The following is a 72,089-nucleotide window of genomic DNA, read 5'->3' as shown; positions in this document are numbered from 1 at the left end:
CTTTACCCAATCCTGATCAGATAGTTGCCTTAAGCCAGGCTGCAAGTCCTCAGGGAAATCCCAATTTTCCTGTCGCCTCTCTGAAATGCTATTCATATTCTATTGAGATAGTGATCACCCTTACCGCAATAACCAATACACTCAATTTTCCATTCAGTTCAGTTCAGTCGCTCAGTCTTGTCCGACTCTTTGCGACCCCATGAATCACAGCACACCAGGCCTCCCTGTCCATCACCAACTCCCGGAGTTCACTCAAACTCATGTTCATCGAGTCGGTGATGCCATCCAGCCATCTCATTCTCTGTCGTCCCCGTCTCCTCCCACCCCCAATCCCTCCTAGCATCAGATTCTTTTCCCGTGAGTCAACTCGTCGTATGAGGTGGCCAAAGTATTGCAGTTTCAGCTTTAGCATCAGTCCTTCCAATGAACACCCAGGATTGATCTCCTCTAGAATGGACTGGTTAGATCTCCTTGCAGTCCAAGGGACTCTCAAGAGTCTTCTCCAGCATCACAGTTCAAAAGCATCAATTCTTCGGTGATCAGCTTTCTTCACAGTCCAACTCTCACATCCATACATGACCACAGGAAAACCATAGCCTTGACTAGACAGACCTTGCCATTATCAAATGATAATTTTGGTAACATTTTATCAATTCTTATTAAATGACTAAAGTTTCCTTTTTCATTAACAAATTAGAGTTTATGCACACCAAATTGTCTTCCAGGTTAGATTTGAGTTCAATAAATTTCTGGTTTAAAAAAAAAGAAGTCTATTTAAAGTAGTACTTTGCCTTCTTATGGAATGTATACAGCTGTATTTTGATAAAATGAGTAGTGTTTGAAATTTCAAATCAAATATATCCAAGCTTTTTTAAAAAACTAGACTACTTCACAACATTTCCTTTCATTATTTAGTAACTTTGAATTTATATATGAGTACTTGCTTTCATATAAGAAATTTGAAATATGGTGCTCTAATACAACAGAAGCAATGAGTTTCCATTCTTTAGTTATCATAAATCACTTTGACTTCAAGTATTATTTTTATTAAAACCTTTGCTTTGTGAGGTACCTGCTCTTCGCTTGATCCTCCTATACAACTTCTTTGCAGAATAATAAATTTTTAGCCATTTAGGTAACTTAAGGTAACTTAAGGAAACAGTGTTAGGTCAGATTTGAATGGGCCTTACTGAGTTTTATTCTTTTTTTCAATTTCATACTACCTTTGTCACTATTGACAATTACCTTATCTCTTTAAGCATCAACTTCTTAACCTGCAAAATGGGAATATTGATAATATTATATAATTCCTAAATTTGCTGTGAAGGTAAAATGAATTGAGAAATGTAAAGCAGTTAGTATTGCCCTGGCATGTAGGAGGTACTAAGTCAGTGATAACTATCTTAATTTTTGTTATTTACCAGGGCTTCCCTGGTGGCTCAGAGGTTAAAGCGTCTGCCTCCAATGCGGGAGACCCGGGTTCGATCCCTGGGTCGGGAAGATCCCCTGGAGAAGGAAACGGTAACCCACTCCAGTATTCTTGCCTGGAGAATCCCATGGACGGAGAAGCCTGGTAGGCTACAGTCCGCGGGGTCGCATAGAGTCGGACACGACTGAGCGACGGAATGGAATGGAACCAGTTTATCCAAGGCTTCATTCTATTGATAATACCTTTTCATTCAAGATGATCTACTGTTTGCTATCATCTGCTTATCACGGCACTGTTTCTTTAACTGGGATACTTCTTTAGCTCATGGTACTTTCCTCCAAAGTGTTCCATGAAAGACAAGCTTTCTCAGAGCCTACATTTTAATTTTTTCATGAAACTCCACCTTCCAATGGAGCTGTAAGCCTCAGTGTAAGCTGTTATCCAAATGTAGGCCAAATGCATTGCCTAAACTATTGTTTTTTTTACTACTTTCTTGATAATATTGAAATTTATATATTAAAAAAATCTTATTTTAAACCATAGCAAATCTGTGTGTGTGTTAGTCACTCAGTCGTGTCTGACTCTGTGACCCCACGGACTGTAGCCCGTCAGGCTCCTCTGTCCATGGGATTCTCCGGGCAAGAATATTGGAGTGGATTGCCATTCCCTTCTCCAATAGCAACTCTAACCTATCATATAACCTCATGTACTTTTTAAATTGCAAGCTTTATTATGTATTCTGATATGTGCTTTTTGAAAACACAATTCAACCAAAGTTATGCTATGGTTTTTGTATATAATGTATATACTTAAGACATTTTATGCCTTATAGTAACTCTTCCAAATTTTTATTTCAGGCAGCTACACAATGAAAAATTTACCTCTCTCTATCCTCAAGCAAAGGGCCCCTGGTAAGTTTTAGAAGTATAAATAAGTAAGTAATGGGAACTTAAGAGTTGTAGTCAATCAGCAGTTCAGAATCCTCAAGGGGACAGCTCCATTGGATAGCTGCCCCACATGTCTAAATGCGTGGTGCCTTCTTTGTATGTGAAGGTAATTCCACTAATCTTCTGTAATCAGTGTAACATCTGTTGGATTTCCATTAGCAGGATTACAATTATATAAATTCTAGAAGATTACAAATTAGGAGGACCTCGAAGCTTACCTAGTCCAGTTACCTTACAAGCAGCTAGAAGCTTAAAGACTTGCTCAAGGTGACACTGTCCATTAATAAGAGATTTGTCTCTGGTACTCAGATTTTGTAACTCCCAGCTCAGTGCCGTTTCTGCTTTACCTCTGATTTGCTTTGATTCATGCTCTTTCTCACTGTTTCCATTGGATTAATGATACACATTTGTGAGATAGATGGTTATGGTTCTTGTCATCTTTCTAAAGAGATGTTCATTTACCCTATTCAGCTCAACAGAATCCATGCAAACTTTTCTTTCAATGTCTCTTTCATGTCTGTCAACTCTGGAAAAATGAGAAAAAATTCCAGTACCAGGCGTTGCATTGATCCTATTGGAAAGGCTTTTCATCATGCTGCTGCTAAGTCACTTCAGTCATGTCCGACTCTGTGTGACCCCATAGACGGCAGCCCACCAGGCTCCCCCGTCCTTGGGATTCTCCAGGCAAGAACACTGGAGTGGGTGGCCATTTCCTTCTCCCTATGATGTTGTTTTCATCATAAACAACAACAAATAGTTGTTGAACATTCACTGTGCTTATGGGATACTTTATCATTTTTTTTTTTTTTCTCATTCTGCTATAGGTCTGTCAATCTCTCTGTATATCTCTTCTAGAGACCACCTTTTGTTTAAAATAGTTCTCAGGTTTTTTTGTACTCAGAGAAATAATCTGTGGGTGGGCCTGCTTTTATACATAGGTTTTTGCTCTGTGGAAATGCAAACCTCAAATACTGATTAAACTATACATGTGGCCACTCCACAGTAGGCTTCCTCCATGAGATCAAACTGACTTTTTCAGTAGACATTATTTTTATTCAGTAACAAACATTCCTGTAACTGTATGATTTTCCTATTAAATAAATAATTTAAAAAGAAATATCACAGGTTACTCTGGCTATTATGAATATGGGACAAAAGGGATGCAAAGAAAGATCAGCACAGTGCTTAATGGGTTAGTCTCGGAGAGAACAAGATTGGAATAATAATGATTGGAAGAGAGCAGTGGTCTTGGAATTGGTAATAAGTGTATGGGTTTGGAAACGTAAGGCAAAGAATTTGCTGATGAGTTGGATATGGAATGTGAGGAAAAGAGGCATGGTCAAGCATGATGTCTGGAACTTCTGGAAAGAGACGGGAGTCACTGCTGGATAAATGTTACGTGAAAAATGCCACAGATGTAGACAAGGTCACACAGGAAAAGTGTGGGAAAGATAATTGGGTTAAAAACTGAACAAAAATAATTGAAATGCATCATCCAGTGAGATGGAAGAAATCAGCAAATACCAAAATCCAGAATAAAATATTTTAGAGAGAGGAGTTGGTCAGCTGTGCCAAATAGTGCTGAGAGATCCATAAAGTGAAGGCAGAGGAATAGGAATGCTGATTGGCCTTGGCAATTTGCAGTTCATTGGTGATTTGATAAAAAGGATTTTAGTGATGTGATGAGGAGTGATGAGCAATCAGAGTGGAGGTGAAAAGAGAATGAAAGCAGAGGAAACTGGTGATAGCAGGAAGAAAATTAACTGCACAAATTTGGAGATGAAGAAAATAGGATTTGTAGATGATAAGATAATTGGGGTTAAGGGAATTCTTCTTTTTTAAGATAAGTAAACAAGCAAAAAATAGAATCATACAATCATACACTCTAATTTTGATGTGTAGAAAATATGTAATTTTGTCTACTGTTAGCTTGCCTTCTCATTAGCTGCCACCTGCTGGCTAGAGGAGAAAAAAAGTTAAAACAAGTGTTTTTTTTTTTTCCTAGGTTAAAGTTTAATTCAATCTGATGATTTAAATTATCCTTAAAAAGGAAGGGAAGAAGTAACCGAGTTACCAAGTTGCTTCCCCCTGCTTGTCTCCAATATGACTTCTCTCCCTTGTATTGGGGGTTGGGGACATTGCTTTTACATCCCGGTGGTGAAGGGAAGGAGTCAGATCCTATGTGGTCCTCTCTTCTCTCCTAGTTGATGATGTCTTTTATTCCAGGTACTTATTGCTAAAGTCTGTGGCTGCTCTAATGCATGGCCTGCTCACTCTCCTGGGTTCTCTGTCTAATTCAAAGCTCAAGGATGCTCTCTAGCTATCTCAGCATCCACTATTGTCCTGCTACTGCTGCTGCTAAGTCTCTTCAGTCGTGTCCGACTCTGTGCGACCCCATAGACAGCAGCTTATTAGGGCTCCTCTGTCCCTGGGATTCTCCAGGCAAGAATACTGGAGTGGGTTGCCATTTCCTTCTCCAATGCATGAAAGTGAAAACTGAAAGTGAAGTCGCTCCATTGTGCCCCACTCTTAGCGACCCCATGGACCACAGCCTACCAAGCTCCTCTGTCCATGGGATTTTCCAGGCAAGAGTACTGGAGTGGGTTGCCATTGTCTTCTCCGCTGTTGTCCTGAGTCCTTAGCATATCTTGTATCCCACCCTCTGGTCCAGTGGTAGGGACCAGCCAATGCTCCAAAGTGATTTTATCAGATAAGGCAGGTCTGGGGAATCAACATTGCATCCATGCACCCACATGCTGAGGGCACAGTCAGATATTTAAACATCAAGGGCATCCTCTGGCTGACCACATTGCACTCCCCCAAACTAGTAAAATTATTCTTTGGTTTGCTTCAGAGATCTGGTCAGTCAAAGAATTAGCCTCTTTCCTGAGTCATAAGTGCACCCACTGCACTTGGTGATACTTTCATTTATTCAGTGCAAATGCTTTCTATATTCCACCAAACATAGGGAGAGGAATATTCAGACACTAACATGTGATGTCCTCCCCTTCTCTGGAGTCAAAAAGAGGTCAGCTTTAGTATACATGCCTTCTCTTTCTGTATTGATGTTCTTTACTTTTTTTTTTATTTTTTAAAAAACCTTTTATTTTGTATTGGGGTGTAGCTGATTAACAATGTTGTGACAGTTTGAGGTGAATAGCAAAGGGACTCAGCTGTAGATCTACAAGCATCCATTCTCCCCCAGAACTTCCCTCCCACCCAGGCTGCCACATTACATTGAGCAGAGTTCTCTGTGGTATGCAGTTAAGTCCTTGCTGGTTATCCATTTTAAATATAGCAGCATGTACACGTCCATCCCAAATTACCTAACAATCCTGTTGCCCCATCCTTCCCCCAGGAACTGTAAGATCGTTCTTTAAATCTTAAATTTTAATTCTCTGTATTCTCTCTGAGCATACAAAAATAGGAGGAAAGGGAGTTTAACTCTTCTTTTTATCCTTCAGAATGAAAGATAATCTTAAGACTAACTAGGAGGAAAGTCATGCACTAAGAAAGGCAAAATCTGATGTTTCATTAATTATATTTAACCTATTTCATCATACATATTTTCATGCAGTTGTGATAATGATCCATTGGAGAGAAAGAAACAAATAATTAAAGAAAGAGGGATAATTTTAAGAGAGAAGATCTTGTTAAAGAGAAGAGATGGCAATTTAGATCACAAAAGAGTATATTGACCTTTGATAGGATGAGCGATGCTTCATCCACTTTAGCAGCAGATGACAAGGCGAGAAGGTTAGGTGTAAATACAGGCGAGCAGGAGATGTGACATAGATTTCATCTGTGTTCTCTGTAAGAAGTAAGACCAGACCATCACCTGAAATTGAGAAGAGAGCGTGCCAAAGAATTTCACTTATCTAAAGAGGTGGGCAATGTTTTATAATTGTTTTATTTTGTTATTTTAAGATAATTCTTCCATTTGAAGTATATACTTCAACTTTGGTTATGACCTCGCTTTTACTATTTCTGTCACCCCCTCAAGAAACAAAGTTTTTTTTTTTTTAATAATGCTGTCTTACTAGTATTTGAAAAGTTAAATAATCAGTTATGATTTATTGCTTTCATGCACAAGCAAAAAATGTTATAATGCTCAATTATGGCAAGGTTATGGGCTTCCCAGTTGGCACAATGGTAAAGAATCCACCTGCCAGTGCCTGAGACATGAAGATGCAGAGTTTGATCCCTGGGTTGGGAAGATACCCTGGAATAGGAAATGGCAATCCACTCCAGTATTCTTGCCTGGGAAATCCCATGGACAGAGGAGCCTGGCCTGCTACAGTCCATGGGATTGCAAAGAGTCAGACACAGCTGAGCATGTACTCAGGATGGTAAAACATACATTGTGTAAATGCAATTGAAGTAAAAAAAAAGGGTTCATCTATTAAGTCTTTATTCATTAAGTAACTATTTATTAAGTACCTGTTACTTGCCAGTCATTGTTATAAGCACTAGGGATGTATCAGAGAATAAAACAGACAAAAATCTCTATCCTTGATGAGCTTTCCTTTTAGTGGGATGAGAAAAAGATAGATATTAATAATAGTAATAAAAGGTCAACAGTAAATACCAATAATTGCCAGCTGAGGACCTATATATCCCAAGTACTTTGGTTAAATATTTTTTATTCATCACATTATTTAATGCTAAAGATAATGTCCCAGATTGCGTGATCCTCACAGCATCCTAATGAAGTAGTATTGTTACCCTTATAGCATGGATGAAAAGACTGGGAGCTTATGAGAACCACACGAAATCACAGAGCATATGACAGAAGAAGAGATTCTGCATCTTTCCTCAGCCTGGTTCTTTTTACCACAGGCCCAGAAAAATCACAGGGAGGCTAATTTTTGAGGAATAATGTATTGAACTACATAAGACTAAAACTTTCATAGGATAGTCAAAGAGAATAACATGAAAGGAAATAAAATTGCAATACCCATGGCTGCAGTTGGAACATATAGGGATCACGCAACGCATGGGATGAGGAGACAGTGACAGTCAATGAGTGAAGAGGAGCACAGCGGGTTAGTTCATCACATTTTCAGGACTGTCCTCCACACGCCAGCTCCAAGGCATCTGTCACCTAATCTGCATGAAAGGCTATTATTCAGTTCAGTTCAGTCTCTCAGTTGTGTCCGACTCTTTGCGACCCCGTGAATCACAGCACGCCAGGCTTCCCTGTCCATCACCAACTCCCGGAGTTCACTCAAATTCATGTCCATCGAGTCGGTGATGCCATCCAGCCATCTCATCCTCTGTCGTCCCCTTCTCCTCCCTCCCTCAATCCCTCTGAGCATCAGAGTCTTTTCCAGTGAGTCAGCTCTTCACATGAGGTGGCCAAAGTATTGGAGCTTCAGCTTTAGCATCAGTCCTTCCAGTGAACACCCAGGACTGATCTCCTTTAGAATGGACCGGTTGGATCTCCTTGAAGTCCAAGGGACTCTCAAGAGTCTTCTCCAGCACCACAGTTCAAAAGCATCAATTCTTCGGTGATCAGCTTTCTTCACAGTCCAACTCTTACATTCATACATGGCCACTGGAAAAACCATAGCCTTGACTAGACAGACCTTGGTTGGCAAAGCAATGTTTCTGCTTTTTAATATGCCATCTAGGTTGGTCATCACTTTCCTTCCAAGGAGTAAGCATCTTTTAATTTCCTGGCTGAAATCATCATCCACAGTGATTTTGGAGCCCCCAAAATAAAGTCTGACACTGTTTCCACTGTTTCCCCATCTATTTGCCAAGAAGTGATGGGACCAGATGCCATAATCTTAGTTTTCTGAATGAGCTTTGAGCCAACTTTTTCACTCTCCTCTTTCACTTTCATCAAAAGGCTTTTTAGTTCCTCTTCACTTTCTGCCATAAGGGTGGTGTCATCTGCATATCTGAGGTTATTGATATTTCTCCCAGAAATCTTGATTCCAGCTTGTGCTTCTTCCAGCCCAGCGTTCCTCATGATGTACTCTGCATAGAAGTTAAATAATCAGGGTGACTATATACAGCCTTGATGTACTCTTTTTCCTATTTGGAACCAGTCTGTTGGTCCATTCCAGTTCTAAGTGTTATTGATCAAAGCTGAAACTTGTGTTTATAATGTAGGGCTGTAACTGCCAAGAAATTTAATTATTTGGTAAATGAAAATTTATTCATAACCTGTGGTGGTCGAGTGCTGAGTTGTGTCTGACTCTTTGCAAACCCATGGACTATAGTCTGCCTGGTTCCTCTGTCCATGGGATCCTCCAGGGAAGAATACTGGAGTGGGTTGCTATTTTTTACTCCACGGGGTCTTCCTGGCCCAGGGATATAACCCGTGTCTTTTGCATCTCTTGTATTGCCAGGTGGGCTCTTTACCACTAGCGCCACCTGGGAAGTCTATGGTAGTCATTATTCTGAAGCAATTGAGATAAATAAAAATCTCAATTTCAGAATCTCGCATGGCATAGATTGTATCAAATGACCTTAATTTGTAGAACTTTGATGGACATTTGTGTTAGGTAGGGAGGAATGTGTCTGATGGGAAATGTCTATATTCCTACCTAGAGGCAGAAGATAAATGTAGATTACAGAATTACTCTTCCAGTCAGTTTCCCAAGTACTTACACTTTACTACCATCATTCACCTGGGTTCCTAACAGGTGTCCCTGATTCTTTTCTTGCCTCTACCAATCTATCTTAATTATGTTAAAATAGGAGATGATATCACTCTTCTGCTTAACATCTCACAAAATGCTCCATTTCACTCAGATTCAAAGGCTTACAAGGCTATATATGTTTTGTTGTTGTTCAGTCAGTAAGTCATGTCCCACTCTTTGCGAGTCTGTGGACTGAAGCATTCCAGGCTTCTCTGTCCTCCGCTATCTCTTGGAGTTTTCTCAAACCCACGTCTATCGAGTCGGTGATGCTATCTAACCACCTCATCCTCTGCTGCCCACTTCTCCTTTTGCCTTCAATCTTTCCCAGCGTCAGTGTCTTTTCCAGTGATATGTTTAGGTGTCTATAACTTTATGATTTTATGCCTTGCCACCTTCCTCTTCATATACTCCATTCCAACCATACTTATTCCTGCCCCATTTCTCTAACATATCAGGCAGGTTCCCATGTTAGGGTCTTTGAACTAGGGAACAGTTGCCTCTGTTCAGAGGACTCGTAGATACTTGCCTTACTAACTCTCTGTCTCTTGGGAGCCCTTTCTCCAGTGTCTAAATGTAACTTTTTTCATGAGACAGGTCTATTTCCACTTCCCTCTTACTTTCCTCTGCTTTGAATATACTCACAATAGATCCATCTATCTGTTCCAATAATGTCACTTTTCCTATTTCCCCTGAAAGAAGGTAAGTGCTAGGAGGGATGGATGTTAATCTGTTTGGTTCACTAGTTATATGTCAATTTCTAGGTAGACAATAGACCATCAATAAATATTTTATGAATGACTGGCTTTTTAAAAATATCTGTAACCAGTATTTCATTGCTGAATACAGTGACCTGCACATAGCTGTTATTCAATAAATAGGTGGATTTATTTATTTTCTAAATTTTGTATATGCTCTCAGATCTCCATGATCGAACTTTCCTAGGATTTACACTGGCAGTTGCTTCCCTATTTATCCCTTCTTTATGGAGGAAACTCTGTCCTTTTTCCTAATTAAAATTTAGGCATTTTAGTTCTGCTGGACGAAGTCAATAGCTTGGAGCTAAATAACCCTCCTGTTTACTCTTTGCTTGCCCTGAACAGCTGGTTGCCTGAGAGCCTTTCTTCAGTTCAGTTCAGTTCAGTCGCTCAGTCGTGTCCGACTCTTTGCGACCCCATGAATCACAGAACGCCAGGCCTCTCTGTCCATCACCAACTCCCAGAGTTCACTCAAACTCATGTCCATCGGGTCAGTGATGCCCTAGTTGTGTCAAATTAGGGGCTAGATCACCACATGTCAGTCCCTTATTATTCCAGCCACCCATCACTCTCTTTAACCTTTATACACACATCTACTAGACATAAATTTATATTACTAGTAATCATGAGAATCATCTGGACTTGATATATGCAGTTTTGGCATAGCCACAAACATCTTCAAACTATCATTTATCTTGATACATAGGTCTTGTTAGGACATTGCTCTATCCTCAGTTGTCACAAGATTTCCTTCTTAAATTCTCCATGTGGTTTCTAATGTACAAACTGGTAATTTTACTTTATTTAGGATTGATGGAGAAATTTTCAGTTGGCTCTACCTTGCCTTCATTTCCAATGAAAACAATAACATGGGTATACATACATATCAATACAGTCATTAGGTATGTTCTAAAAACTCCCTGGTTAGGAGTACTTAGGAAAGCACTTCAGTTTATGGTAATGTCACACTGAGTATTTGAAACAATCCTCTTGCTGATTATAATTTTGAAATATAGATAGATTAAAAAATCTTTCCAAACATCAATTAGTTAACAAGATACTGAGGAATAACTAGATGAAGATGTAAGAGAATAAAGAATTCAGGGAGAAGATTTGACCTATTTTTCATCAAAGAGCATTTGCTAATCCAGAGGAGCTGTGAGAACGCCTTTGGCAGGATTTTAGGACTTCAGGAATAAAGTGGGAATCAAGGACTTACCAAAGGTGAGGTCCCTGAATGAACTTCCCTGTCTTAAATTTGAGAAGTAAGTCTAGGAAAAAGACTGAGTCAGAAGTAAAACAGTCTTCGATTAGATTGCAGTCCACTGTCAAGTCACTTAAGTGATCCAGAAAAATTGGATGAAGATGAGCCTTGAAAATTAGGGCATCCAAGCATCTGTAAAGTAAATGAAAATTCTCCCTGGAAAATAATATCATCTTAAGCCTCAAATTATTTAAACTAAAGTTTTCAAAAGCTATATCTGGCAACAAAGATAATAGGAAGCACAGAGTAAAAGGCAACATGAAAAGGAACCACTACACACAGCAGACAACAGACATAGACCCAGAGGTATGTCAGAGTGGAAATATTATGTTCAGATTGGGGGAAAATAATTTGTTCACTATGCTTGTGGAAGTAAAAGCTGAACCTAAAAATATGATCAAGGATTTGGAAACTAACACATATTAATATTGTGATTTTAAAGAAAAGAACTGACTAGAAATTCTAAAACTGAAAAAATATAATACCCAAATTTAATTACTCAGGAGGTGGATAAGGATAGATTAAATACAAATAAAGAAAGAATTCATGAATCAGAAAATAGATTGAAAAACATCCTTCCAGAAGGAAGCCAAAGAAACAAAATGTAAAAAGTACAAAATAGAGAGACTCAAGAGTATACAGTGAGAAGGTTATATTTACTTGGAATTGAAGAATAGAGCAACATAGATGTAAGATAGAAGAAACATTTGCAGATACAGTAATTTTCCAAAATTTTTGGAAGATATCAAGGAACAGAGTTACAAAGCCCCATGAATTTCAAGTAAAACTGCAAAACCTAATTGGGAGGAAAAATTAGTATAAATCAGTGAATTTTATTCAATGCAATTGGAGGTTATTTAATAGAAATATTCTGTTAATTCCATAGTTGTTGTTTAGTCACTAAGTCATGTCTGATTCTTTGTGATCCCATGGACTGTAGCCCACCAGGCTCCTCTGTCCATGGATTTCTTAGGCAAAAATATTGGAGCGGGTTGCCATTTCCTTTTCCAGGGGATCTTCCTGACCCAGGTATCGAACCTGCATCTCCTGCATTGACAAGCAGATTCCTTACAGCTGAGCCACCAGGGAAGCCCTAATTCCAAAGTAAAATTAATATAAGCCATATTAGGAAAATGTTTGCTGGTTAGGGGTTCCACTTTAATCAATATATCTTAAAAGATTTGTAATTGACATATTTATGTGAAAGTATATCTAAAAATAATTGAAAGTGATTTGTTTTATAAATTGATTATGCATTCTTCTTATACAGTTTTTTTTTGGAGTCCAATTTGTTTCAACAATGAAAGAAAAATAATCCCAGCAATATGCAAATTATCACAGACTGGAAATTAATATGCTATAAATTTATATATACTCACTTTATGTAATGAGATGAAATCATCATTATACCATCAAATTTAAAACTTTATATGAAACTGTTCATATAGCTTTACTATGATATTAAATTAAGAAAATAAACTCTCCAATCTCTGGACTTTTGCTGCTCTCCTCTTTCCAAATTTTTTTTCTTTGGTGGACATATGGCAAGGTTGAATAATGTAAAAGAGCTCAGAGGAAAACCTTCATACTGCTGTATATCTACCATCTAATTTTTTAATTAAGAATGACTGTAGTTGGCATCTCCAGACACTGCCATATGTTGCAAAAGAGTATGTAAATGACAGAGAATCCCCATATTCCAGTTTTCTGCTTCTGACTTTCAGACACTCCCTGTGTTAAATTTCCAATATAAAGCTGAGATGAAGCCTCCAATTATAGGATGCAACTGTCCTTCTGGAGTAATAGATACCGGATGGTAACCTTAACCTCAAAAATTCCCCACCAGGGGCTTAACTGGGAGTCAAGTGATGAAAGGAAATAAAAGAAATCTTGGCTGATTTTCACAAAATAACCTCCTGCCTGGCACAGGTCCATATTGGGCTTCAGTGTGATCTTCAGGGAGACCTGGGGAATGGAACTGAATGAGTTTTCACAGCAGGGCTGCAGTACCGGTGAGACCCACTGGGGTGTATTCAGGGCAGAAAAACTCAGGAGCTATTGAACCTTGCTAAACTTGACAATGGTATCCCATCCGTCAGTGACACGGTGGTCAAACCACTTCCCCTCCTCCTTGTGCTATGGAGAAAATTTTGAGGTGCACTGTGTATGGAATGGATGTTACAAATCATTTTGGATTTTTGATAACATCATTTAGAGAGAGGTGCTTATCTTATTTCTCACAAGCAATGATGAAAATGTGTGCTTTCTGAAAGAGGAGAATGAGGATTAGAAGGAAATTAGGGCAAAGAAGGGTGAAAATAAGTGAAATTAAAATGGGAAATAAAACATATAAAATTAACAAAATAGATGCAAAGTAAAAGTATATACTGAGTATCATATTAGGCCCTGATGATTTCATATGTTTCTTATGGAAACCATAATGGAGAAGATTAAAGTGAGGGGAAATATAAAGAAAAATTAAAAACTTTTCCTATTAAAGTACACTCAGAAAAATTTTAAACTCTTCCTTCCTCTTCCCCTATTTCTCTTCCCTAAAAACTACCTTTTAAATTAACCTTTGAACTCTCACATCATAGACTTTTGTAGAAAATATGTCTTATTCTATCTTTTATAAAACTTAAGTTCTGATCTATGTAAATTCCTGATACTTCTTCCAAACATTTGATCTTAATGTTTGAGGACTAGAGAGCTATAAGAAATCTCTCAGTTGTCCTAAAGCTATTCAAAATGAGTTTCATTAGAAAGTTGCAATGGTTTAAAAAAATAAACAAACTCACCAGTTTCAGTTCAGTTCAATTCAGTGGCTCAGTCGTGTCCGACTCTTTGCGACTCCATGAGTCACAGCACGCCAGGCTTCCCTGTCCATCACCAACTCCCGGAGCCCACCCAAACCCATGTTCATCGAGTCGGTGATGGCATCCAGCCATCTTATCCTCTGTCGTCCCCTTCTCCTCCTGCCCCCAATCCTTCCCGGCATCAGGGTCTTTTCCAATGAGTCAACTCTTCGCATGAGGTGACCAAAGTATTGAAGTTTCAGCTTCAACATCAGTCCTTCCAATGAACACCCAGAACTGATCTCCTTTAGGATGGACTGGTTGGATCTTCTTGCAGTCCAAGGGACTCTCAAGAGTCTTCTCCAGCACCACAGTTCAAAAGCATCAATTCTTCGGCGATCAGCTTTCTTCACAGTCCAACTCTCACATCCATACATGACCACTGGAAAAACCATAGCCTTGACTAGACGGACCTTGGTTGGCAAAGTAATGTCTCTGCTTTTTAATATGCTATTTAAGTTGGTCATAATTTTCCTTCCAAGGAGTAAGCGTCTTCTAATTTCCTGGCTGCAATCAGCATCCTCAGTGATTTTGGAGTCTAAAAAAATAAATGTCTGGCTTTATTTTTCCCACTGTTTCCCCATCTATTTCCCATGAAGTGATGGCACCAGATACCATGATCTTAGTTTTCTGAATGTTGAGTTTTAAGCCAACTTTTTCACTCTCCTCTTTCACTTTCATCAAGAGGCTTTTGAGTTCCTCTTCACTTTCTGCCATAAGGATGGTGTCGTCTGCATATCTGAGGTTATTGATATTGCTCCTGGCAATATATCAGAATGTAAACGGGTTTTCTTCTAAGTAGGCGTTCTGCTATTTTCTAGAAGAGGAATCTTTGTCATTGTGGGTCAAAATCTTTCAGGTCTACCAGATCTCTTGAGCTGCCATTTTTGTTGTTGTTTAATCATTAAGTCAAGTCTGACTCTTTTGGGACCCTCTAGACTGCTGCCCAGACCACCTGACCTGCCTCTTGAGAAACCTGTATGCAGGTCAGGAAGCAACAGTCAGAACCGGACATGGAACAACCGACTGGTTCCAAATAGGAAAAGGTGTACGTCAAGGTTGTATATTGTCACCTTGCTTATTTAACTTATATGCAGAGTACATCATGAGGAACGCTGGGCTGGAAGAAGCACAAGCTGGAATCAAGATTGCTGGGAGAAATATCAATAACCTCAGATATGCAGATGACACCACCCTTATGGCAGAAAGTGAAGAGGAACTCAAAGGCCTCTTGATGAAAGTGCAAGAGGAGAGTGAAAAGGTTGGCTTGAAGCTCAACATTCAGAAAACAAAGATCATGGCATCGGGTCCCATCACTTCATGGGAAATAGATGGAAAAACAGTGGAAACAGTGTCAGACTTTGTTTTTTTGGGCTCCAAAATCACTGCAGATGCTGATTGCAGCCATGAAATTAAAAGACGCTTGCTCCTTGGAAGGGAAGTTATGACCAACCTTGATAGTATATTAAAAAGCAGAGACATTACTTTGCCAACCAAGGTCCCTCTAGTCAAGGCAATGGTTTTTCCCGTGGTCATGTATGGATGTGAGATTTGGACTGTGAAGAAAGCTGATCGCCGAAGAATCGATGCTTTTGAACTGTGGTGTTGGAGAAGACTCTTGAGAGTCCCTTATACTGCAAGGAGATCCAACCAGTCCATTCTAAAGGAGATCAATCCTGGATGTTCATTGGAGGGACTGATGCTAAAGCTGAAACTGCAATACTTTGGCCACCTCATGCGACGAGTTGACTCACTGGAAAAGACTCTGATGCTGGGAAAGGTTGGGGGCGGGAGGAGAAGGGGACGACGGAGAATGAGATGGCTGGATGGTATCACCGCCTCTGTGGACATGAGTTTGAGTGTACTCCGGGAGTTGGTGATGGACAGGGAGGCCTGGCGTGCTGTGATTCATGGGGTCGCGGAGAGTCGGACACGACTGAGCGACTGAACTGAACTGAACTGAACTGAGACTGCTGCCCACCAGACTCCTCTGTCCATATCAGGTCCCATTAAATGAATTTTCAACTGTAACAAGGATTTGTTCCCACATTGTGGCATTTCTGAAGCAAGTTAGGGTATTTCTATTCAGGTTTTCTGTGTTATGTGAATTTCTCTGGGGCCAGTTTGTCTCTTCTAGAGTGAGACTTACTGGTTAAAAAAAGAAAAAAGAACAACTAAAGGAGGAATAATAATAGAATAGTGAATGACATTAGCAAGTTGGTCAAATCCTCAGCCAGATTGAAAAGAAGATATCAAATCTTAAATAAATTGAGAAAAAAGTGTGATAATCTAGGGGAGCTCCACTAAAGCCTCCCAACTCCTAAAGAGGAGATCCAGCAAGTCAAAATGACCTACAATCAAAAACATCAAAATGATGTTCATCAAAACTTTTATTATATGTCACCTTTAAGGAATCAAGGCTTCTCAGAATAGTTTCCTGTACTGTCTCAGATACTCAAAAATGGTCTTAGAAGTTAGGTCTTAATAGGTTCATCTGATTAGTCAGTTCTCAGAGTTTATGCTCTGGGCTGGTCTGCGTCACACAGTAGCACCTGTGATGATAAAGGAATCTCATAGAGAGGGACACATTGAATCAATTTTAATTTATTATTTTTTTTTATTTTTTGAGGGATTTTCCTTGATCCTAATGGTAAAGACAGGCAGAATATACTAAAATTAAGCTAGTTTAAAATAAGTGCAAGATATCTTGATGAGGAATCCTTCCTTTTCCTCCTTCCTTGGGTTACCTAGTAGGAGCTGTGACACTATTGTATTTATCATCTGAGCAAAGAAATTGCAGGTCTTTTCCCTGCTGTGAGCCTTCTCATTACATCTTCTCGCAGCTATGGCATTATTTGGCCATGATTTGTTGAGTATGCAGTGGTTATCTGTATCAGTGCGCATGTACTGGGGACATGCTTTTCTCATGTTAGGAGGGTAGCATGGTGTAAGTTTGTAAATGTAACCCAAGAAAACTAATGGTGCTATATGAGTGTGTGTGTGTGTTGTCTGTGTGTTTGTGTTTGTGTGTATATGTGCATGTGTGGAAGGTGGGCATGGTTGCTTATAATATATGGGAGAATTAATTCATGAGTCCACCGATGTTTTCAGGTTAATTTTTCAGAACATTATTCCTTCTTGCTAGATGTGCAGTTACATAATAGGCAGAGGGGTGAAGTGTAGGGATGGGGATGTAGTGCAGGAAAAGTGAGAAAGTCTCTCACCACATTTATGCACAGTTTGACTTTTATTAATGTTTCCATCTTGCATTTGAACTTCTTTTTTTATTGCACTATAGTTAGTATACAATATTGTGTTAGTTTCAGATATACAGCAAAGTGATTTAGTTCTCTCTCTCTTTCGATATATAAATATGTATGTATGCATATTTATATATAAAGAAGGAAATGGCAACCCACTCCAGTATCCTTGCCTGGAGAATCTCATGGACAGAGGAGCCTGGTGGGCTGCAGTCCATGGGGTCACAAGGAGTCCGGCACGACTTAGTGACTAACACACATGCATATATATATTTCAGATCCTTTTTTATTATATATTATTACAATATACTGAATAGTAGTAATACTAGTGTTAGTTGCTCAGTTGTGTCTGATTCTTTACGCCCCCATGGACTGTAGCCCATCAGGCTTCTCTGTTCATGGAATTCTTTAGGCAAGAATATTGGAGTAGGTGGCCATTCCCTTCTCCAGGAGATCTTCCCAAACCAGGGATCAAACTCTGGACTCTTGCATTGCGGACAGATTCTTTACTATCTGAGCCACCAGGGAAGCCCATTTTATATGTAATGGTGTGTATCTGCTAATCCTGGGCTCCTGATTTATCCTTCCCTCCTCCTTTCCCCTTTGATAACCACACATTTGTTTTCCATGCACTCTACTTTTTCTGTCTTATTGACCTCATTGACTTCTAAATGCTCAGCATTCTCTATACTATGCTAAAGTTACTTATAAAGATGAACAACCTTCTACTAGACCATAAGCATTTTGAAGAAAAAGTCCATGTCTGATTCATTCTGGCAATTTTAATTAAAGTTAGCACTCTTTGCCTTTCCTGTATTGAAATATAATTCACAGATAAATTATTACTTGCATTTTCATTCATTCTCTTTCATTTATTCAATAGACATTAACTGAACACTTACTTTGTCCCAGATTCCCTTCTAGATATTTATGTCTTTAAAGAACTTTAACTTTGGTGAGGAAAGATATTTTATTAACAAATTAAATATGTAAAGTATGTAGTATATGAGATGTGATAGTGTCATGGAGAAAAGTGGTTAGATTTGTTTATATTCAGCAGCAGTGAAGCCACTTGCATTGCCTGAATAGTCATTTGTCCTCAAGCATGGCTTCTGGTTGTCGAGCTACTATTAATTGTTAAATGACAGATAGTAAAGAATAATATATGAAGGAATATCTTGCTTTCAATTTCCTGCCATCAGGGTCACTGTTTCTAAAACAAATCATAGATAGCTGAGGACATGGGGCACAAAGTATCGACCACTTCAATCTTATTTTACCTTTGTGACTTAGTTCACTGATTTTCTCAGGGTTTCTGTTTAATGGAATTTGAATTTTTACAAGCTCCATGACTGGGTTTTTAATGTCTTTCCTGATATCTACAGTTCACCAATGATTTTTGATTATATTACACTCTTCTGAAATTGCACATTCATTTCACACTTCTACTCTACAGAAGGACACACTCTAAACTTGTCTACCATAGTGACAACATCTAATTGGAAGGAAGACTAAAAAATTTCCAGTTTTGCTTATGTATTTTTAAAAATATCATATTTTACTCTTTCATTCTTTTATCAAATCTTTCTTGTACATGAGCCTAGAAGAAACACAAATTAAAATTCCATCACTGCATATTTTCCCTTTCCAAATGCATTTGAGTATAAATTAGTATATTTACTTTAAATTTCTGAAATTGCATATATGTAAATAGTATCGTTGAAAATTATTAAAATAAAAGGCAACCAGTTTCTATTCAGAATGTCTTAGACTAAATGCTCTGATGAGATTTGGATTTAATTGGAGAGATGTAAAACTACTCCAATTTTATGTTATACTCAGAAATATTACCTTAGGTATCTTGTTCCTTATAGTCTTAGATAAGGACTTTGAAACCATAAATTTCTATCATTTAGAATTAAGCTACTTTTAATTAACTAATCTCTATAAATAAAAATTAAAACATTTTAAATTAATGTGGGAGAGAGTGTTTGCTATGACCAGTGCATTTTCTTGGCAAAACATTTTTAGCCTTTGCCCTGCTTCATTTCGTGCTCCAAGGCCAAATTTGCCTGTTACTCCAGGTGCTTCTTGACTTCCTATTTTTGCATTCCAATCTCCTATAATGAAAAGGACATCTTTTTTGGGTGTTAGTTCTAAAAGGTCTTGAAGGTCTTGATAGAACTGTTCAACTTCGGCTTCTTCAGCATTACTGGTTGGGGCATAGACTTGGATTACTGTAATATTGAATGGTTTGCCTTGGAAATAAACAGAAATCATACTGTTGTTTTTAAGATTGCAACCAAGTACTGCATTTCAGACTCTTTTGTTGACCATAATGGCTACTCCATTTATTCTAAGGGATTCCTGCCCACAGTAGTAGATATAATGGTCATCTGAGTTAAATTAATCCATTCCAGTCCATTTTAGATGAAGATAATCACGATGGCGTGATCACTCACCTGGAGCCAGACATCTTGGAATGTGAAGTCAAGTGGGCCTTAGAGAGCATCACTATCAACAAAGCTAGTGAAGGTGATGGAATTCCAATTGAGCTATTTCAAATCCTGAAAGATGATGCTGTGAAAGTGCTGCATTCAATATGCCAGCAAATTTGGAAAACTCAGCAGTGGCCACAGGAATGGAAAAGGTCAGTCTTCATTCCAATCCCAAAGAAAGGCAATGCCAAAGAATGCTCAAACTACCGCACAATTGCACTCATCTCACACGCTAGCAAAGTGATGCTCAAAATTCTCCAAGCTAGGCTTCAGCAATATATGAATCGTGAATTTCCAGATGTTCAAGCAGGTTTTAGAAAAGGCAGAGGCACCAGAGATCAATTGCCAACACCCGCCTGATCATGGAGAAAGCAAGAGAGTTCCAGAAAACCATCTATTTCTACTTCATTGACTATGCCAAAGCCTTTGACTGTGTGGATCACAATAAACTGTAGAAAATTCTGAAAGAGATGGGAATACCAGACCACCTGACCTGCCTCTTGGGAAACCTGTATGCAGGTCAGGAAGCAACAGTTAGAAATGGACATGAAACAACAGACTGGTTCCAAATAGGAAAAGGAGTACGTCAAGGTTGTATATTGTCACCCTGCTTATTTAACTTCTATGCAGAGTACATCATGAGGAATGCTGGGCTGGAAGAAGCACAAGCTGGAATCAAGACTGCTGGGAGAAATATCAATAACCTCAGATATGCAGATGACACTACCCTTATGGCAGAAAGTGAAGAGGAACTCAAAAGCCTCTTGATGAAAGTGAAAGAAGAGAGTGAAAAGGTTGGCTTGAAGCTCAACATTCAGAAAACAAAGATCATGGCATCTGGTCCCATCACTTCATGGGAAATAGATGGGGAAACAGTGGAAATAGAGTCAGACTTAATTTTTTTGGGTTCCAAAATCACTGCAGTTGCTCATTGCAGCCATGAAATTAAAAGACGCTTACTCCTTGGAAGGAAAGTTATGACCAACTTAGATAGCATATTAAAAAGCAGAGACATTACTTTGCCAACAAATGTCCGTCTAGTCAAGGCTATGGTTTTTCCCGTGGTCATGTATGGATGTGAGAGTTGGACTGTGAAGAAAGCTGATCTCCGAAGAATTGATGCTTTTGAACTGTGGTGCTGGAGAAGACTCTTGAGAGTCCCTTGGCCTGCAAGGAGATCCAACCAGTCCATTGTAAAGGAAATCAATCCTGGGTGTTCATTGGAAGGACTGCTGCTAAAGCTGAAACTCCAATACTTTGGCCACCTCATGCGACGAGTTGACTCACTGGAAAAGACTCTGATGCTGGGAAGGATTGGGAGTGCGAGGAGATGGGGACGACAGAGGATGAGATGGCTGGATGGCATCACTGACTCTGTGGACATGAGTTTGAGTGAACTCCGGGAGTTGGTGATGGACAGGGAGGCCTGGTGTGCTGTGATTCATGGGTCGCAGAGTCTGACACGACTGAGCGACTGAACTGAACTGAAATTAATGTGAGAAACATGCTCCCTAGCCAAAAACCAAGGGATGGACTCGGAGACCCAAAACACAGAGAAGGCGAGACTTTTAATGATGGCCTTGCATGATAGGGTGTCTGGTAATCGGGCACACCGAGCAATGTATTTCCTTAGCATGCAAGTACCTTCCCCAGTTCCTCATTGGCTGAGTGCTACAGGGGTGAACAATCTTTCATTCCCTTCCTCTTAATGGGCTGTCTCCTCCCTAATATATTGTTTTCCCCTTTCCCATATACTTATTTCTGTTCTTATGTTTTGAATTCACCAATAGAATGAGCCCGCCTGAATATCCTAAGCATCCTCTCTCCCTTTTTTTGTCTGGACTTTTCAGATTTGTAACCCTTATGGCTGCTACATCAGCAAACTTTGACTTAAAGCAAGCTATCCTTGAAAATGGACCGCTTAATAAATCTCATTTTAATTGGGATAAAATTTCACCAGGATAATGACTGTTTTAAAAGTGAGTGGAAGATTTTAAAAAATATATATACATTTTCATATAAAACTTGAAATAAGAAACCCAGTATCAATAAACTAACAAGAATACAAAAGAAAGCTATGAAATAGCAAATTCAACTGGGTTCTCTTTCAGTTCAGTTCAGTTCAGTTGCTCAGTCGTGTCTGACTCTCCGCGACCCCATGAATCACAGCACGCCAGGCCTCCCTGTCCATCACCAACTCCCAGAGTTCACTCAAACTCATGTCCACAGAGTCGGTGATGCCATCCAGCCATCTCATTCTCTGTCGTTCCCTTCTCCTCCCACCCCCAACCTTTCCCAGCATCAGAGTCTTCTCCAGTGAGTCAACTCGTCGCATGAGGTGGCCAAAGTATTGGAATTTCAGCTTTAGCATCAGTCCTTCCAATGAACACCCAGGATTGATCTCCTTTAGAATGGACTGGTTGGATCTCCTTGCAATACAAGGGACTCTTAAGAATCTTCTCCAACACCACAGTTCAAAAGCATCAATTCTTCAGCGATCAGCTTTCTTCACAGTCCAACTCTCACATCCATACATGACCACGGGAAAAACCATAGCCTTGACTAGACGGACATTTGTTGGCAAAGTAATCTCTCTGCTTTTTAATATACTATCAAGGTTGGTCATAACTTTCCTTTCAAGGAGTAAGCGTCTTTTAATTTCATGGCTGCAATGAGCAACTGCAGTGATTTTGGAGCCCCCAAAAATAAAGTCTGACACTGTTTCAACTGTTTTTCCATCTATTTCCCATGAAGTGATGGGACCAGATGCCATGATCTTTGTTTTCTGAATGTTGAGCTTCAAGCCAACCTTTTCACTCTCCTCTTTCACTTTCATCAAGAGGCTTTTGAGTTCCTCTTCACTTTCTGCCATAAGGGTAGTGTCATCTGCATATCTGAGGTTATTGATATTTCTCCCGGCAATCTTGATTCCAGCTTGTGCTTCTTCCAGCCCAGCGTTCCTCATGATGTACTCTGCATAGAAGTTAAATAAGCAAGGTGACAATATACAGCCTTGACATACTCCTTTTCCTATTTGGAACCAGTCTGTTGTTCCATGTCCAGTTCTGACTGTTGCTTCCTGACCTGCCTACAGGTTTCTCAAGGGGCAGGTCAGCTGGTCTGGTATTCCCATCTCTTTAGAATTTTCCACAGTTTATTGTGATCCACACAGTCAAAGGCTTTGGCATAGTCAATGAAGAAGAAATAGATATTTTTCTGGAACTCTCTTGCTTTCTCCATGATCCAGCAAATGTTGGCAATTTGATCTCTGGTTCCTCTGCCTTTTCTAAAACCTGCTTGAACATCTGGGAGTTCATGGTTCACATATTGCTGAAGCCTGGTTTGGAGAATTTTGAGCATGAATTTACTAGTGTGTGAGATGAGTGCAATTGTGCGGTAGTTTGAGCATTCTTTGGCATTGCCTTTCTTTGGGATTGGAATGAAGACTGACCTTTTCCATTCCTGTGGCCACTGCTGAGTTTTCCAAATTTGCTGGCATATTGAGTGCAGCACTTTCATAGCATCATCTTTCAAGATCTGAAATAGCTCAACTGGAATTCCATCACCTCCACTAGCTTTGTTCATAGTGATGCTTTCTAAGGCCCACTTGACTTCACATTCCAAGATGTCTGGCTCTAGGTGTTCTCTTTAATTGTTTATAATTTTTGGCTCATTCATAAGCTTTATCACAAAGTAAGTTTTACAGTTTCAGTATTTTTGTCTGTTTGATTATTTACTTAAGAAAGAATGCTGATTAAAAGTTTTTGTGAGTCACATGAAAGTTTATTTTCAAAACCTTGTGAAATGGAGTAGGACTCTAAGAAACTCTTTGAAGTACAAATACCTTCCATGTCCCTTGTTTCTTGTTCATAGGAAATAAGCTTCCTTCAGCCTTCTTGACCTTCTCTGAGTCCTAAACAGCAGTTTCCGACAGTTGCTTATCAGTGAAGGGAGGGAATGCAGAAACAAAGGAACAGCAATCAAGAAACAAAGTGCAGATGTGGGATAGAGTCCTGATTCTTCCTCAAAGAATATACATAATGATACCTTTGAGTTCTTCTGTAGGAACCAAGGTCTCCTCCATCCAGGTGGAGGATGATAACTTCAGTATGAGCATTAGGTTCCTGGAACATTGCCCTGTTATTACCTCACCACCAACGAATATTCATTGGCAGGACTGATGCTGAAGCTCCAATACTTTGGCCACCTGAAGCTAAGCTGATTCATTGAGAAAGAGCCTGATGCTGGGAAAGATTGAAGGCAGGAGAAGGGGATTATAGGACGAGATGGTTGGATGGCATCATTGACTCAATGGACAAGAGTTTGAGCAAGCTCCGGAAGATGGTCAAGGATAGGGAAGCCTGATGTGCTGCAGTGCGTGGGGTTTCAAGGAATCAGACACAACTGAGTGACTGAACAACAACCAACCAGCCAATCAGAAGAAACTCTGCACATAGTGGAAGAAAATGAAGACACCACAAATGACTCTCCCTTTCAAAACTTTCGTGACTGAGCAGGATCTTCAGAATTTATTTTTGGACATGAGTCCACCTCTGCCCTGGGTTGCCGACCTCCTGAATAAAGCGACCTTTCCTTTTACAACCAGTGCTTGTCTCTCAAGTATTGGCTTTTGAGCAGAAAGCCCCTCAACCTGAGTTCAGTAACACCTCATTAATATTTTTCTGAATTAAAAAGTATGAATAATGCAGTGTTATTCATGGTAGTTGCTGGATGGATTTACTTTATCCCTGACACTTTAAATATAGGTTCACATTCTACAGACAAGGAAGTTTGGACTCAGGAATCAGAAATGATTTGCTTCAGTTCATTTAGCTACTATGTAGAGGACCATGACCTCAAATGCATGTCTGCCTTGCCCTAATCCTTATCTCTTTACTTTGTTCCCTATTTCCTCATCATAGAAAAGTCACCTTTCCAGGTATTTTGATTTTTATCTTTACCTTTACCTGTCACCTTTATATGAAAAATAACTTGTACAGTAATAACAAAGTTGGTGGCTCAGATGGTAAAGAATCTGCCTGCAATACAGGAGACCCAGGTTCAATCCCTGGGTCAGGAAGATCTCTGGAGAAGGAAATGGTAACCTGCTCCAGTATTCTTACCTGGAAAATTCCATGGAAAGAGGAGCCTGGCAAGTCCACAGGGTTGCAAAGAGTCAGACAGGACTAAGCAACGAACACATTCACTTTCACTTTTTGGATACTATGCATATAGTCATAAACTCCTGGAATGTCAACAAAATAGACATGATTCCATAACTCCAAAAAGTAGAAATGAAAACAGCTATGGAAACACAGATACAGAATTAGGAAATCTGCCCTAGTAGATTAGGGAGGCTTTGCCTTAGTTAATTTGTAAGAAGTGGGATTTTATTAATATTTGATAGAAAATAGGCACAAATAATTGGTAGTTTCCTTTCTATCTGTGAATCTCATTCCCAAATTTATCAGTGATTTAAAGGAGCTAAGAAATAAGTGATTATAAAACTTGAATGTGTACATTCTCAGGAAAGGTAGCTAGGTGTATTTTGTAATAAAAACTGACACCAGAGGAATTGTCCTCAAGATATGTTCTGGTCATTAGTTTTCATTAGGGTTCTTTTATTTACTTACTATTTTTTCTTTTTACCAATTTTAAACTGATCTTTTTTTTTTTTTCTTAATCTGCTTTAAACAATCACTGCAGACACGACTGAGCGACTTCACTTTCACTTTTCACTTTCACACATTGGAGAAGGCAATGGCAACCCACTCCAGTGTTCTTGCCTGGAGAATCCCAGGGATGGGGGAGCCTAGTGGGCTTCCGTCTATGGGGTCACACAGAGTCGGACACAACTGAAGTGACGCAGCAGCAGCAGCAGCAGCCCATAAAATGGTAGTTTTGATATGTTAGTTTTTACTAATACATGGACAATCAAACATAATTAACATCCTTTGTTTAAATCATATATATGCCATATAAAATAATTTTGTACATGGGCTTCCAAAGTGGCTCAATGGTAAAGAATCTGCCTGCAATGCAGGAGATGTGAGTTCAGTCCCTGAGTCTGCAAGTTCCCCTGGAGAAGGAAATGACAACCCACTCCACTATTCTTGCCTGGAAAATGCCATGGATGGAGGAACATGGTGGGTTATAGCCCATGGGGTCAAAAAAAGGTCAAACTTATTGACTAAGCAACAACTACTGACATATGTATTACACTTTGAGATATACTGTCTTTGTTTTAATTCCTGAGATGATTGACCTAATCTGCCCTTTTTCTCATTTTTTAAAAAATACAGGTCACTAAAGAGACACATACTTTGTCTTTGAAACTCCAATACTTTGGCCACCTGATGTGAAGAACTGACTCATTTGAAAAGACCCTGATACTGGGAAAGATTGAAAGTGGGAGAAGGGGACAACAGAGGATGAGATGGTTGGATGGCATCACCAACGCAATGGACATGAGTTTGAACAAGCTTTGGGAGTTGGAGATGGACAGGGAAGCCTGGAGTGCTTCAGTCCATTGGGTTGCAAAGAGTCAGACACAACTGAGTGACTGAACTAAACTGAACTGAAAGAGACACATCCCTGAATAGTCATAAGATGACTTCTCTTGAATAGGTAGGTGTGGAGGCACACTCAGTCCAGTCAGTTGTGATCAGAGTTTGAGATCACATGGTCCAGGGTCAACTCATCAGGGGCCATGGATATGTAGGTGATGGGACTATGGATAGGTAGGATAAGGTAGGTGATGACAATGAAACCTAAGAGATGTAAATGTTCACATTACCGTAACAACTTCTCAAATGATAAGTAATGAAGACTTCCCTTGGTAATAGTTAGAAGGAAAAACATGTTGATTTTGTTCATCATAAGATTACTTTAGGCTAAAAATATGACATAGAACATGTGAAGAAGGACACTGACCAACTAATATGTGGTCAAGACAGGAAGGCTCTATAATTTATAAGATATGTGAAATGACTTTATGAATAATAGGATGGTGGTGGTGGTGGTGGTAGTTTAGTTGCTAAGTCATATCTGACTCTTGTGATTCCATGGTGAGAAGCCTGGCAGGCTACAGTTCATGAGATTCTCCAGGCAAGGAAACTGGAGTGGGTTGCATTTCCTTCTCCAGGGGTCTTCCCAACCCAGAAATCGAACCCAGGTCTCCTGCCTTGTAGGTGGATTGTTTACCAACTGAGCTACAATAGGATAGTTGCCTTAAATTGTTGTCATATGGAGAGAAAACACTGGTGCTATATTACTCCCCTGGGCAGGAGTAGAGAGGGTAGGTTTTGGACCAATGTGAGGAAGAATTTTAAGTCAGTTAGAAATGTTCTAAAGCAGAAAACTCTAGTGGTGGCTGAGAAGAGGTCAAATGCCTCTCTTTTGAAGAGGCAGGAGGCATTTTTGAATCAAGAGAAAAATTGGGTTTGATGATTCATGAATCCTAACTTTAAGAGTATAAGAAATTAAATATTTACACTTAAATTCATGTATAAAAGTGGATTGTGCTAGCTGTTTATGAAATCTCTGAAAATTTCGTAATACTGAGCTCAAAATTCTTAAATAGTTTCCACATATATCCTCCATTTTTAGTCATAAGTTTTTCTGAAGTCTCATTTTGGAAAGACGTTCTTGATATTTAATTTCTGTTCTACAGAGATTTTTATTCTCATAAGTAAGTATTCTGAATTCCAAGTAATTAATCAGACTTTCTTGGGATGGTGAATTTAACTAAGTCGTTAGCTGTTAACCTTTGAAAATGTGAATCTGAGCAAAAGGAAAATGTCCGATCTACAGACTGCTTTGTTAATATTTGGTTATAACACTGTTTAATAGAGGTGAGAGCGTACACTTTTTAAATAGACTTTGAAATGCCATGTGGATATTGCAATGAGTTGTAATACATAAAAATTGTTGCCATACTCAGGTTCAGTTCAGTTCAGTTGCTTAGTTGTGTCCAACTCTTTGCGACCCCATGAATCCAGGTTCAGTTGAATCCAATACTGAGATACAGGTGTCAGGTAAAGGAAAGATATCTTTATTGAGGAAGCTGGCAGTCCTGAGGAGAAGATGGCCTCCTGTCTCTAAGAACCAAGTCCAAACTCTTCAGGCTTTGCTCAGAGATTATATAGGGAAAAGAGGGACAGCTATGAACTGGGGAGGAGGTAAATCATTCTATTTTCAGAAATGGTGCTCTCATGTCTTACTTTTGGTTGGAATATAATCTGAGCCATAAATCTTTGGTTAGCTACTGCTGGAGAATATGGCACAATGGTAAAGCCTATAGAATAACTAATCTGCAATCCCAATATGCATCAGTAGCAAGCTCAGTTAATGGTGAAGTAGAGTGGGGAGCCAAGAGTCTCTACTTACAGTCTCACTGCCTCAGTTTCAATCTTTTACTTCCAACTGTGGAGTGGTGTTGATAAATGAAAGAAAGGAAAAAAACAGAGTTTTAATGAATGGGGGAGCATGTGGTGAAGAATGTCTTATCAGTAATCTCCCTCTACCCTCAGATAATAGCTAGTGGTATATCTTAAGTTCTGCGATTCCTGATCTTGCTGTTTTGAAATTAAATTCATATAAGTAGAGTATTTTGATTTTGCCTGGTTTATTTAAGAGAGCTTGGAGGGTACATTTATGATAATGATGTTGATTGAAGTCACTGTTACTCTCAAGAATCTCCAGAGCAGAATCTGAGTAGGAACAGATGTGTGTGTATTCTGTTACAAATCCTGTGATTCTGCCTGCAGCCATGCTGGGTCACAATGCCAGAAAAGACCCCTTTTATACGATTGAAATATATTTTTCAAGAATAATATTATTAAAACAAATTCAAAGCCAGTTGCTCTAAAATGAGTGAAATCCCATCAAACTTACCTTAGATAGATTGTCACTAAGGACCTTGTGGCATCTCTAATGTTCATTTTCCCACTTGGTACTAAACTCAGAGAACTTTGCCCACCACACAGCAGATTGACATGAACAAGAAAACCAACAGAAAGAGAGAGGAAGATATTTACTACACTGACTTTTAAGAAGCAGTTGCTATTGACAACTCAACTTTGAACTGAAGATAGAATATAATAAATACATATAGTTGGCTGAAATGATAAATAACCACATTGTTGTTGTTGTTGTTGTTCAGTCGCTCAGTCGTGTCCGACTCTCCGCGACCCCATGAATCACAGCACGCCAGGCCTCCCTGCCCATCACCAACTCCCAGAGTTCACTCAAACTCATGTCCACAGAGTCGGTGATGCCATCCAGCCATCTCTTTCTCCGTCGTCCCCTTCTCCTCCTGCCCTCAACCTTTCCCAGCATCAGAGTCTTTTCCAGTGAGTCAACTCGTCGCATGAGGTGGCCAAAGTATTGCAGTTTCAGATTTAGCATCCGTCCCTCCAATGAACATCCAGGATTGATAGCCCTGAGTAATAATACTCGTACCAGGCAGAGGGGCAGGACTACATAATGGAATGACAGAAACAGCCATGAAGAAGCTAACACTGGGCAAGGTAATGTCAGTGGCAGCTATTGAGACCCAGCAGGAAGAAGTTAGATCTCCAAAGATTAAGATAACAGAGGAGGGGGTAAGCAGTAATCTATAAGTTAAGTGTAGAGTGAAAAAGTCAAGACAAGAAGTAACCCCCAAAAGAAATACCAGATGTGGAAACAGTAAGACCTAGGTAGTTCAAAGCTCTTTGAAGTTCTTGAACTATTCTGGGAAAGCAGATGCCCAGAAAAAATTATGATTCATTTTCATTTGCGTCAACCCTGCACCCAGAGTTCTAATTATTATGTAATTACCAATTTAATAATATTAGTAATAATACATAAATATTCTTCAATTATTAAATACATATTATTCTTAAATTCCATATTGAGAAACACTCTTTACTTCTTATATATCAAATAAATACTTCAGTATCCCTATGTTACTCAGCTTTCAGCAACCTCAAATCCAGTACTCCATGTGCAAGTTCATCAGTCTATGTTAGTGAGCCTACTCATTCTGATCAATTTAGTTCAACATACCTTCATTGAAGACTGTTTGAAATATTGTTCTAAGTACCCTATCAACACCCTCAGTTGTTGAATTTTTTATGTAAAAGTAAACTTTAATTTCTAACATGTCATTTAATGTTCTCCAATGGTCCTTTTGGATAAGATTATATCTTGTCAAATATCAGTGATATTTGATCAAGACAATTTGAAGCAGCATTTTTCCACGCTATTCTTCTGGTTATAAGAATCAAATGTAGCCTTGGCGCCTGCCGGCCAAGCTCTGCCAAAGGATATAGTTAGCGCTTAAACAAATTCTGCTTTTGGCACCAGAACTAAGAGTGTGTTGACAGTTTATTAATGATTTCTGGAGCCACTCAATGACTCTACCCTGTAACACTTCATCTTTAGGTAAATGCTAAGATAAGTGGGTCACATTTAGACAGTCAAAGTGTCAACAGAATTATTTCTGTTATGCTGATATTTTGTGTGCCATATATATGAGGCATGCTATCCAGATGATAAAAATTGAGACTGTCCCAAGCCAAGCAAAAGCTCATTACATTCATCTCTCAATTAATAATAATAGTAAAAAGCACAGATAACGTAATAGGCTTAATTCTGTGCCCCTCACTTCTGCGTATTCCCACTGCCAGTATTTGACTGTTCTTTTCTAGTTGTTTGACAGTTCATTAGCACTGTCACGAAAAAGGTGGGAAGAGAAGACAGAGGAGGTGTAAATCCAATCAATCAATTTCACATCTTCACAACAGTGATGGTGAATGCTTTGGTGGAGGAAGAGTTTTACACAAATGGCTAACATGAAAATTTCAGTGTATTGACTAACATTACTATTTCCTGTAATGCTCTAAACTCTAGTATTCTTAGCAACTTGGCAAGTTGCACAACAACTTAAAGTAGATGTATATCAACTGAATAGCATCACTGATATGACACACCTTTAACATTTTCTGAAAAATATCTTATAGACCACTACCATTGTGAAATATTCATGCTTTTTGCTTTTTTAAAAATCCAGCAATGTTGCTATTTGCTATTATGTTTTGCTTTACAGTAAAGTTAGCTGATTCATTCTGTGATTTCTCACAATCCAGTGAGTTAATAGAAAGTTGTGACCACTTGAATGCCTTGTTGATTGTGATTAATGGCAGAATAAGTAGTGATATACTGAGTCAGTTCAGTTCAGTCGCTCAGTGACTCTTTGTGACCCCATGGACTGCAGCACGCCAGGCTTCCCAGTCCATCACCAACTCCTGGAGCCTACTCAAACTCATGTTCATTGTGTTGGTGATGCCATCCAACGATCTCATCCTCCATAGTCCCCTTCTCCTCCCACCTTCAATCTTTCCCAGCATCAGTGTCAAAACCCATAAAAATAAGTACATTTAAAATAGTATTCATCAACATTCTTTAGGTAAAATATCTCCTTTCCCTTTGCAGATTCATCATAAATCTCCCATGCAAACAAGGTTTTATGAGATTCAATTCCAAATTTAGATAGTTTAGTTTCTAAAATAATGGTTCTTATTGATATGACAAATTGCAATTCTTCAAATTCTTAAGAATTACTGGCATAAATCTTTTCATTTCTTCATTTCTAAAATAACTACAGAATGGAAGAGCGAAATATTTTATTTTCATTTTATAATATTATACAAATAAACATTATACTTTTTTATTTTTCATTATTTTTTAAAATTAAATCTCATACAATGACACGAATCTGCCCCAGGTGTACATGTCTTTCCCATCTTGAACCCTCCTCCCTCCTCCCTCCCCATATCATCCCTCTGGGTCATCCCAGTGCACCAGCCCTGAGCATCCTGTATCATGCATCAAACCTGGACTGGCAATTCATTTCACATATACTTTTAAAATATCTACTTGTTTGATAAACTTCAAATTTTATTATGAGGCTAATTATTTTTTAAAAGTAGTTCTCAGCAACCTATAACAAATCTAAATTGTTTCTGGACTTTTTTATTTACGTGCAACCATAAATGATACCTTATCTCGTATAGATATTAATATGTATTTTTTAATGCATAAGGATGTCTAGCACTATTCATACCACTGTTGAAACCATGTCAGATAAGCATAAGATAAATCTCCAAACTTCAGTTTCTCCAACTTTATTTTGACTTGGCTACTGTTTCATCTATTAAGGAAGAATCTCTCATCAAATCACTATTAGTCATAAAATACAGAGTAAGAGTAAATAAATCCAGCATACTATTATTGTCATAGTAGTGTCTCCAGTATACTAAAGAAGCATATTCTCTTGACAAAATATGTTTTCAAAAATAAAATCAATCAAAAAATTTTAATAGACTTTAGTTGACTCACTGGAAAAGACTCTGATGCTGGGAAAGGTTGGGGGCGGAAGGAGAAGGGGACGACGGAGAATGAGATGGCTGGATGGCATCACCGACTCTGTGGACATGAGTTTGAGTGTACTCCGGGAGTTGGTGATGGACAGGGAGGCCTGGCGTGCTGTGATTCGTGGGGTCGCGGAGAGTCGGACACGACTGAGCGACTGAACTGAACTGAACTGAACTGATTCAGGTTAAAATTTTTTTTTATATAAAAGCAGGTAAGATGCCCTTGGCTATTACCAGGTCCTTGCATAGATGTGCTGTACAAATTTGAAATACGTCTGTCATAAGCCAGGCAATGGATAATCCTTGTCTTTTTTAATGTATCAATGATATTTTTGTTTTGTTTGTTAAAAATTATTTTTATAGCACATTTCAAAATAAGGAGTATTTCTTAGGTAACCAGACACCTAAGAAATCTACTTCATTTGAATTAAGTTGGCAGTTTACTAATTTATAAAGAGCACTGAAATAGCAATATGCAGAGTATGTCTTCTCACGTTTACTAGTCATTGCAATTGAAAGAAGAACTTTTCATTTGGTAGTTAAAGAATTTTCCCAAGGTTCTGGATGTCACAATATATAATTTTTGAGACATCTGTCTCTTTGGAAGATACTTCATGGAGTAGGAGGTATACCATCACTGTGATCATTGTACATATGTTTTAAATATAAGTCTAGAATAAGATGTAATTCATCAGTTCATTTCCCAGTTAATTTCAATGGCTTACATAACAAACTGTGATTCCTTTATTTATCACATAAACACCAGTGACTGCAGCCTCAATATTAATTGACTCATTAACTAAACAGCGCTCTATATGAAACTAACTTTGAAGGTTTCTGTTAACATGTTGTAAGATATTGTGGCTGATCTTCAAAGTTTTAGGGGAAAAAATATTTTATAAGGACCTTTTGTTCAGCTTCCTTTTATGAATCTGATTCTAATTCACAAGATTCTACTGATACTTTATCTGTAGAGAAAGTCTGGTTTTCCTGTACAACACATATTCAGCTTGATAGATGCTTATAACAGGCCTTTTCAAGAAATAACAAAATCCAAATAGACTCATGTTTCTGCTGTAATAAAATCATATTTTTCATGAGTGTCAAAGCCATCATGAAAGGGCCATGTTCTTTTCAATGATGTTCTCAAATTCCAAACTCTCTAGATAAAGTTGAAATTCTAAAAGTGTGTGACATAATTTTGTGAACATTGGATTTTATCCATTTCCTTTACCCATTTTCCTTAACAGATCCATAACAAATATATTCCTAGTTCTATTTGAAGTTCATTGATATCTCTATATGAATTTAAGGACAGAAGTGAATAAAGCATAATGTTCAAGATTGTAGCTGGAGAGTGATGATATGGCCTAAAGAAAGGGGTTGAAGAGATTGGTTCTCTTGCTTTTATTCCATTTATCAAATTCTTTTGACCATATCGAAGTAAACGATGTCCTTGAGAAACAGTCCCAGTTTCTCTCTCTCTGACCCAGAAATAATAGCTATGGTAGTAATAGGTTCCAGATTAAGAATTTAGAGTTTAGGAATCCTATTCATTTTTTTCTTTCTAGACACAACCTACAAGCTTATCACCAATGTTACAGTGGAAAGCATGGAAAAATATATACTATATGTATATTTATTTAGTATAATATTAGAGTATATAATATATACTTTATATATTATTTTTCCTGGAAATATAATCATTGTTGCTAATTATTCTGGTTAAATTAAGAAAACCTAAAAAAATTCCCACAAAATATATTCATAGAGTCAGAATTATGAACATACATTGATATGGTTATTATTCTTATATATATGCAACTGAACAAGAATTTCTCTATATTAGCATAGTTATTTTGGAAATTGTCTGTGACATTTGCAATTGGCTGAAAATCATACTTTAAATGAGAGTTTAGTAAACTTTGTCTATAATGAGCTAAATAATGTATATTAGGTTTTTGGGTCCTGTGGTCTTTGTTAACTACTCAGTTCTGTACTTGTACAAGCAGCCGAGACAATACATAAGTGAATATATGTGGCTGTGTTCCAGTAAAACTTTATCTCCAAAAACATATGTTGGGTCAGATTTGGCCTGAAGGCAATAATTTGCCAACTCCTTCATTTAATAGTTCTACATCAGACAGTAGATATATTCAGCATATAGATATTAGCCTTTACTTAGGAGTAAATTAGATGTCAAAAACATTTCTAGTATTAAGTAGCATATTCAAACTCATAATTTGTAAAATAATAAGAATGATTCATAATGAAGCAGTTATATAATTTCTAAGGTTTTCATGGCTTGGAACTCTGCGAGGCCAAAATAAAGTCTGTGGTTACTTTGAACTCCTTAAATGAGAACTGTTAAATTGTAAGCTGTTTCTTATTATTAGTGGTTATTATTTTTTGCAAAGAGGAGCTTAGCTTCTAAAACAAATGTCAGCCTTTTGTATAATTTGAAATTAGAGTATATTGTTAATCTACTCATTTTGAAATGAGAGGGCTTGACAATGTCTACTGGTAGCTCAAAATAATATCTTGGATAACACAGGTGAGACTAGAGTGATTTCTCATGTTTCCTTCTGATCTAGCATTTAATGGTTTTATGCAAATGAATGCATCAAGGTTCTTATTAAAGGTGACTGAACTTTGAAAGTGTGTGAGGAAAGGGCAATGGCTGTTCTCCATTTCTAGAAATGAGTTGTTATCTCCTCTACATCATGATTTTTGGATACTGTTCTAGGGTCTTAATTCTGAATAACTAAATTTTATGAGGATCTGAAAATTGCACTTTTTCTTTTAAAAATGTTTTTACTTCATTCAAAATGATCTTGAAACATCTGTCCGTATTTAACTCTTTAGAAGGCATTTAAAAGATAATCGATTAATTTCAATTTTTCTTGCTAATCTGGTTGCCAAAATTTATTCTTGTGAGTTTAGTTCCTTGACTACTTTGGATGAATTTGATTTTATTATTTCACTTTATATTTGTAAAATTTCAAGCACACAGAAGTAGAGAAAATGCATCCCTAGAATCATGTAAAAAAACAATCAATAACTAATTTCTTTTGCAACTTCTTATATTCTTAAATTTTAGTTTTGGAGGAATTGGAGAATTTTAAAGCATATGTGATTATTGTTTTTAGCCTGTCATGTGATAGAATACATTAATTGATTTTCAAATTTTAATTATCATTACATACCTGGTGTAAATACCACTTAGTCATGATAAACAATTATTTTTATATATTATTAGATTTCATTAGCTAACGTTCTGTTGAAGTTTTTTTCATCTATGTTCATGAGAAATACTGACCTGTAATTTTTTTTTTCCTGTGATGTCATTGTCTTATTTTGGAAGGTAGTACTGGTTTTATTGAGAGTTAGAAAGTACACCCTTTGCTTCTACTTCCTGGAAGAGACTGTAGGAATTCGTATAATTTCATCCAAAAATGTTTGGTAGAATTTACCAATTAGACCCTCTGATCTTGGTGCTTGGTTTTTGAAGGTTAATAATTATTAATTTTTTGGGCTCCAAAATCACTGCAGATGCTGATTGCAGCCATGAAATTAAAAGACGCTTACTCCTTGGAAGGAAAGTTATGACCAACCTAGATAGCATATTAAAAAGCAGAGACATTACTTTGCCAACCAAGGTCCGTCTAGTCAAGGCTATGGTTTTACCAGTGGTCATGTGTGGATGTGAGAGTTGGACTGTGAAGAAACTGATCGCTGAAGAATTGAAGCTTTTGAACTGTGGTGTTGGAGAAGAGTCTTGAGAGTCCCTTGGACTGCAAGGAGATCCAACCAGTCCATTCTAAAGGAGATCAATCCTGGGTGTTCATTGGAAGGACTGATGCTAAAGCTGAAACTCCAATACTTTGGCCACCTCATGAGAAGATTTGACTCAATGGAAAAGACTCTGATGCTCGGAGGGATTGGGGGCAGGAGGAGAAGGGGACGACAGAGAATGAGATGGCTGGATGGCATCACCGACTCGATGGAGGTGGGTTTGAGTGAACTCTGGGAGTTGGTGATGGACAGGGAAGCCTGGCGTGCTGTGATTCATGGGGTCACAAAGAGTTGGACACGACTGAGCGACTGAACTGATTGACTGACTGACTGAATTATTGACTCAATTTATTTAATAGACATAACCTATTTTGATTGCTATTTCACCTTGCATGACTGAGTAGATTGTATTTTTCAAACTGTTGGTCTCTTTTATCAAAGTTGTCAAATTTGTGCAGTAGAGTTGTTAATAAAATTTCTTTATTATCCTTAGTGTTTGTGGGATCCAGAGAGATGTAGTCTCTTCTCTTTTATATAGTAGTTCTTTGTGTTTTCTCTTTTTCTTAGTTTACCTGACTCATGGCTTACTCAGTTCAGTTCAGTTCAGTTGCTCAGTCATGTCCGACTCTTTGTGATCCCATGGACTGCAGCACACCAGGCTTCCCTGTCCATCACCAACTCCCAGAGCTTGCTCAAACTCATGTCCATCAAGTTGCTGATGCCATCCAGCCATCTCATCCTCTGTTTTCTCCTTCCCTTCCTCTCTTCAATGTTTCCTAGCTTTAGAATATTTTCCAATGAGTCAGTTCTAAGCATCAGGTGACAAAGTATTGGAGGTTCAGCTTCAGCACCAGTCCTTCTGATGAATATTAGGGACTGATTTCCTTTAGGATGGACTGGTTGGATCTCCTTGCAGTCCAAGGAACTCTCAAGAGTCTTCTCCACCGCAGTTCAAAAGCATCATTTGTTCAGTGCTCAGCTTTCTTTATAGTCCAACTCTCAGATCCACACATAACTACTGGAAAAACCATAACTTTATTAACTTTACTAACCTTTTTTTTTTAAAGTAATTTTTATTGGAACATAGTTGCTTTACAATGTTGTGTTAGTTTCTACTGAATAGAAGAGTGAATCAGCTATACATATACATAATATCCTCTTTTATGGATCTCCTTACCATTTAAGAAGTCACCGCAAAGGGTTGAGTAGAGTTCCCCGTTCCATGCAGTAGATTCTCGTTAGTTCAGTTCAGTTCATTTCAGTTGCTCAGTCATGTCCAACTCTTTGTGACCCCATGAATCACAGCATGCCAGGCCTCCCAGTCCATCACCAACTCCCGGAGTTCACTCAAACTCATGTCCATTGAGTCAGTGATGCCATCCAGCCATTTCATTCTCTGTCGTCCCCTTCTCCTCCTGCCCCCAATCCCTCCCAGCATCAGAGTCTTTTCCAGTGAGTCAACTCGTCGCATGAGGTGGCCAAAGTATTGGAGTTTCTATAGTAGTGTATATATGTCAGTCTCAATTTCCCAATTCATCTCACCCCTCTACCCTCGTTTGTATCCATGTTTGTTCCCAATGTCTATGTCTCTGGTTTTGCTTTGCAAATGGTTCATCTGTATCATTTTTCTAGATTCTACATAAAAGTGATATTATATAATATTTTTTTTTCTCTTTTTGACTTACTTCACTCTGTATGGCAGTCTCTAGATCTATCCACATCTCTGTAAATGACACAATCCAATTCCTTTTTATGACTGAGTAATAATCTTGAGAAACCTGTATGCAGGTCAGGAAGCAACAGTTAGATCTGGACATGGAACAACAGACTGGTTCCAAATAGGAAAAGGAGTACGTCAAGGCTGTATATTGTCACCCTGCTTATTTAACTTATATGCAGAGTACATCATGAGGAACGCTGGGCTGGAAGAAGCACAAGATGGAATCAAGATTGCTGGGAGAAATGTCAATAACCTCAGATATGCAGATGACACTACCCTTATGGCATAAAGTGAAGAGGAACTCAAAAGCCTCTTGATGAAAGTGAAAGAGGAGAGTGAAAAAGTTGGCTTAAAACTCAATGTTCAGAAAACTAGGATCATGGCATCTGGTCCCATCACTTCATGGGAAATAGATGGAGAAACAGTGGAAACAGTGTCAGACTTAATTTTTGGGGGCTCCAAAATCACTGTAGATGCTGATTGCAGCCATGAAATTAAAAGATGCTTACTCCTTGGAAGGAAAGTTATGACCAACTTAGATAGCATATTAAAAAGCAGAGATGTTATTTGCCAACAAAGGTCCATCTAGTCAAGGCTATGGTTTTTCTAGGGGTCATGTATGGATGTGAGAGTTGGAATGTGAAGAAAGCTGATCGCCGAAGAATTGATGCTTTTGAACTGTGGTGCTGGAGAAGACTCTTGAGAGTCCCTTGGACTGCAAGGAGATCCAACCAGTCCATTCTAAAGGAGATCGATCCTGGGTGTTCATTGGAAGGACTGATGCTAAAGCTGAAACTCCAATACTTTGTCTACCTCATGCGAAGAGTCGACTCACTGGAAAAGACTCTGTTGTTGAGAGGGATTGGGGGCAGGAGGCGAAGGGGACGACAGAGAATGAGATGGCTGGATGACATCACCAACTCGATGGATGTGAGTTTGAGTGAACTCCGGGAGTTGGTGATGGACAGGGAGGCCTGGCGTGCTGTGATTCATGGGGTTGCAAAAAGTTGGACACGACTGAGGGACTGAACTGAACTGAAGTGAACAGAATAATCCCACTGCATATATGTACCACATCTTTATCTATTCTTCTGTTAATGGACATTTAAGTTGATTTCAACTTACTGAACTCTTCAAAGAACCAGATTTTGATTTTGATGATTCTTTTGACTGTTTTCTATTCACTCATTTCTGCCCTAATTTTTATTATTTCTTTTCCTCTGCTTATTTTGAATTTAATATGCTCTTCTTTCTCTTTTTGTTTTTAGTTTTCAAAACATAGAAACTTAGATTATTAATTTTAGTGCTTTCTTCTTTTCTAATATATGTATTCACTGCTATAAATTTTATTTAAGCACTGCTTTCATTGCATCCCACAGACTTTGGGAAGTTATATTTTTGTTTTCCTTTAAGGAAATTTTTTTAACATGCAAAATGGTTTTAGAATGCTCACAACACATACATATAAGTTTCTAGAAAGATTTAAATCGTATTGAAGCTCGGATTGATTGTATGATAAGGACAAATAGTCTCCTCCTCATTTTGAGACATCCCTACAATGCTAGTTCCTCCTTCCTCCTATGTGTTTGATTACTGTGAGGCTCTAGATTGCTGTTTGGAACTTTCTCATCTGTACAATATAGGGATTAAATGATGGGCTGTTCGTTAACTTACTATTGTAAAGGGTCTCCTTTTTAATCTCTGGTGAGCAAAGGAAGCCAATGCAGTTGATGGCTTTCCTTAAGTTCTGTGGAAACATATTCTCAGTGAGTAAAAGTTGTAAACCACAGAAACAAAAACAAACTTCTACACTGGGCCGCTACATAATTTGTGGAGTAAAATGTGGGAACCCTTGTGCGAAAGAGGTTACAGACTAAAGTGGTTTTATTTCAACAAAATTATTTCAAGCCTATGTACAAATTAATTATTCTTTTATATCTTTCTAATGGATGTCTTTGGAAGTTTGATATTTTGCATCTTAGGAGAAATTCCAAGCAATTTCTGTGGTAGTCATTGGCAAAACAATGTATAGATTTTCTGAAATCTGTGTGGAAATGTAATGTTTAGTCTGTCTCTCCACAAAGAAAGAGAAGAAAATCTTTTCCCTAATCACTCACTGGTAAAAGTAAAAATACTGAGAAGAAAGAAAACCCTGCAGATGTCAGGTTTGAATCTAGTACTTGAAATAAAAACTAATACATTTGTCTAATCAACAGTAAAGGAAAAATGTATTGTCTTGATTTGCTTACTTAACAAGTATTCTGAATGTAGCAAGATGACAGAATGTAAATTCAGAATAAACATTTTTTAGCATAGGATATCTTAGAAATCACTTGTTAAACATTCATGACTTTCAAGTTGACTTTAACATAAAAATATACAACTAGCAAAGATTAATAAATAAAAATAGAGTTAACTGTTCAATTTTTTGTCTCTTTAATGTAAATTAATATTACATTGAGTGGTAAAGAGATAGAAAAACCTTTTAGGGGGAGAAACAAGATGTTGGGGAAGAAAAGATGTATCTGTTTTACATGGTTGATATGCTACTAATAATGTTATGTACACATGGATTGAATTCTGTTAAATGTTGTTGTTCAGTCCCCCAGTTGTGTCCAACTCTTTGTGACCCCATGGACTGCAGTACACCAGGCCTCCGTCCTTCACCATATCCTACGGTGAGATGTTATATGATGATAACATCTCAGCATATGTTAAATGATTTGGATATTATTCACAGTCTAAAGAAAATCAATAATTTAAAAAATATTTAATTTAATTCAAACAATATATTAAATATTATTTTTATTATAGACATTATTATTTTAAACATTGTCCTAGAAACAGTGTAAATCATGATTATTGAAGGAACTTTTTAGTCACATTTTTAATCACTTCCTCAGTGATTATAATAGACTGACTTTCTGGTGCCTGCCGCACCACTTTCCACTCTGACAACTGTCCCCCACCCTGATAGCTGCACCCATGAGTGTCCTCCCTGACTAACACTAACCTTATATGGTGAGAGAAATAGTATAACAGTATGACAGTATAACTTAAAAATTCTGCATGCTAAAAAGCAAAATAAGCTATAGTAAAATGCAATCAATATATTTGTGTACTATATATGACAGTGTTACTATCTTTTTCATATAAAAATCTCAGAAAAATTTCTAGAAAACATATCAACCACTTAACAAATAAGTGGACCAGTTTCCAAATTCACAGGGATGATTAAACAAAATAATTGATATTAATGTGAAAACACCCAATCTCTAACTATTAAGTAAACAAATTAATATTAACACAAAAATAAAAAGAATAGATTTTCTGCTACTAACTTAGACATTTATTTTGAAATATTCATTGTTGCCCAAGACAGGATGAAAATGGTAGTCTCATCTATTTCAGGTAACGTTGAAATAGTACAACTCTTTTGAAAATTAATTGGAGGTAGTATCAGGAGTCAATAAAAAATATATATATATATATTCAAGATATAGACCAAAAAGAGAATTAGTGAATTACCAAGCCAAAGCATAGATATGGGTATAAATATATAAATGGTTAAATATAAATATTTTCTTTTCTATATATATCTATATATCTATATTTATATGTCTATATTAATAACTATATATTTTATCTATATTTTTAAAGATACTCATCACAACATTATTTATACCATGAAACAGATGAAAAATTTTGATTCCAATTGTTACAGAATATTTAGGAAAGTTGCTACTTATTTTGTGGCTTTTAGAGTAAATTCTGAATAATAATGAGAAACTTCAAATGTAAATAGATTAGGAAAGCAAAATGCAAAATTAGATATGCAATATTTGTTCAAAACATTTCAAAACATTCAGGAAGAAAATACCACATGAAATGAGCTTTGATGATAAAGATAATTTACTTTATGCCTGTATTTGCCTCTTTCATTATAAAATGCATATGATGAACCTGTGTATCTGAATTGTAGTCGTTTTGTTCTTAATATCTGAATACCCATATAATTAAAATGACTGATATGCAACTCATTCATATATAGACACTTAAATGTTGTTTCCTGTGTTTAATTCTGAAGCCAAAATTTCATACAATTATTTATGTAAATAGATAATTCAGCTCAGTAGCTCAGTCGTGTCCGACTCTTTGCGACCCCATGAATCACAGCACACCAGGCCTCCCTGTCCATCACCAACTCCCGTAGTTCACTCAAACTCATGTCCATTGAGTCGGTGATGCCAGAAGCAACCTAAATGTTCAGAGCTACTGAACTGAACTGAACTGAAATGTTCAGAAACTAAGAGAATGGTTAAATAAATTATAGTATTTCTATTTGAATAATTGATATAGATTTTGTTTCCTAATCTTTGAGGTACATCAGTCACTGTTTTTGTCTTCATTGAGCCATACCCCTTTCAAGTTGGTGATTGGGATTCTGCTCTTTGGAATGGCATCAGTTGGGCAGTCATCCAGTTGGAAAAGAAGTGTGCTTTTGAACTGAAAATTTAAAACCAGACTCTGTTAAATTACAGATTGTGGAGACCTGGGTTCGATCCCTGGGTCGGGAAGATCCCCTGGAGAAGGAAATGGCAACCCACTCCAATATTCTTGCCTGGAGAATCCCATAGATGGAGGAGCCTGGTGGGCTACAGTCCATGGGGTAGCAAAGAGTCGGACACGACTGAGCGACTTCACTTCACTTCACTTCACTTCACTTCATGCAAACTTTACTTATAAATACAGACAATGTAGCAGCATCCAAAAATGTGTATGAGTGATAACTGAGAAGTTCATTAACTTTTTAATCTCTATAGTTATAAATATTTTAAAATATATACTTATAGAGGGAGTAAAAACAATTTATTAATATATCTACATCCTAAAATTGAATATTTTTATGACCAAGTTTTTCATAAATTTGTCATATTCTTTTGTATTTGTAACAAGTATTTACTGTTACAGTAATCAAACAAGGAGGCCATTAGACTGAGGTGGATCTGGTGCTTTGGTAGTCTACATAAGCAAACTGTATCCTAAATTAGAGTCAGGGTTAAGAACAACAGCCTGTCACAATCTGCCAACTAGACTTTGCAAAATAGTGCAACAACTTAAGCTGCAGCCAATAAAATAATTTCTTTGCTTTGCTTCTAAGTTATCTAACAGACCTCCCGTAGCTCCTGTCAGTGGAGCTATCCTAACTACTTCCAGTTTGATGCTGTCGATTGGAATTGATATTTGCTCAAATAAACTTTAAAAATTTTAACATGCCTTAGTTTGTCTTTTAATGTATTAAAAAATAAAATTTTTAAGTGACAGGGAGTTAATATACTAAACCAGCAGTCACCTAAACCTGTTAGCTTTTTAAAAATATTTTTATCTTTTGCCTTTAACTGAACCAAGGATGCCAAGGTGGTATTAGAGCATTCTATCAATTTGTTCAGCAATAACTTGTCAGTTTTTTCCTCATGTCTGTCTTCCTGTTTCACTTTAGTTTATTCTTCAATCCTTGTTTAGCCCTATAAAAATTGGCTTACTTAAATAGCAAATTACTTGAAGAATTTGCCTGCTTTATATAAAGTCAGCACTTTAAAATTGTGTTAAAAATGAGAAAATGAATTGAAGAGAAATTCTGCCAACAGTAGATGTTCTATCAGGTCAGGTATTTACTTCTTGAGTTTTGATCAATAGGTATTTCTTATTTGTGTATATGTTAATTGTCATAAGAAACAAACACTGAAAAAATATTTTTTTAAGTGATGGTAAGCAGGTGTCATCCTGTGTATCAAGATAAAGTTTCTAAGAAGAAAAAAAAAAAGATAAGGTTTCTAAGGCAAACCATGAGGTCCTTAGGTGTACTATATCTATTGTGGTAATAATGAGTTTTTGCCAGTGCTTGAAAAGCAAAAATAGGCCTTGGTTTAAAAATTACTAGCATGAGATTTAAAACTGCAATGAAAAAAGGTCAGTTTTAACTACAATATAGTTAATCTAGCTGCTTACACTGAAAGTCTTTATTGAAGCTCTGGCTGTTATATCCCTATGAAAAAAATTTTTTAAGTTGTTAATTACATGCCCATCAGAATAATGAAAGAGTGATTATCCTTATTGTGTTTAAATTGAAATCTCTATTATTTCCTGATTGGAACTGGATAATTACAGATAATTGATGGTACTATATTGCCTGTTCAAATATAGCTCTGCAAAAAATTACTTTAATTAAACATGTTTAGGATTTTAAAGTTTGGTCTGCTATCATAACCAAACAAACTCTATTTAAATGTCACAATTTTATATATTTCTCTAACTCTTGTTAATCAGTTTTTCAGAAAATCAGTTTTTAACTCTAGATAAACTGACATTGTTCCACTTAATACTCAATTATATAAAATGTAAAGATTAAATGATTGATACATTTTTTTTCTAGGACCTAGTTCTAAAAGCAAACCTAAAACTTGTTCTAATAATGTTGATAATATTGTATTTCGCTCTAAGGGATGATAGCATTAGATAAATAAAATACTTCTTTAAGGTTTATTGAAAATAAAATATCTTGGAAATGATCTACAGTAAATATGACTAATTAGTTCAGAACACTGTCAAGGGACGTTAACGAAGAGGAATTTAAAACCCCTTTATCAAAGATGTCAGCATCTAAGAAATGTATTCCAATAGGAATCAACCATATAACCTGAGCAGACAGCCTGCACAGAACTCAATCAAGTAGCCTTCAAACTTCTCACCAGAGGTCACAAAGGGCTGACAGATACGTTGTCTCCTCTTTCAGTAAGTAACATAATCTTATTTGAAATGTACTTATTCTACTTTGCACAGACTGAGAAACATTTCTGAAGTGGGTGCAGTGCCCCCTTATTGCCAAGCCCATTTGTCTCTGCAGAAGCCATAAGCACATTTTTTGCCAGGTGGCTCAGCACTAAAGCATCTGCCTGCCAATGCAGCAGATGCAGGAGATGAGGGTTTGATCCCTGGGTTGTAAGATCCCCTGGAGGAGGAAATAGCAACCCACTCCAGTATTCTTGCCTGGACAATTCCATGTACAAAGGAGCCTGGCAGGCTACAGTGCACAGGGTCACAAAGAGTTGGAAATGACTGAGGGACTGAACACATACACACACACATAGAGTTGTCATTGACTATCATTCCTTCTCCCCACATGTGACTGCATGATTGGAATTCACTCTTGGAATCAACCAGGAATCTTTGCTGGGTTATTTGTCATTGGCTTATGCTGCTTCCCGTCCGCTGAGCAACGTGAACTTGAGTGCACAAACTCAAGTAAAAAAACACAGTATAGAATTTCAGATTATCCATTTGTATCAAATCTAACCCATCCCAAGATAGCACCTTGCAGACATTATGTCTGAAATTCATAAGCAACAAAATGTTTCAGACAGAAGGATAGGTAAGGAGAAAGGTGAGGAGCTGAGTGAAATAGAAAAAGAATCAAGATTCAGTCTGGCTTGAATTCCAAAGCCTGTGCTCATTCAGTTAGCAATAAAATTATTTTTAATATTCAGTTCACATAATCAACTGTTTGAATCTGTAGACATTGTTTATTGACATAGATAGGCATATTGTTGAGAAACATTGATAAAAAATATGTATCCAAATATGAACTCATTTTCTTCCTGGTCATGAGACCTTTCAGTGCAAATTTCTTTGTTTCATTTTTGCCCTGTGCCTGTTTTTTGGTTTTGTGTTTTTCTGTTTTTGTTGCTATAAAAGGTATTCAGATTTTCTAGTTACTCAGGCATGGTTTGTCTTGGGTTCCTCCCCTTTCTCTTTTCTCTCTTCTACTCTCTTGAACTCCCAGATGTTCAAGCAGGTTTTAGAAAAGGCAGAGGCACCAGAGATCAAATTGCCAACATCCGCTGGATCATGGAGAAAGCAAGAGAGTTTCAGAAAAACATCTATTTCTGCTTCATTGACTATGCCAAAGCCTTTGACTGTGTAGATCACAATAAACTGTGGAACATTCTGAAAGAGATGGGAATCCCATACCACCTGACCTGCCTCTTGAGAAACCTGTATGCGGGTCAGGAAGCAACAGTTAGAACTGGACATGGAACAACAGACTGGTTCCAAATAGGAAAAGGTGTATGTCAAGGTTGTATATTGTCACCTTGCTTATTTAACTTATATGCAGAGTACATCATGAGGAATGCTGGGCTGGAAGAAGCACAAGTTGGAATCAAGATTGCTGGGAGAAATATCAATAACCTCAGATATGCAGATGACACTACCCTTATGGCAGAAAGTGAAGAGGAACTCAAAAGCCTCTTGATGAAAGTGAAAGAGGAGAGTGAAAAGGTTGGTTTGAAGCTCAACATTCAGAAAACAAAGATCATGGCATCTGGTCCCATCACTTCATGGGAAATAGATGGAAAAACAGTGGAAACAGTGTCAGACTTTATTTTTGGGGGCTCCAAAATCACTGCAGATGCTGATTGCAGCCATGAAATTAAAAGACGCTTGCTCCTTGGAAGGAAAGTTATGACCAACCTTGATAGTATATTAAAAAGCAGAGACATTACTTTGCCAACCAAGGTCCGTCTAGTCAAGGCAATGGTTTTTCCCGTGGTCATATATGGATGTGAGAGTTGGACTGTGAAGAAGGCTGATCGCCGAAGAATCGATGCTTTTGAACTGTGGTGTTGGAGAAGACTCTTGAGAGTCCCTTATACTGCAAGGAGATCCAACCAGTCCATTCTAAAGGAGATCAATCCTGGATGTTCATTGGAGGGACTGATGCTAAAGCTGAAACTGCAATACTTTGGCCACCTCATGCGACGAGTTGACTCACTGGAAAAGACTCTGATGCTGGGAAAGGTTGGGGGCGGGAGGAGAAGGGGACGACGGAGAATGAGATGGCTGGATGGCATCACCGCCTCTGTGGACATGAGTTTGAGTGAACACCGGGAGTTGGTGATGGACAGGGAGGCCTGGCGTGCTGTGATTCATGGGGTCGCGGAGAGTCGGACATGACTGAACGACTGAACTGAACTGAACTGAACTCTCTTCATTCCTTACTTTATACAAATTTTACTATTCATTCTTCTCTAAAAGTGTATTTCTGTTTTCACTTCTATTGTTAGGCAATCCTTGTCAATTGCTTTGCCTTTTAAACCTATGTCAACCGGTTCCAATTTTTTTTCCCTGCTCTAAGCCCCAACTCAAAGTCTACTTTCATTGAGGTATATTACTTCATGACCCTAATCTGTATATTTTGACGTTTAAACTCTTTTTTATCTTCTCTTATAACAGGTAATCTATTTTGCATTTGTTATTTTATTTTATGTTACTAATTTGCAAGTCCTTTGGGCTAAATCATTCTAGGCCTGATATCTATTACAAGTAACATTACTTTCAATTTCATAGCATATAAGATGAGGAGAGTGTAAGATTTCCTTTTAATGTTTTAAGTGTGGATAATGTCTAAGCTAACAAAGAAATTTTCTTCAAAGAAAACAAAGATATGATGACAATTTTTGTATGTGATTGTAAAGAGTCTGCCTACAATGAGGGAGACCTGGGTTCGATCCCTGGATGGGGAAGATCCCCTGGAGAAGGAAATGGCAACCCACTCCAGTACTCTTGCCTGGAAAATCCCAGGGGAGGAGCCTAGTAGGCTACAGTCCATGGGGTTGCAAAGAGTCGGACATGACTGAGCAACTTTACTTCACTTCACTTGCTATTTACATAGTGGATTAATTGTGAGTTAATAGCTCAGTTGGGCTTTCCTGATAAGTCAGTTGGTAAAGAACCAGCCTAGAATGAAGGAGACCACAGTTCAATTCCTGGGTCAGGAAGATCCCCTGGAAAAGGGATAGGCTATCCACTCCAGTATTCTTGGGCTTCCCTTGTGGCTCAGCTGGTAAGGAATCTGCCTGCAATGTGGGAGCCCTGGGTTTGATCCCTGGTTGGGAAGATCCCCTGGAGAAGGGAAAGGCTACCCAATACAGTATTCTGGCCTGTAGAATTTCATGGACTAAATAGTCTTTGTGGTCACAAAGAGTTGTACATGACTAACTTTCACTGACTTTAATTGTGAGTTATAGTCATTATAGGGGATGATAATGCAAACAGACAATATTCTTTCCTAGTAATGAAGACCGTGCCCAAGTAGAAGAGTCCTCAGTGGTGGTAGTGGTAAAAAAAAATCCTCCTGCCAATGCAGGAGATGTAAGATACATGGGTTGGATCCCTGGGTTGGAAATGGCAAACCCCTCCAATATTCTTGCCTGGAGAATTCCATTGACAGAGGAGGCTGGTGGGCTACTGTCCATAGGGTCGTAAACAGTCAGACATGACTGAAGTGACTTAGCACAGAAAAGTAGTCCCTACTTTTTTAAAATATAGTAACCCTTCATAATCGAAAGTGCTTATTGTAAATTTAGACAATTTAAAAGTGGAAATTTAAATAATGCAACTAAACCTTATTTTTGAAGCAAAATCTTCTAGATTTCAGTTGCAGAAGCTAAAAAAAAAATAGATAGTGGAAGAAAATCTAAAGAGATAAAGCTTTTCATTAGCTTTTGATTAAAGACCCTATGTAATTTACTTTGGACTTACTGAAAGTATAGACACAGTGAGAGTGAATGGATTAGTCAAATTTTCTATAGCACACAAAAACAATAGCATTATGCAATCAGTTTTACAGAACCCTCTCTTGGGGGAGAAGTGAGTTAGTGTGTAATAGGAAAATGGCTCCTGTCCAAATTATGTCTCATTAAAAAGAAAGAGGGAGGGAAAAGCAAGAAAAGTATTAAAAATGAAAGTCTGACAGAAAATCAGACTTCTGGTCATAGTTTTAAAATTCTTATATGTGGCCTAACAGCTACACTAGTCTACATTATCAATTAATTTCAGAATATATTACATTTGATAATGCTGGAAATAGTATTTTTTCATTTTTATTATAGTACATTAAGTATATATACTCCTGGAGAAGAAAATGGCAACTCACTCCAGTATTATTGCCTAGAGGATCTCCATGGACAGAAGAGCCTAGTGGGGTTGCAGTCCATGGGGTCTCACAGAGTCAGACACGACTGAAGCAACTTAGCACAGCACAGCAAGTATATATACATTTCCCCCTAGGCTCTTAAATTACCTTGTGCATAAAATTTTTTGGCCCTGACAAGATTATTTTCATTGTTTCCTATTCAATGGCTTTGACTTTCAAGGACTTTTCATATCAATCAGTTCAATACTTTGAAACACCTAAACTTCTTCCAGTGGAATCAAAAGTAAGCATCAGTTCTAATGAGGTGGATGAAACTGGAGCCTATTATACAGAGTGAAGTAAGCCAGAAAGGAAAACACCAATACAGTATACTAATGCATACATATGGAATTTAGAAAGATGGTAACGATAACCCTGTATACAAGACAGCAAAAGAGACAGATATATAGAACAGTCTTTTGGACTCTGTGGGAGAGGGTGAGGGTGGGATGATTCGGGAGAATGGCATTGAAACATGTATGTTATAATATGTGAAACGAATCGCCAGTCCAAGTTCGATGCATGATACAGGGTGCTCAGGGCTGGTGCACTGGGATGACCCAGAGGGAGGATATGGGGAGGGACGTGGGAGGGTGTTTAAGATGGGAGGGAGGGTTTAAGAGGGAGGTAAGATGGGGGACATGTGTACACCCAGGGCAGATTCATGTCAATGTATGGCAAAACCAATACAATATTGTAAAGTAATTAGCCTCCAATTTAAATAAATAAATTAAAAAAATAAGCATCATTCTTCTATGGGTTTAAACAAAGTTCTGTTAAAAGAACTGCCATATGACCCAGCAATCCCACTGCTGGGCATACACACCAAGGAAACCAGAATTGAAAGAAACACGTGTACCCCAATGTTCCTTGCAGCACTGTTTATAATAGCCAGGACAAGGAAGCAACCTAGATGTCCATCAGCAGATGAACGGATAAGAAAGCTGTGGTACATATACACAATGGAGTATTACTCAGCCATTAAAAAGAATGCATTTGAATCAGTTCCAATGAAGTGGATGAAATTGGAGCTTATTATACAGAGTGAAGTAAGTCAGAGGAGAAACACCAGTACAGTACACTAACGCATATATATGGAATTTAGAAAGATGGTAATGATGACCCTATATGCGAGACAGCTAAAGAGACACAGATGTAAAGAATAGACTTTTGGACTCTGTGGGAAAGGTGAGGGTGGGGTGATTTGAGAGAATAGCATTGAAACATATTTATTCAGTTCAGTTCAGCCACTCAGTCGTGTCCGACTCTTTGCAATCCCATGAACTGCAACACGCCAGGCCTCCCTGTCCATCACCAACTCCCAGAGTTTACCCAGACTCATGTCCATTGAGTCGGTGATGCCATCCACCCATCTCACCCTCTGTCATCCCCTTCTCCTCCTGCCCTCAATCTTTCCCAGCATTAGGGTCTTTTCAAATGAGTCAGCTCTTCGCATCAGGTGGCCAACGTATTGGAGTTTCAGCTTCAACATCAGTCCTTCCAATGAATACCCAGGACTGATCTCCTTTAGGATGGACTGGTTGGATCTCCTTGCATGTTATCATATATGAAATAGATCTCCAGTCCAGGATCGATGCTTGAGATAGGGTGCTCAAGGCTGGTGTAACTGGTATGACCCTGAGGGGTAGGATGGGGAGGGAGGGTCAGGATGGGGGGACACATGTACACCCATGACTGATTCATGTGAATGTATGGCAAAACCACCACAATATTGTAATTAGCCTCCAATATTAAAAATAAATAATGAAAATAAATAAAATAAAAAGGAGAACTCCTAAGAGAAAAGAGAAATCAGAGAATGTTTTGTGCTGAATGAAAATGAAAGCACAGCCTATCGAAATTTGTTGGATACAGCTTAAAGCAGCACTGAGAGGGAAAGTTTAGCTCTCAGTGATAAACAGGAAACAAATCTCCATCAACAGAAGGGATAAACAAATTGTGGCATATCCATACACTGAAATGCCACTTGGCAATAAAAAGAACAAACCATAGATACATGCTGCAGCATCAGTGAATCTCAAAATATTCTGCTAAGTATCCTTCATTGGAAGCTTAGCAATGAAGTCAAAGACATAGAGAACAGACTCGTGGACATGGTCGGGGGAGAAGAGGGTGGGACGCATTGAGAGAGTAGCCTGGAAACATGCACGTTACTGCATGTGAAGTAGATAACCGGTGGGGATTTGTTGTATGATGCAGAAAGCTCAGCTGGGTGCTCTGCAACAACGTAAAGTGATGCGATGGGGTGGGAGATTCCAGAGGGAGGGGACATATGTATACCTATGGCTGATTCATGTTAGTGTACAGCAGAAACCGACACAATACTGTAAAGCAATTATCCTCATTAAAAATAAATTAATTAAAAAAAACATATCTTTAACTCTAGGCACGGGTAAGACTACAGGTATTGCACATTTTAACAGAGAGGAATAAAATGACAAGTCTAAAACAATAGTTCTCAGTATGTGATCCATAGAACCCTTGGGGTCTGAGACAACTTTAGAAAGTCTGTGAGATCAAAACCATTTTCATAATAATGTTGCTTTTTTTTTTTTTTACTGTGTTAAGATTGCATTTATTCTGCAAAAGCAACGGTGGGTAAAACTGTTGATGCCTAAGCAGAAATAAAGGCAGTGACACCACACTATACTAGTAATTATTGTATTCTTCAATGCCAGGAACTTACAGGAAAAAAAAAACCAACCAGCTTCACTTAAGAATATAAGGCAGTAGAGACGCGGGAGACGCCCGGCTCCGGCGCAACCGACCACGTGCAGAATCGTGGCTGAGATGAGCTGCCCCGCGCCCAGGGTTAGGGCGGTGGCCGAGAGGAGCTGTACCACGTTCAGGAGGCGGTGGCTGCTTGGGCACCGGAGGGCCGAGAGGAGCTGATCCACATTCAAAGCAGGAGGCGCGGCCTTGAGGAGACACCCCTCGTCCAAGGTAAGGTACAGCGGCTGCGCCTTGCTGGAGCAGCTGGGAAGAGATACTCCACGACCAAGTGGAATATAAGAATCCAGTGTTCTGGGGAGGAAGGAACAAGATGGCGGAGGGATAAGATGGCAAGACCACTTTCTCCCCCACAAATTCATCAAAAGAACATTTGAACGCGGAGTAAAGTCCACAAAACAACTTCTGAATACTGGCAGAGGACATCAGGCTCCCAGAAAAGCAGCCCATTGTCTTCTAAAGGAGAGAGAAGAAATCCAGCTCCACCCACCAGAACACCGACACATGCTTCCCTAACCAGGGAACCCGGACAAGTCACCCGTCCAACCCCACACACAGCGAAGAAACTACGTAATAAAGAGAACTCCACAAACTGCAAGAAGAGGGAAAGGCCACCCCAAGCAAAGCAATATAAGCAAGATGAAGAGGCAGAGAAATACCCAGCAAGTAAAGGAACAAGATAATTGCCCACCAACACAAACAAAAGAAGAAGATATAGGGAATTTACCTGATAAAGAATTTCAAATTTTGATGGTGAAAATGATTCAAAATCTTGAAAGCAAAATGGAGTTACAGATAAATAACCTGGAGAAAAGGATTGAGAAGATGGAAGAAAGATTTAATAAGGACTTAGAAGAAATAAAAAAGAGTCAATATACAATGAATAATGCAATAGATGAGATCAGAAACACTCTGGAGGGAACAAACAGTAGAATAACAGAGGCAGAAGACAGGATAAGCGAACTAGAAGATAGAATTGTAGAAATAAATGAAACAGAGAGGAAAAAAGAAAAACGAATTAAAAGAAATGAGGACAATATTAGAGACCTCTGGGACAATGTGAAACGCTCCAACATTCGAATCATAGGAGTCCCAGAAGAAGAAGACAAAAAGAAAGACCATGAGAGAATACTTGAGGAGATAATAGTTGAAAACTTCCCTAAAATGGGGAAAGAAATAATCACCCAAGTCCAAGAAACCCAGAGAGTCCCCAACAGGATAAACCCAAGGCGAAATACTCCAAGACACATATTAATCAAATTAACAAAGATCAAACACAAAGAACAAATATTAAAAGCAGCAAGGGAAAAGCAGCAAATAACACATAAGGGGATTCCCATAAGGATAACAGCTGATCTTTCAACAGAAACTCTTCAGGCCAGAAGGGAGTGGCAAGACATACTTAAAGTGATGAAAGAAAATACCCTACAGCCCAGATTACTATACCCAGCAAGGATCTCATTCAAATATGAAGGAGAAATCAAAAGCTTTACAGACAAGCAAAAGCTGAGGGAATTCAGCATCACCAAACCAGCTCTCCAACAAATGCTAAAGGATCTTCTATAGACAGGATACACAGAAAGAGTGTATAAACTTGAACCCAAAGCAATAAAGAAAATGGCTACGGGATCGTACTTATCAATAATTACCTTAAACGTAAATGGGTTGAAATTTTCAAAAAGGCTAGGAAACAATTCTCATAGCCATCAATAGTTCAGTGTTGAGTTCATGAATAGTTTTTAAAGTTTGGGACAAACTGTAGTATTTGCTATTTGAAGTACTATTTGTAATTGGCATATTACGATGTAACATTGGTCTTCATTTCCATCTTAAAACGCCTAAAAATGCCTAACAGGTTTTTAGATTTGTGAATTTTAGTTGAAATGTATTTTATGATGTTACTAAACCTGCAGAAATATTGAAATATTTCAGAGAACTTATTCACTGTACATTTAATTTATTTTATTTATAAAAGTTATGAACTGTAGAAAGTTTTACTTGTTGGGTCAAATGCTTGTTGCTTCAAATGCTTGTTGCATTTGAAGTGCTAGTTACAAGAAAATCAAATACCTTCAATGTATAAATGCTATTAAGTTTTTAAAGGACTCGAGTATAAGTAAGTTTGTTTAAAGAAATTTAGTCTGTTCAACTTGAAAAAAATAAATAAAATTGGAAAAAAAATAAACACTTCTTGCTAACAACAAAAAAAAAGAATATAAGGCAGTAAAACTAATTAATTTTACTAAATCTCAACACTAGAATATATACTTTATTAAAGTTTTATGTAATAAAACCAATAGAACGTCTAAAATACTTCTAATATATACCAAAGTATGATGCTATGAAGAGATAAAGTATGGGATTGTTTGGTTTGCAGGCTGTATTAGCCACTTTTTTCATGGAATAACATTTCCTCCCGCCATCCTTCCCATAAGAAAAAGTGAGGTGAAGTGAAGTTGCTTAGTCGTGTCCAACTCTTTGCGATCCCATGGACTGCCAGGCTCCTCCATCCATGGGATTTCCCAGGCAAGAATACTGTAAGAATAACTGATAGCTAAAATTTGATCATTTAGACTTGGGTATTTGATACATTGGAGAAGGGCATGGCAACCCACTTCAGTTTTATTGCCTGGAGAATCCCATGGACAGTGGAGCATGTAGGGCTACAGTCCCTGGGGTCACAAAGAGTTGGACACGACTGAAGCAAATTAGCTGGCACACACATTTAATAATCTCTCAAAAGTGAAGGAACTGAGCCTGTTATTACAAGGAAAACGATTAATAGTATTTCTTGACAATGACAAAAAATTGAGCTTTCAAGGGAAAAACTGAAATTTTAGAAAACATATCTATAATTAAGAGCTTAACAATTTCTCAATACTTGCAAAATTTTGTGATGAGATTACTGGTGATTGTAACTAAAGCAATACTTTGTTATATTATTGTGCAGTGAAGAGTTAACTTGGCAGGCTTGGATTGTTCAAATTCTGCACATTCCAAAGAAAGAAGTGACCCTTGACTAACTCATAGTAGATAGCATCTGAACTTTGTAATATTTTGCCTGATAAGAGTGTTTTGTATTCCTGAGTTTATGGACCATGTTTTATCACCACTAGGCAGCTGAATATTGAGTAGTTCCAGTCTGTCATTAAAGCAATATGTCTACATGACTGACTCTTTATACAATATCTGGACATTAAGGCTCAAATGAGCTTTTTGGTTGATGATACTTTGCATGTTTTTGCACATCTCTGACAATAGAATTAAGTACATTCCTGTGCTACTCCTTCAAATGACTTGAACCCAAGGCCGGGCATATGGACCCCCAACACAATTACAATTGTGTCAACTTTGGAAAAACTTTGTAAAGGGAATGACCAATGCACAATGTAACAAAATCATGTTTGGATAAAATTGCATAAAAATGCAAGGTCGATCAATAGATTTTAAAGGACAGAGAGGTACATTGATTAGTATCAGATTCCACAATGCAACAAATCTCTTAAGAAACTAGTGTCATCTGTTGAGTTTTAGCATAATACTAAAGAAGAATATCCACAATTATCTGAAAAGGATATTCTCCCTTTTCCAATGAGTTGTATCTTTATGAAGCCCCATTTTTCTTCCTGTACGTGAACCAAACCAATATATTGCAAAAGGTTGAATGTAGAGGCAGATGTGAGAATTCAACTATCTTCTGTTAAGCCATACATTAATGAGATTTGTAAAATAAAAAGCAATGTCACTGTTTTCACTAAATTGTGTTCTGTTTTATAACTATATTTTTATAAAAATATATTATTTATGTTAACAGATAATGGCTTCAACATTGTTATTTTAATACTAACTAATCAATATTTTACATTTTTCTCAATTTTAAATCTAAATATAATGATTAGTGACAAAAAGCTCTTGTATTCCTAAGGATTTTAAGGGCATAAAGGGGGCTTCTGTACAAAGTTTAAGAATCACTGGGGTTGTGTCTAGATATATTCTTTCTTCCACTTCTTGCACGTTGCTAGCTCCCTTCTGTTTAGTGGGGTGTAGGAAAAGGGGCTTGTTCCTTATTTAATTTGCTCTGTAAACATTTTTCTCTTGTTTCTCCCTCTTTCTTTGGTTAACAGTGGCCATTCTTTGGCAGCTTCTGTGTGGCTGGTATCTTAAATGCTCTTGGGTGCTTGGTTGATATTTGTTTGAAGAAAGCGAGGTATATGCAGTCAGGAACCAAGGCAACAACTCTTTCCACTTCTCTTTCTCTAGGGACACGGTGTCTCACCAGTCTGTTTACCTGTGCATGTCTCCTTGCCTTTTTTGCTGTTTCGTCTATATTTGGTATAAACATGGGCACACTTGTTCTGTTTTACAAGTATAGAATATCTAATCCCTTAAACTAAAATTCCCAACTTCACCTTCAACTCAACACCACAGTCTCTTTCCTCTGGTCTCCTTGCCTGTCAGGTAAACCCCTTGGGATGGTGAATAGTTGAATCAAGCCTAGCTAAATTCCTTAAGTTCACATGGCCCTGGATACAAATATGCACTTGCCATGTGTCTTAGTCAGCTCTGGCTGCCTGACAAAATATTACTGACTGGGTGGCTTATATAGCAGGAATTTATTTCTTATGGTTTTGCAGGCTGGGAAGTCAAAAATCAAATCACTTTCCTGGTGAGGGCTCTCTTCCTAACTCGCAGACATCCATCTTCTTTCTGTCCTCCAATGACAGGTGTATGGAGAAAGCACTGGTCTTTTCCTCTCCTTTAAGGACATCATGGGGACCCTATCCTCATGATCTCATCTAAACCCAAGATTCCCCTCCCCAAACCATCACTTAAGGCGTTAGGCCTTCAACATATGAATTTGGGGGGGATACACTGAGTCCACAACATCATAGCAGTTACTACGAGAGTAGACATTTTCACTGCTTCCCAAGACCAGGAATACCAAGCCTCTCTTGCTCCTCACCCCCTCCACCACCACTCACCTCACAGCTACTCCCAGTCTCTCAGGTGGTTCTCTGTGAGTCCCACTCACTTAGGGAGGTAATACTAAGGAGGAGAAAAATAAAATCCTCAAAGCTTCAGAATCCGAATTATTACTCCCTCTCTAACTCTCCCCAGTTGACTTTGTAGAGACTAGGAAAGAGGTAGGAAAGGAGTAGTGGAGATGATTGGGTCTAGCAGGGTGGGTTCTGCTAATAATTAGGAAATTCGAGATGTCTGGCACAGAATGTTTATAGCTCCCTTTGGAATAGAAAGTGTTTAAAGCATCTTTGTCTCTGCCTTTGGATTTCAGCAGCCAATTCTCAGGCAGTGTCACTGAGCATTCTGTTACATATGGAAATATCTGATTATATCTTCCAAAATCATACATGAATTTTAAATTATGTACTTGTGTCTGTGTGTGTGTGTGTGTGTTAAGAAAGTCTCCTAACAGAAATATTTTGTAGGAAAATAAGGAGTAGAATACATCTATTATAGAAACATATAGTGCAATTTTGGCAGACCAAACTAGATTTCTGATAGGCTTAAACTCTTCCAAGGAGAAAATACCACATTTTAGGTCCATTTGACCAGTACTTATAGATCATCTGCAAAAGGCATAAGCTGTAGTTGTGCCTCAAGAAGCCTGTCTTTCAGTGGAAAGACATACATGCAATCAGTCTATTCGGTTGAAGTATGTTACATGAATTAAAATAGAGGAACCGTGGAAAAGTACAGGAGAAAGGAATGGTTCCAGCTGGCATCCTAGGGAAGGACTTTAGGTAAGAAGTTTGAGTTGGAATAGGAAAAATGAAAAAAAAAAAAGAGAGAGAGTGTTTTGCTCAAATGAATGTAATGATTGGATTGTAATTGAATGAGAAGAAAAAATAAACCCTAAACATTTACGTGAAATGTATGAAGGCACTAGGTGGGAAAACACATACTCCAGGGTCAATAGTGTAGACAGAAAAAGGGTTAGGAATATGGGACCGGAGTGAGCTTTGGCTGAGGAGAAGAGTGGCAGGTAGCATGGCACACCGATGGAGAAAACCTCCCTGCAATTTGAGGGAATAAAGTCATTGTGAATTAAATTATTTCATAATAAACAGTTATTTTTAATCAACACTAGTACTAGTTTTATACTACATCAGAAAACACTCCAACACTATATTCAATTCAATTAAAATTATTGTTATGAAATCTGGCCTTTCAGACTTTTTTCCCTTTAAAAAAGGTAGGGATGACTCAGCAAGCTATTTTGTAATTAGAAACTGTAAGATCAGTTCAGTTCAGTTCAGTCACTCAGTCATGTCCGACTCTTTGCGACCCCATGAATCACGGCACGCCAGGCCTCCCTGTCCATCAGGTGGCGCTTATTTTCACATATACTCTGTACTTGTTACCTCATTTTAACCAAGAATGCAAGTTTTGTTTCTTGTCTTGTGGAAATCCCACTAGTGGAATTACAAATAACAAATAATCCCGGATGGGAAAACAGTGACAAAATCCAGACTTACTAACAATGGCTATAAAAGCATCAAAATATACACTGAGTCTGTGTTAAAGCATCCTTTTGCCTGTGGTATCAAGTTAACTTCTGGCAACATCAACTCACATCACTCCAGACTTGGAAAGGGTGGATAAAGGTCGCCAAATCTGTTCTGCTTTAGAACGATGAATGAGAATCATCTGAAGAATGTTGAGTGGAGGTTTACACAGGAGTAAGGAAGTAAGGGGACCAGGAGGGTCCTCAGTGGTGGTGACCACCAACTGCAATGGCTTCCCAAATGAAAGGAAGGTTGACCTTGAGGAAAGAGCGGAATACAGTTAGATGAGACGAAGTCCATCCTGAGAATGCAGAAAGTACATGTGAGGAAAGAGCTGCAATTCAAGGTAATTTGGGGGCACGATTTCTATGATGTATCTCACAATGAACAGATAACCTCAACTTTCATTGCCAGATAATAAAGCAAAGTGAAACATTAAATAAAAACCCAAGTCCTTGCCAATCGCTAACAATTACAGAATAAATAAAAATCCTTATTTTCTAAGCCATCTCTCAATTTACCAAAGGAATATTAATAGAAATTACCTCACCAATTAAAGGGGGAGATTTCTCTATTATCCATCTTGAACTCTTTAATTACACTTACATGACAGTTGTTTTAAAAATTTATAAAGTCCCTACAAAGAATTTTGGACTCTAGGGAGGGAAATAAATTGAGATAGATTCTACTTTCTCCAACTTATATGTGAAACCTCTTTATAGAGACCTGTTACTTTTAATATTCAGTTCAGTTCCATTCAGTCACTCAGTTGTGTCCGACTCTTCGCGACCCCATGGACCGCAGCACGCCAGGCCTCTCTGTCCATCACCAGCTCCCGGAGTTTACCCAAATTCATGTCCATTGAGTCAGTGAGGCCATCCAACCATTTCATCCTCTGTCGTCCCCTTCTCCTCCTGCCCTCAAACTTTTCCAGCATCAGGGTCTTTTCAAATGAGTCAGCTCTTCACATTAGGTGGCCAAAGTATTGGAGTTACTTATTTATTAAAGGCAGGAATTCTAGCACAGTGCCTGGGTTAATGCAGATAATATTCGTTGCTAAGCTTTTATTAAATTTTCATTCTTTTCTGTTTGAATCCATCTTCAGCTAGCAAGGTTTGCAAAATAAAAAGTTTTGACATGGCAAAAAAAAGAGCTATAGCCATATGAAACTTCTTCCCACAAGGTACACTTATGACTGATTCATGTTGATGTTTGACAGAAAGCAACAAAATTCTGTAAAGCAATTATTTTTCAATTAAAAAATAAATACATTTTAAAAAGAAAGAAACTCTTGAGGAAGAAACTTCTTCTCTTTCTAGATATAGTAGGTGATAAGCTTCACACAGGGATGAAACACATTTGCCCTTGGCAAAGTGACAGCCCACCTGGAAACTGAATAAACTCATATTACCTGGGTAAATCAGATAGGTAAGCCTTTTTCTTCCCATACAAGTGAATAAGTAGTTGACTCACTGTACCAAGTACTATAATTTGCGATAAACAATCCAGTTACTCGTCTACTGAAAGCTTCCTTGAGAAGCGGAAAACTTGTGTCTGTCTTCTCTACCAGTGTTATTTGCTCAGCGGTGTCTGACTCTTTACGACCCCGTGAACTGTAGCCTGTCAGGCTTCTCTGCCCATGGGATTCTCCAGGAAAGGATACTGGAGTGAGTTGCCATTTCCTTCTCCAGGGGATCTTCCCAACTCAGGGATCAAACCTTGATCTCCTGCCTTGCCAGCAGATTCTTTACTGTCTGAGCCACAAAGGGGTCACTCATCTCATATAAATACGTACTGAAGAAAGAATTTAATGTAACTTCAAAAATGCATTTTTTCATATCCTATTTGCTATTTTAGAAGTGTGATAGGAGCTTATCATAATAAAAGTTATTATTAGGGAGACTTGGCTGGGTCATAAATCATGCATGCCTGTAAAATATAATTATACACTCTATCAAAAGTAGTCCACTTATGTAATTCTTTGACTACTATCTTCAAATAGTTGTGTTCAACCTTTGAATACTTTTTTCTTTTACAGTTAGAACACTGCAGAGAATTTAGATTCTAGGAAGATGCTTCTTTTTAATAAGTTAAATGCTGAATGATCTTTCAGATTAACAGTCAACATCTGTTATCCATAATTAATTGTCATCTCTAATGAAAACAGGTGAGCTATTAGCATAGAGCGAATCAGTCTGGTACATTTTACATTTAAATTGGGTGAACCAAAGCATTTTCAGGTTGCCATCTTTCTCAGTATAAACCATTTCAAAGGATTTCCTGACTGTTGAGAGAGTTCTTCTTCAGCAGCATGTGAGTTCTGCCTGACCACCGTAGGCCTCTCACTCCCTTGTAGTAGCTAACTTTGAAGAGAACAGGTGTCTACAGTGGTTTTAGTGGCTTCAATGGAACTTTCTTCCTTTGCACTAGTAAGTACCCTTTCCTGAGGTTTTTATTTTTTCACTAAGGATCATTTGAAAGTTCAGATATAACTGAACTGCTTAAAAATCAGAATTAAATGTAGTAACGTTAATTCACCTTTTCTTTAGAACTTTTGCCTACTACCTTAATCTGCACCCTGTTTTTAACATCAACAAATGTTATGTTATTTAAAATAACTGGGAAAAATTGATCATGAATCAAATAGAATGGAGAGTGGAGCCACTGTGGAGATAATTTCTCTTAACTATTCTGTTTTTGCCACCTTGCTGATTTGCTTTTAAATTGTTAGCAAGACTAGATGTGCTGCTTAATGATTCTGATAGAACTGTTTTCACTGAAAAGGCATAACTAAAAGATGCCAGCAGGACTTGCAAGTTAAAATATGAAGAAGAGGAGGAGAAGGAAGAGGGGATGGGGCATGGGGAGGAGGAGAATGGAGTGGGAAGCAGAAGAAGAAGAAAGGGTAGTAGGAAGAACAACACAAGGACATTTGAAAAATCTCATGAATTAATAGAAATCTTCTTAAAATTTCATGGCATTTCTTTTCAAGAGAAGTGAAAATGATACCCAGCTGTGGTATGGACTTCTCACAGGAGTTCTGTTCTCAGGAAGCTGGAATGAGGCTAACCAGTCCTGGCAAAATTGAGTTAGTTTGTTAGAATTGCAGAGGGACCAGAGAAGATCAACATGAATAATAAAAGAGAAGATAAAAGGAAAGATTAAAGACATTTTCTTAGTAAAGCTAGAAGCATAAAAGGAAGGGTAACTGTGTTAGACTGGATCTTCCAAGAGCTGTTGCCAAGATAGGATGGAACTAGCAAACAGTTTATTAAGTCTTTGAAGCAGTTGCTAAAGAAAATGTGAAGGGAGCCTAAGAAGGCTGGAAGAGCTTGTAGACCACAATGCAAGTTTGACCTTGAGTGAAGGAGAGGCAAGGAGGGTTGAGTGCAAGCATCCTTGACTACCGGGCAGTCTAAGGGATGTCTGGCAAGGCTTGTCAGGTTGTCCTCAAGCCTGAGTCAGATGTTAGATGTGTCTCCTGGGTGTCCTAGCATCATATCTGCCTTAGTTTCCCTGACATCTATCAATTGATTGTTCATACCCCTAGACATTAACAAGTGATATACTCACATTTGATGCTTACTCAAATATATCTCTTACTCCAGACCCCAGAAAGTCTCGGATCTGTCAGCCCTTTTTCTTCCATGACCTGATTAGGTGGTCAGTAAGCTCTCTCTTCCCACATTAGGCCTCTTCTCTTTCCACGGGTCCATATTAGTCATTTCCTCATTCCCAAATTAATAAATAAATCAGAACTGGACTTCCCCCATCATTCCACATGTTCCACCTATCCCCCCATTCTAATAGTAAGCCAGGATAATGATTTGGGCCTCTGGGCTCAAGATAATTTTGTACCCTATGTTTGTAAGTCCTCAAAATGTTTGGTTACTCCATCTTTCCTCAGTGTACAGTCACCCAATAAATAGGTCCCTTTATGGAGAGTCTGGAGAATCATCTTGGTATAAACTTATCACAGTGTTACAAGGCCTTTCTTCTAGGTACTTGAGCATCATTCTAGTCTTTATTCATATCTGAGTTGTGAATTTTTATTGGGTGATCACCTTCTCTCACCTTAAGCACCTTTTTTTATGCCTGTCTGTTTTGCTGTAAATTCCACATTCCTTGCTGGTTAATCTCCTTGGCTAAACCTCTGACTTTGGGGGTTCTTTATGGCAGCTATTACTTCATGACTTCTGAGAATCAAACCTCATGATCTGGCCTTGATTATTCCAAGGCCCAAGATCCCCATGAACCTTAATGAGCTCAGCTTTGTTACCTATTCCCTTAGGTCTTGGGGCCCAGGCCTGTAGAGCATAGCTACTATTAATACGGATCTTTTTAATGATTCTGGGGCCCTTTCACCTTTTCATTTCTGATGGCCTTGGTGAGTGCATTGTCTTTTGAGTCCTCTTAGAGTAATAGAACATAATCTTCTGCTGTGTCATCTGGCCTTATTTAGCATATTCACTGTAGCATGTCCATGTCCCTCAGCCTCTTTATTCCTTTCTCTACGTCTACCAGGGTAGGGGAGTCATTTCTATCTCACTGTGATTAGTGGTCTCTCGCTCTCTTTTTTTTCCCAAGGCTTCTAAGAACAACTTCAGCAGCAAGATTTCCCCATTCTCTTAGGTCCTATGTCCTGAAAATGACCCTCAAATTAAAGAATTTCTGCTAGCCAGGTTTATATTCTAGCCCATTAATCTTTCACATTCCAAGTCCAATCCCAGGACAGGACTGGTTGCTGCTGGTAACAAGTGGCTAGCTTTTTGCATTTTTAAAGTACATAGCCCAGCAGATCCCAGCAGGGTTTTGCTTGGAGTTTAATCCTAGTTGTTGGCCTGGAACCTAGAATGGAGGTGGAAGAAGTTCCTCAGGAGCCACCTGCTGCCTTTCTGGGGAGAGGCTTCTTCAGCATTTGCTAGGATGATAGAAATTCTAGCATTGATTGAAAACCTTAGGCCACCTCTGAGAGCCCAAGGAATCCTGGGTGTATTGCAGAGCAAACATCTTCAAGGCTTTCCGTCTAGATGTCTTCATCCCATGTTTTGGGACTCTAGATATTTTTCCCACCAGGTCCCTGACCTTCATATACAGACTTGCCAAGACAGAACATTCAGATGTTTTTGGAGCTCTGCTACACAAACAATTACATAGTCACTTTGTTTCCCAGCTATGTCTGGCCTTCCATGGCAGGAGAGACACTACCACAGAGGCCCTTTGGATCCCACATTTACCCATTCAGTTCAGTTCAGTTCAGTTCAGTCGCTCAGTCGTGTCCAACTCTCCGCGACCCCATGAATCACAGCATGCCAGGCCTCCCTGTCCATTACCAACTCCTGGAGTTCACTCAAACCCATGTCCATCGAGTCGGTGATGCCATCCAGCCATCTCATTCTCTGTCCTCCCCGTCTCCTCCCACCCCCAATCCTTCCTAGCATCAGACTCCTTTCCAGTGAGTCTTGGTAATAGATTTTCAGACTCATTATCTTTCTGCAGGATAGCAATACAACTTTAAAGTAATCAGCCAACTTGGCTCTCTGTAAGTATTGTTCCCATAATTTTCAAATGCCTGCATCACTGCATCTTGCACAGAATTCCCCTCCACCGATATATTTTTCCTGGTTCACCATCATGAAATCTTTAACAAATATTCTACCATCTTTTGTCAGTCAGTCACTGTATGCACCTCATTTATCAACCAGGATGGAGTCTTCTTCATTTATCAGTTGGTGGGTGAGCCAATTCTAAGTCCCCATTTTACTGCCTATTTTCTGGAACTGCTTCTGATACCACTTGTTAGTTCAGATCCTCTGAGAAGCAGAGGCCAAGGTGGAATTAAATATGCAAGAATTTTAGTAGGAGGAAACTCTGAGAGGAAATGAACAGGGAGCCCAAGAAAGATGGAAGAGCCTTGAGGCCACAATGTAAATCTGACCAAGTGTAGGAAAGCAGGAAGCAAAGGTGAGCAGAAGTGCCCTGGTCAGCTGTGTGTCCTACTGTAGTTTCAGCAAGGTCATCAGCAAGCCCCAGGTCAAAGACTCAGGTCTCCCAGCGCTGGACCTGCTTCAGTATACCTGTTATGATTAGTCCTTGGCTAGAAGCAGTTTCTGGGATGCTATGAGGCCTGGGCCAAAGTATGGTAACAGATTTCAAAGCACAAGAGGTGGTCAATTTTGGTCCCTGTTGTTGGGAATCTGCAACTTCCACTTTTAGGGCCACCCTGACTAATAGAGGAAAGGCAAGATATCTGTAAAACTGGACCCTGTTCTGATGCCAATCCTTAAAGAAATTAGGATGCTAATTTAACCAAATATGGTGTGTCAAAATAAGAGTAGAAGGGGTCATATAAAACTAACAAAGTATATATATAAAACTAATATGTCTTTACATAAGTACTACACTTGTTAAGAGTAAGGGTTTTTCTTTAATCTCAGTAATTCTGACTCTCTAATCTTCTAAAGGAGATCCAACCAGTCTATCCTAAAGGAAATCTGTCCTGAATATTCATTGGAAGGACTGATACTGAAGCTGAAACTCCAATACTTTGGCCACCTGATGCAAAGAACTAACTCACTGGAAAAGACCCTGATGCTGGGAAAGGTTGAAGGTGGGAGGAAAAGGGGACAACAGAGGATGAGATAGTTGGATGGCATCACTGACTCAATGGACATGAGTTTGAGTAAGCTCCGGGTGTTGGTGATGGACAGGGAGGCCTGGTGTGCTGCAGTCCATGGGTTCACAAAGAATTGGACATGGCTGAGTGACTGAACTGAATCTTCAAAAAGATTTTATGCAAATTTGGACTCTCTTATAAGGTAATTAGTGTACAGTATTGGCCAGTATTACAGTGATGTAATGTTTACTTATTGCTAAAGTGGATATTGAGCTTTTTGCTTAAAATAATGTATTTCAGTAAATCCAGTTTGAGAAATGTTGGGATAGAAAATTATATCCTAGAAGGGTTTAAAAATTTATATTTTTAAGGGTAAGGTTTAAGGTTATCAGTTTTATGCTGCTGATTTTATGTTTCTACAAGTTGGTTTTAATTCTTTTAATATGTGTCCAGAACATAAACTTTATCGTTGATAGTCAACAAGAACATATTGGCCTCAAAACATGCACCTCTGTTAATGTCAGTTTTTAAGATGACATCTTGCAAGCTCTCTAATTGTTTTTGTTTTTATTTTAAGATGATCAGAAGTCTTTGTAAAATTACTGGGAATATATGATATCCTAGCCCCTAATATTTACATCAAGTATCAAGAAAAGTTATTTCCTTTTTATTCAATCATTTAGGAAACTGCAAGTAGTTACTTAATTATTGGATATCTGGACTACCAACTAGATCCTCAGAATGACAAGTTTAAACCCTGGGGACTGAGAGATGGCTATACAGGGACTGAACAGGGAAGCAGTTTCTGTACACTCTGAAATTTGTCTTTTAAATGGTTGGAAATAAACAGCATTATATCTCTTTAATAGAGAGGAAAAGTACCCTAAAGAATCCTCCTCTGCAGAAACCTTTCATTGCTTCAAGATCCTTTAGAATTATGGTGTCTCCAAAGTGATTTATTATTAGATGTACTGAACCACGTAAATCAATGTTATCTTGAAGTTCAAACAGATCAGGTAAGAAGAACCACTAAATAACATCAAAGCTGTTGTAAAGAACAATTCAGGAGGACGATAAAAGGAGTCCTGAGATTTGATCCATGTGTATAAACAATACTGTGCTTGCCCCTTCTAATTATAATTCTAAATACACAAAATTTGATTAATCATAATGTAAAATTTTTCTCAAGGGAAAAGCTTACTCCATTAACTCAACTATTACATGTTTCTTGTCATTTTAACATGACAGAACATGCTTATAGCTCTGAGAATAAGAAACACTTTGGCATATGGATCTGAGAATGAATTATTTTTTTGTATATACAAAGTTCTGAAAAAGGCTGAATGATGTGCTGAGTGGTTTTAAAATATTTCATCAAGAATCTTTGAACTTTTCAAGAAAAGAAAATATTATTTACTGTTATAAGGAAAGTTGACAGAAATAACACTCAAATATGAAAAAATTGCGGAGAAGACAATGGCAAGCCACTCCAGTACTCTTGCCTAGAAAATCCCATGGATGGAGGAGCCTGGTAGGTGCAGTCCGTGGGGTCGCTAAGGGTCGGACATGACTGAGCAACTTCACTTTCACTTTTCACTTTCACACATTGGAGAAGGAAATGGCAACCCACTCCAGTGTTCTTGCCTGGAGAATCCCAGGGACGGGGGAGCCTGGTGGGCTGCCGTCTATGGGGTCGCACAGAGTCGGACATGACTGAAGTGACTTAGCAGCAGCAGCAGCATGAACAAATTGAGTTCCAATTTATCTGAACTGATTTTTTAAAAATAACCAGAATGGGAGAAAATAATAGCAAATGAAGCAACTGACAAAGAATTAATCTCAAAAATATACAAGCAACTCCTGCAGCTCAATTCTGAAAAATAAACGACCCAATAAAAAAATGGGCCAAAGAACTAAACAGGCATTTCTCCAAAGAAGACATCCAGATGACTAACAAACACATGAAAAGATACTCAACATCACTCATAATCAGAGTAATGAAAATCAAAACCACAATGAGGTACCATTTCATGCCAGTCAGAATGGCTGCTATCCAAAAGTCTACAAGCAATAAATGCTGGAGAGGGTGTGGAGAAAAGGGAGCCCTCTTACACTGTTGGTGGGAATGCAAACTAGTACAGCCACTATGGAGAACAGTGTGGAGATTCCTTAAAAAACTGGAAATAAAACTGCCATACAACCCAGCAATTGCACTCCTGGGCATACACACCGAGGAAACCAGAATTGAAAGAGACAAATGTACTCCAGTGTTCATCGCAGCCCGTTTGTAAAAGCCAGGACATGGAAGCAACCTAGATGTCCATCTGCAGACAAATGGATAAGAAAGCTATGGTTCATATACACAATGGAGTATACTCAGCAGTTGAAAAGAATACATTTGAATCAGTTCTAATGAGGTGGATGAAACTGGAGCCTATTATACAGAGTGAAGTAAGCCAGAAAGAAAAATACCAATACAGTATGCTACTGCTAAGTCACTTCAGTCGTGTCCGACTCTGTGTGACCCCATAGACGGCAGCCCACCAGGCTCCCCCGTCCCTGGGATTCTCCAGGCAAGAACACTGGAGTGGATTGCCATTTCCTTCTCCAATGTGTGAAAGTGAAAAGTGAAAGTGAAGTCGCTCAGTCATGTCCGACTCTTTGCGACCCCATGAATCACAGCACGCCAGGCCTCCCTGTCCATCACCAACTCCCGGAGTTCACTCAAACTCATGTCCATCGAGTCGGTGATGCCATCCAGCCATCTCATTCTCTGTCGTCCCCTTCTCCTCCCGCCCCCAATCCTTCCCGGCATCAGTCTTTTCCAGTGAGTCAACTCATCGCATGAGGTGGCCAAAGTATTGGAGTTCCAGCTTTAGAATCAGTCATGCTAATAAACACATGCACACAATACACATACATATGTACCCATTCTGCTCATGACCTTATTCATGCTTTACTCTTAGCTAGAAATTATGAAGCACTCATGAGTATATGAGATATATTCATGGAACTATGAAATATCCATGAAATACTTAACGTTAGTTGCTTTATCAACATCTTCCCAGTCATCTTTGTTTGGATGAATCTCATCCTTGTGTTGATTATCTTGTTTCTCTTTCTTTTCTGTAAGATTTTTATTTTTTCCTCCTACTTTTTTCATTTTACCATTTTCCTTTTACTGTCTCATCTCCAAAGGTTACACCTTCTTAATATATAAGATTCTGTTCCAGAAGCTGTGCATCTTTGAGGCTGCCACTTCTGTTCCTATCTACTTTCAAGTTTTCCTTGCATGCTAGGTTGCTTCAGTTGTTTCCAACTCTTTGCAACCCTATGGACTGTAGCCCACCGAGTTCCTCTGTCCATGGGATTCTCCAGGCAAGGATACTGGAATGGTTGCTGTGCCCTCCTCTAGGGGATCTTCCCAACCAAGGGACTGAACCTGCATCTCTTTTGTCTTGAGCATCAGCAGCCGGGTTCTTTACCACTAGCACCATCTGAGAAACCCTTCAAGGTCCTTTCCTGTGGTCAGTTCTATGGATTAGCAAGTTCTGATATATGCTCAGTATTTTATCATTTATTTTTGAGCATTTTCTTTCTGAGAATGATTTTTGTCTATGCCTTGAAAGGATTCCAATGAGTCTCCCCCAAATATACCACTTGTCATATGCATTGTTTTGAGCTGAAGTCAATCAAGGCCCAGAACACTTAGTGTTTATTCACTCCCTGTTAACTGCCTGAAGGAATTTTGATAGAGGGCTTGATTCAGGAAGAGAGCTGTCACCAGAGATAACTGCAAGGAATATGGACTCTGTTTGGTAAGCTTGGGGGAGGCTATGTAGGGCCTGGAGATCAAATCTTCTTTGTCCAATTGTTGCTGCATGGCATGGCATAGCAAATATTTGTTTACTGAACAATTGTTCTTATCATCTTTCTGTGGAAGAGGCAAGAATACTGGAGTGGGTTACCATTCCCTACCCCAGGAGATCTTCCGACCCAGGAATTGAACCCACATCTCCAGCACTTCCTGCATTGGTGAGCAGATTCTTTACCGTTGTCCACCTGGGAAGCCCAAACCCTTATCCATTTGCCTTAGCTTCAGTTCAGTTCCGTCGTTCAGTAGTGTCTGACTCTTTGCTTTCCCATGAACTTCAGCACGCCAGGCCTCCCTGGCCATCAACAACTTCCAGAGTTTACTCAGACTCATGTCCATTGAGTCAGTGATGCCAGTCCCCTTCTCCTCCTGCCTTCAATCTTGCCCAGCATTAGGGTCTTTTCAAATAAATTGGTTCTTCACATCTAGTGGCCAAACTATTGGAGTTTCAGCTTCAACATCAGTCCTTCCAATGAACACTCAGGACTGATCTCCTTTAGGATGGACTGGTTGGATCTCCTTGCAGTCCAAAGGACTCTCAAGAGTCTTCTCCAACACCACAATTCAAAAGCATCAATTCTTCAGTGCTCAGGTTTCTTTATAGTCCAACCTCACATCCAAACATGACTACTGGGAAAAAACCTTTGTTGGCAAAGTAATGTCTCTGCTTTTTAATATGTTGTCTAGGTTGGTCATAACTTTTCTTCCACGGAACAAGAGTCTTTTAATTTCATGGCTGCAATCACCATCTGCAGTGATTTTGGAGCCAAAAAGATAGTCTGTCACTGTTTCCACTGTTTGCCCATCTATTTGTCATGAAGTGATGGGACAAGATGCCATGATCTTACTTTTGTGAATGTTGATTTTTAAGCCAAGATTTTCACTCTCCTCTTTTACTTTCATCAAGATGGTCTTTAGTTCTTCGCTTTCTGACATCAGGGTGGTGTCATCTGCATATCTGAGGTTATTGATATTTCTCCCAGAAATCTTGATTCCAGCTTGTACTTCATCCAGCCCACTGTTTCTCACAATGCTTTCTCATGAACGTTTCTCAGCGTTTCTCATTCTTAGTTTAGAATGGCATAAAAGTCACAATTGCCTGACTGCTGTGGGTCTCACAGTCTTAGGGGACCTCTCGTTGTTGTTCAGTCGCTCAGTCATGTCCAACTCTTTGTGACCCCGTAAACTGCAGCATGCCAGGCTTCCCTGTGCTTCACTATCTCCTGGAGCTTTCTCAAACTAATGCCAGTTGAGTTGGTGATGCCATCCAACCATCTCGTCCTCTGTTGTCCCCTTCTCCTCCTGCCTTCAATCTTTCCCAGCATCAGGGTCTTTTCTAATGATTCAGCTCTTTGCATCAGGTGGCCAAAATATTGGAGCTTCACCTTCAGTATCAGTCCTTCCAATATATATTCAGGGTTGATTCCCTACACATCTGTAATTTAATTTTTCTGCTATTAAATTGTCATATGTGAATTTGATGGTATCAGTCTAAGAACCAAGAAGACAGAGGAAAATTTTTCCCTCTTCTATAGCTTTGTCTCTTCATCTTCACTGTCCTCTTGTTCTCACTCAAGGAGAATCATTCACCTTTTCTTTTCTGCTCCCCCACCCACAGGCTTGTAGCACAGACTGGGCAGTGGGAGAGACATTGGAATTATTGTTTTGTTTCTTCTATACTTACAGATAATTATAAAATTACATTTCCCTGTCTCCCAATAGTGCTTGAAGTATTGATTCTATGTGGCTTATTTCTTCTCCCTGTTGATTTTATGGAGTGCTGATCAATTAAAAATAGTTTCACGCCTTTTGAAAAATCTTTAAAATATTACAAGCATAGAATAAATGCTTTCATAGAAACTGTCATTCAGATTTATATATTTAGAGTTAGAGAGAAATATGAGCTAGATTAATTCAGTTAATCTGGGGGGAGTGACTAGTAGGTCAGAAAATGAAAAGGACCATGAGTACGATAGCCAGATGGCAGAGGGCAAAGCAGGGATGATGCAGGAGAGCAAAAATATGGCTCTGAAAAGTTCTGGGGAACAAGGATGTTTTTGATCATCTCTCAAGCGAGAGGTTTTGAAAATCAACACAAAGCTTCTGGGGGAATGGTATCTTCAAGCTAGAGCTATGAGGAGGGGATATTCTGTGAATACTTGGTTTCTAGAAAATTGAAAGTTGGTGAGTAGTGGTCAGATTGGAGAGGCTAAGTAGGACAGTATCAGGGTGAAAGTACAATATGGAGAAAGACTGGATGCACCAATCCCAGGGTGGGATGAACTGTTCTTAAATGTTACACAGAAATCACATACAAAGTAGCTTCAATGAAGGCACAGATAAGTCTGCACTTTGAGTCAGAAGTTTAAACAATGATCCAGGCAAAGTGCCTTAGAAGAAGCATGTCTCATCAATGGGCACTAAGGCAGACACAGGCAGAAGTTCCTGGTTGAGGCTGTAGGGGAGGAAAAGTATTTTTTCTTTAGAGGTCTACATTTTCAACTGGGCTTTTGTAACAAAAGAGATTAGCAACAGACAAGCAAAATTTTGACACATGTATTTCTATTTATATATACATGGAGAAATTCAGCCATAAATAGTTTAAAGGGATGTTTCAGACTGAGACTCTTATACCATTTTAGCCTAAAAGAGAGGGAGCAGTGGACTTCTGGACAAGAGGAGGCAAATTATGGGAAGGTAACCAGGAGAAGTATAGCAAAAAACAGTAAGATTTGTTGTGGAGATTGGAGTGGTGCTTTCTCCATTGATGAGTCTCTTGTGAAGAAGAGTTATCCTTCTCTTCTGGGTACAAAGAGAGATTTCCTTTACAAAATGTAAATTTCCTTTACAAAAGGGAAATTCACTTTCTTTCCTAAGAGCTTGTCCTGTGCCAGCTATTTCTTGAAATAATCAACTCAACATTATCTTTTCGTCAAAGAGGCATATTTTGGGGTGACATGTTTTGGTTTACAAATAAAATTCCTGGTGTGTGGACCTGTAAGCTTTTGAAGAGAAGGATTTGAATGGAGCTGGAGGTCTACATCTCATCTCCTGAGAGCTTTAGCCCTTTCCTTCAGGAGCCTATAAATACTGTATGCCAACCCTCTCTTTCTTGCCTCCAATACTGCAAAAGAGATGGCGAGTGTCAGTGTCATCACTTCTCCTTTGTTTGGGGTATAGTATGATACCTAGATCGGTGTCCTTCACTCACAGCTCAGTGAAGTCCCTCAATCTGCAGACCTAGGGCTCGCTTTAATTTGAGGATGTTGTTTCTTATGATATCATTAATGCCTTTCCTTCATCTTTTTTATTCTTTAGAAGTCCCCATTAGTCACTGTTCTCTTTTTCCTCAGTTTCCCTTCTCTCTATACTTTGCCTCCAGTCTGATATGGCTTGGTCGTATTTTGCCTTCTAGACCATTAAAGCACGTTTCAACAGTGTCATCTCCAATTTCAGTGCATTTACTGAATTGTTAACCTAGGAACAGCTATGCTAAACCATGGTACCTACTGAATTCTAATTTCCTAAAGTTTTGTATCATTATTTTAAATTTGAGTTTTCATGTTTTTTCTTTTTAGGTAATTTAAAATGTTCTAATCGTCACATTTTATTTTTATTTATTTAATTTTTTATAGCTGCAAATTTATTTTTTTTTTAAATTTTTTAAAAAATTTATTCTATTGGTGGCAAATTA

This window comes from Moschus berezovskii, chromosome 11 (assembly GCF_049115385.1).
Source record: "Moschus berezovskii isolate FMDL1 chromosome 11, NW_MosBer_1.0, whole genome shotgun sequence".
Classification (NCBI taxonomy): domain Eukaryota; kingdom Metazoa; phylum Chordata; class Mammalia; order Artiodactyla; family Moschidae; genus Moschus; species Moschus berezovskii.
Note: the sequence above shows the minus strand (reverse complement) of the source record.